Source organism: Ambystoma mexicanum, unplaced genomic scaffold (genome assembly GCF_040938575.1).
Source record: "Ambystoma mexicanum isolate Mex_15411 unplaced genomic scaffold, UKY_AmexF1_1 Mex_scaf65, whole genome shotgun sequence".
Classification (NCBI taxonomy): Eukaryota; Metazoa; Chordata; class Amphibia; order Caudata; family Ambystomatidae; genus Ambystoma; species Ambystoma mexicanum.
Window position 1 is genome coordinate 433,463 of NW_027182483.1, and position 68,868 is coordinate 502,330.

Genomic DNA, 68,868 nt, shown 5'->3' on the forward strand with positions numbered 1-68,868 from the left:
ATTTAATGTTTACTTTGTTAGTATTAAATGTTTCACTGTGCATGTCTGGCCTCTGGGTGGCAGCTGCATGCCAAACATAGTGGGTTTTTTGTATTAACTTTTATATAGCGCTTTACATAGAACAAGAATACATAGGAAGCATTACAATTCATGAGTCAAATAAACAGGTACAGTATGCAGATTAATTTGCCGATGTCAATAGGTAAAATCGGAGGAAGGGGAGTAGCAGGGAAGGGAGGACAGATGGGTTGTCATGAGGGAGGTTGAAGAAGGTGGGATTTTAAGGAGGATCGGAAGGAAGAGAAGGAGATGGAATGGATAGAGAGGTAAAGATTTCCAGTGAAGCAGGGTGAGGAGCTGAAAGGAATGGGAGCGAGATGGGGTGCAAGGAGAGGGAGGGACAGAGGAGCAGGATGTCAGTGGAGTGGGGGGGTTGAGAGGGAGAGTAGAAGGAAAGGTAGGGAGGGGCAAGATTGTAAAGAGATTTAAAGACAAGACAGAAGAAGTTGAACTTGCGTTGAGTGGAAGGGAAGCCAGCCGAGTGAGGAAATGGAGTCATAGGGAGAGAGGGTACAGAGTGCGGATTGCAGAGTGGTAGAGGGATTTTAGGGGATCGATATGAGAGGCAGGGAGGCCAAAGAGGAGGGCTGAACAGTAGAAGAGACAGGAGAAGATAAGGGAGGAGATTAAGAGTGGCATGGAATGTGAGAGAGGATCTTATTTTGCCAACATTAAAGAGATGAAAGTGACAGACACGGGAGGTTAGAGTGATATAGGTAAGGGAAAGGTTAGTCTAGGTGAAGGGTGAGATTACGGGCAGAGGCTGAGAGGGGGAGATGAGTAGGGGGGAGGAGGAAGGGTGTTGGCAGGAAATAATTCAGTTTTGTCCTTGTTTAGGGGGAGAAAGTGGGAGGACATCTAGGTTTTGCTAGCAGCGAGACAGGAGGAGAGTTTTAGGTGAATATCTGGAGTGAATGAAGAGAAGGAAAGGAAGAGCCGGGTGTTGTCGGGAGTGAATGAAGAGAAGGAAAGGAAGAGCTGGGTGTTGTCAGCGTCGAAATGGTGAGCGATACAAAAGGATGAGATGCCCGGTGCAAGAAGAGAGGTGTAGCGTGAGAAACGGAAGAGGCCAAGCACGGAGCCTTGTGGAACACCAAAGTCAAGGGAGTGAGTAGTTAAGCGGCCACTTCAAGAGACGGCAAAGGAGCGGTTGGAAAGGTAGGAGGAAAACCAGTTGAGAACAGAGCCTTTAAGACCGAATGAGGAAAGAGTGTTGAGGAGTAAGGGGATCAACGGTGTTGAAGGCGGCAGATGGATCAAGGAGAATAGAAGAGGAGTGTTTGGAGTAGCGAGGAGGGAGTTAAGAACAGAGGTGAGAGCAGTTTCGGTGGAATGCTTGGGGCAAAAGCCAGATTGAGTAGAGGCCAGGAGGTTGGAGACAAAAGCCGCGAGTTGGGAGTAGACAGTCGTTCAAGGAGTTTAGAGAGGAATGGTAAGAGAGATGGGGTGAAAGTTGGAGGCCAAGAGAGGGTTAGCTGAGGGTTTTTTTAGTATGGGAATGATGGTAGCATGCTTGAAGGTTGATGGAAAGGTAGCGGTGGTGAGGCAGATGTTGAAGAAAGGTAAGGTAGGGTATGAGAAGAGGGTAGATTTTGGGAATTAGTGGAGTAGGAAGAGGATCAGATGGGGCAGCAGTGGGGTCGGTTTTGGACAAGAGGAAGGACATATCAGCATTTGACGGGTGAAATTAGAAAAGTAGGACAAGGCATAAATTAGTCTTCCAAAATGGATTAGTCGAGACTGCTAAATAGAAATATTTTGATTACCAATTCAACGTATACGATGAGCAAATTTGTATATCCTTACTTGCAATCAGGGACAACGCAAGACATGTCCCTGTACAGCAACAGAGGGCCTAGGGACCTCATAGGCTTGCTTCACCACTGGTGCTATAATGAGTGTGCCTTTTGTTGGACATGTGACTGGACACCGCTATCCTTGCAAATTCAACAGGGCTTCACACTAGTGCCTCAAGTAGTCAACAATTCCCAGAGGTGTCTACGTTCATTGCATCACTCAGCCTAAATGCAAGAGGACCAAGGCTGGAGGCTCTAGTTTCCCAGCCACAGCTGCTAAACACTGGAACTTACTCCCTCCCACCCTACGTGCTGAACTCTTTTACTGGACTTTCCGAAGAGCTCTAAAACACTTCTGTTTGCCTGCATGCTGGACACAGGCCCTTACCTGGTCTGAACTTCGAAACTACAATACCTTTTACTGAATAACCATTACATTGTGCTTATCCCCATGTCTGTACATTTATGAGTAACTGGTCATGCAACAGTGCCTTGATGCTCTTGGCTTTAGTGCGTTATACAATTGTAACAATAAATAAAATAAACACACACTTCTCTATCAGCAGAGCCTTTAAATGGCACGCTCCTTATTAGTGGCGGTTCATTGATGAACCATTGTTTCTGACAAGTGTTCACTTTCCCATCACATGATTCTGTCAAACAATGCCTACAAGGTGACCTTATCATACAATACCTTTTTATGTGTCTAAATCTTAAATGTACGTATACCAAACTCATAGGCTGTTATTTAGCTTAACATTACTTTGTGTTCTTGTAATTTTCCATTCAAGAATTAGTAAATAAAGCTACGACTATAGTGTTTGTTCTCAACATGGATTTATAGATTTTTCAGGTTGGATGATGATTTATTTTGTACGTTTTAAAACATCTCTACAAAACAGTGTTATTTAAAACCAAAGTACTATTTCTACCAACTAAACTGGGAAGATATTTGGTTATGGGCCTTATGTTCAATCTCTCCCCCAATGTGACCCTGGCTCTTCACACCGTCTATCGACCCCCGGGTCCGATCACTGAATTCCATTACTCTCTCATTCACTCTCTCTCAGGCAACCTGAAAAAGACCTCCAAAGTCTTACTCACAGGTGACCTTAATCTTGGCCTCTATGATCCCACTGACACCTACGCTGCCTCTCTGAACAAAGCCTTATCTACTCTAGGATTTGTGCAAGCCATCTCCAATCCTACTCACGCTAAAGGACGTTCACTGGATTGGGTTACCCACCACAACTGCCCAGTAGTTATTACCGAGAACACACCCATCCCGTGGTCTGACCGCCACTACATCCAATTTGACCTCAACACCTCCAAAGAGCCTCCTAAGCCCACCATCCGTCTCCCTCCAGGTTTCACCAGAAGCTCGCGTCAACTCACGGCAGAAAAGATCATTCCGTTCCTCAAAGTGCCTGCACTCCAGGCCCCCTTCTCACAGGGCCCCGAAACTCTTGCCAAAGCCTTCAAGCTAGCAATCACCCAAGCTGTTGATTCCATCACCCCCCTCACTCTCAGGAAAGCCAAAAAAAAACAATCACACTAATGCCTAGTTCTCCCAGGAACTGCTCCAACTGCGTGCTAAAAAACAAGCCGCCCTCGCAGATTGGAAAGCCAAACCCAATGACATAACCAAACTAGCTTTCAAATCTCCAAAGAATATAAATTGGCATAATCCTTGCTAAAGCTAACTCCTTCAACACTAGGATAGCCAATGTGAAATCGGGCACCAAAGAAATCTTCCCCATTTTCAGGGAGTTGGAAACCCCGTCCACCCCGCCACCTACCATGCTGAAGGATGGAAACTGGTGCAACCACATCCAATCGGCCATGCTTAACAAACTAAATACCTTGCAAACCAAACTCCTAGCCCACCAAAAGGCCCTAACTCCTCTAATTGCTACTCGGAACAGTAACAAGGACACTAAAATCAACTCCTACCCGCTATTCAACTTCAAGGATATGAACAAATTCGAAGTCATCTCTCTTAAAAACCATCAAACCCTCTAATTGTAAGGGCTACGCATGCCCTGTCCAGCTCATTAAAGACTGTGGCTCGACCCTTGCCCCCTTTCTGACAGCATTATTAATGCTTCTTTCCAGTCTGGCCATGTCCCAACCGACTTCAAGGAGGCCTGGGTACGACCGCTTCTCAAAAAACCACCCCTTGACCCATCGGCACCTGGGAACTACAGACCCATCACCACTGTCCCCTTCCTGCTCACAATTCTGGACAAAGCAGTTTACCTGCAAGTCCAAAAATTCCTTGAGGACCACCGCCTTCTTGGCCTTCTACAGTCTGGCTTCAGAGCACGACATGGGACCGAAACGGCCCTCCTCGACCTAAAAAATCAAATGGATGACATCAGAGACGCTGGCAAACCTGCGCTCCTGCTGCTCCTTGACCTGTTGGCCGCGTTTGACCTCGTGGACCACAATATTCTCTGCCATCACCTCTCCATTGCAGCCAACTTCTCTCCCAAGGCATGTGCGTGGATCACCTCTTTTCTACAGGAAAGGGCCATGAAGGTCTTCTCCGACTCAGCATGTGCCTCTCCTAGTCACATTACATGTGGGGTGCCTCAGGGCTCCTGCATTGCGCCTACCCTCTACAACCTATTCACTAGGCCCCTCTTCAACCTTCTTGACTTCATGGGCATCCCATACACCAACTATGCTCATCCCTCTCACGGATGACTGAGACGGACAGGACCACCCTTAATTCCATTTATTGCACTATCCAAGCATGGATGACAGAAAATTGGCTGTGCCTCAACAGTGACACAACAGAGCTTCTGCTGATCGGCTCAACAACCATGTTGGGCAACCTTGACAAGAACCATTGCTCTTTCACCATTGATAATATACCCATAGCTGTGTCCCATACAGTTAAGACGCTGGGAGCCTATCTAGACTCTAATCTCCAATGAACAGGCAGGTCAAAGCCATTGCCTCCTCATCGGCATATTATGCTAAACTGCTCAATGCAGTAAGACCCTTCCTAACCACACAGAACTGGCTTACCATTGCTAGGGCTACTATCGGCTCAAGACTGGACTACTGCAATGCTCTCCTGAGAGGGACATCTTGCAAAAACATTGCCAAACTCCAACTTGTCCAGAACACCCCCCTCAGGGCCACCACAGGATTCGCTAGAAAGGACCACATATCTGACCTGAGAAGACAGGTCCACTGGCTTCCCGTTAAACAGAGAATAATTTTCAAAATCCTCTCCCTCACCCACAAATGCCTCCATGATCTTGCGCCCCCCTACCTCGCCCAGCACGTAGCCATGCCTACATCTGCTAGGCCATCCAGTCCAGCCTATACCAACATGATCGCCAAGCCCAAAACACACAGAGTGCGTGCAGGGGGCTTCAGCTTCCCAGCCATTGCTGCCACCCACTGGAACGCACTGCCCTCGCATATCAGGGGAATCGACTCTCACCTAGCGTTCCATAAAGCCATTGAAACAAGACTATTTGCCTGAACTGTTAATTCCTATCTCTTACTTTGAGCACTGCTGTAACCCCCAACTGTATGTTGTAACTTAGCGCATACGTTGTAACCAAGTAACCGCTTGTCTTAATTGTAATACTGCTTAAGTACACATGTAAAAAGCGCCTCAATGCCTTTGGGCTGTAGTGCGCTCTACAAATGTAAAAAATAAAGAAAATAAATATTGCAGACTGGTCTCAAATCCCAGCTTCACAATTAACTAGTGTGTGTGATCCTTGGCAAATCATTTGATCTCACAGAAGTGTCCACAAACCATTCAGTTGACATGTCTATGCTACACACAAAAAAAACTCACTCAAGGTACTGCTTCATATATAATGATGTTAGGCCACTTAATCTGCACAGCACATTTATTTGTCTCTTCTAAAAACATTTTGGTATGTAACCTGGCATCATCACATTTAGTGTCCAAGGCTACATATGAGCTCATTTTCTGTGGTATTGCTTCCAGAGATGTCAATGCATATGCAAATTAGGGGAGGCTTCATGTAATGCACAGCCACTTAAATTATAAACCTGGCAACTTTCAATGGAAAGCAAAGTTCACGTTTGTCATGAGTTTAATGCCAGCATGCATATCAAGTTCCCATCAAATGGCATGTGCATTAATTAAAAAAGACTAGCCTACGCTTCGCATGCTTGGTTTGGACTATAGAACCTGGTAATACATGGGTTAACCATAATCTTAGCTTTTGGTGCGGTCACTGACTGGAGATGGTGTCCAAATGGAAACATGTACAATACCCACAGCAACACAGGCCAAGGCACTGCAGCTTTGCATGAGCAATGCAGACTCTCACATGCATACAGACCGCAGCCTTACATGTGCACACCTAGCCTTTCATAAGCAGCATATCTTTTCAGGTACAAACAACTGTAGCCTTTCACATGCATGCACACCAAAAATCTACATGTGCACACTCAGCCTTTCACATCCTTTCAGATGCATGACACAATAGCCTTTTGCATGTGCACATGAAAGCCCATCATGTTTAAGGCCATTGCAGTCTGAGTGGAATATAGAGCTCAGCAAAGATGAACAGCGAAGAGAGGGGGATTAGACAATTGATTTAGGAAGCAAGATGTGTGAGAAAGAAGTAGATGAAAGAAGAGCCTCTCAGAAGTTATGAGGGGAGATGGGCAAGAAAGAAAGTTATTGGGTTGGTGGATACATGAGAGCAAAGTGAACAAAAAAAATGGATAGACCTTTTTAAGGGTGCAAAAGTGAGCAAACAAATTATGAAATATAAAAATGCTAGGGATCAGAGGTGGAAGCAATGACAGATCAGAGAGAAAGGGCCAACTTGTTTAGTGCCATCCTGCGTCCCTCCAATATTTACAGCAGAAGACAAGCTCCCACACAGTCACTTATCTGCAGTTTCCATCAGCCAAAGTGCTTGATAAAAGTGAACTTTGGGGTCAGCCTGCAACCTGCATCTCTGCTTTCCTTTGTATAGGCCCTGTACTGTCCTGGAGCTTGGTACAAACAACAATAAACATGCTCACCTTCTCTGAAATTACATTGCAGTTAGTGTGAAATAATTTATAAAATGAAAAGCAATTAATCATTCTTGTCTAGTGAATTGCAATGCGATACTGATTATTTTGTGCCTTGTAGGAGGAAGGAGTGGAGTGAGAAGGGTAAGAGTGGGAGAGTAGAATGTTTGGCGTTTTTAGTGACTTGCACCATTTTACAGAAAGCACATTTAAATTTGTCATCTGTTGCCATGGGTCGAGTCCATTTACCTTAGGCCGAGTAGGTACACTTAGTTACTAGACCCGCAAGTCTAACCGAATTTGCAAGGCCTCACTCTGTAATTTCTTACTCCAGCGGTACACAAATGCTGTATTGTTACTTGTTTTATGTCTTTAGTGACATTAAACAGATTAGTGTACCATTGCTTATCAAATGGTTTTTGCTAATCAGAAAATGTTAATTAGCAAACTCTAGCAATCAATTTTTGAAAACTAATTTGTGCCTTGAATCCTTTTTGTCCTGTTGACCCCGACTTCTTTAAGGAAGAGGGTTGTTTTTGTTCTTAAATCAGTAATCTTTTTGACCAACTCCCTTTGAAAGGTGATGGGTGGCGGGGCCAGAAAATCCTAAATTCTCAAATCCCAATTTTTACCATCCAGCTCCCCCCCCACAGGCCTTTCATTGGAGGGCTGTCTAAAATTCGAATCATTCAAGTTTTTATGTCACTTTCCAAACCCAGACCATACAGGGGGTAGTCTGAAAACAAACCGCTAAGTCACCGAACTGTGGGTGAAATCATTAATTGCCATATGTATATGTACAAGTTTGTAATAAAAAAAAAACTGTTAGCCTTTTAAGCGCGCAGGGAATTGAAATTGCACTCCACTACATCCATCTAGAAATGTGTTCTCTAACCAGCGCTGATTATTTGCTGAAGTGACATTTGTAGAAGTAAAGAATTGTGGTTTGTTTTCTTGTTGGCTCACTTTTGTGATTTATTTATGTTTATAGAAATGTATTGTGTTGTGCCCCTGGTAAAGTGATATTTTTCAGTGCAAGTTTCATAACACCCCCCACCCCTGCCTCTTTTGACTGGCTGCTTGGTTGCTTCTGATTCTTGTTGGGAAGGGGTGGGGGTGATCGCCCCAGGCCCAAAAGCAGTTTTGGATGAGGCAGAGACACAGGAATGTGGTATAGGGGCCACAGTTAGGTGGGCGCTGATAGGGAATCGAGCAAATGCATGCGGAAATTGGTTATCATGGGCGCCGCCAAATGGACCGAGATTCATAGACTTTTAATTCTTATGTTGCCAGCGTTAGTTCCCCAGCAGGCATGTGCCCCACAAAGGCATGAAAGTGCTCATCTTGTGTAAAGGCGCTTTATAAATAACTTGGCATTTCCTTATCACAATCACACATGTAGGGCATGAGCCTCCAACCTTTCACTCTTCCAGACCTAAGTAATAGTGCGTGTTAGGCAGAATCCTGTGCAGTGCCCTTACCACTACACACAATGAAGACTACAAGTGGTAATACAAGTTCACATTTGGTACAAGCCAGTACTACTATGTTAAAGTGGTAGCAGTAGCGGAGCAGCCAGGTTTATCTCAAGAGTATATGAGCAGTAGCAGAGATTACACAAAGGGAACACAATTACTGTGACTCAAGCAAACATTGACTCAATGTTTCAGGTAAAAAATATAAGTACATTTATTTTTAAACCATCTGTTATAAAGCACAACACTTCTATTAATTCAAAACCACACGTAAAATACACTACACACAACCAATTCACTTGGTACAGTATAACTCAAGGAAAGTACCCTATGTTTTAACGGACCGTTGTTGTGAAACAAAAGATGTTACCGGGAATACATATGCGATCACTTTTTGACAGTAATGACAGTTCGGTCTTAATGAAGATACGCGTATCCACGGCGAAAAATGTTACTGAGGCAAAAACACACTTAGCACCTGAGTTAACCAGAGAGAGTTGGGGGCAAAAATCATAGGCAATACCTTTGTCAGGGCAGACCGAATCAGAGAACACTCGTTGACAGAAATATAAGAGTCAATAGCCAGTGTCAAGTGGAACTGGGTTCCTGTTGTCGAAGATCACACAGTCGGACAATTCAAGATTCAACGTCGCCAGGAGTACTTAGATATTGTCAATGGAGGGAGCAAAAGTTATAAGAAGGAAGGAAGCCCAGGGCAAGCCTTGTTCCTCAAAGCAGAACTCAGTACCTTATTCAGGGAAGAAGCTGGTGCCACGGCAGTTGTTCCTGGTGGTTTTCTACAGACCCATGGTTCCTGGAGTACCGGCAAGGAGGACGTCTGGAGGGGTCTGCAACACACAGGGATGAAGCCAGCAGCAGCGACAGTGAATAAAAGGTGCGCTCCTTTAAAACAGGAGAGGCTCTTCAGATGGCTATCCGGCCCACTACAGCAGGGTGCATCGATTTCGACTAAGAAGAGGATCCTCTGGCTGTGGAAGATGAGCTGGTTGACCCCACCAGGCTCAAAGGAAGAAGACTCCGGACTGGATCTTCTCTGGTCGTCGAAGGGTAGATAGCCCAGGTCTGCAGCAGGGCTTCACCGGAACGGGGTAGTTGCAGCAGCTGTCTTCTTTTCCGCTTCTCTTCGGTTCCTGGTAGTTCCAGTGGTGACACTGACTTCCAGCCCAAGAGTCCTGCCTTTTATGTGAAAATCCCCCATTCACACAGCCTGGCTGTCAATCACGCATCAGGAGGGGTTGTCCAGCCCGGACAACCACCTCAGCCAATCATGGCAAAGTGCGACTTGGGTTTCCTAGGATACCCTGTGCAGGGGGTGACTACACCCCTCCCTCACATTCAGCCCACCTAGACACCCAGGCGCCCAGAGGAGGCCTGCCAAAAGCTGTTGAACAAAGAAGGCAAACCTGGTTTGCCGTGCAAAGTAAAACACAAGAAGGACTTAAACAAAAAGAAATGGCGAATAAACCTGACCGGAGCCAAAAGAAAGAGTATTTGGTCAAGCGGGTTTATGTTTGAGGCTAATATAATAGCCTAAAACAATACCACGTTTATATAATATAATCGTGGTAGAAAAGTTAGGGTAGATACCACTGCCACCAGCCAAGTCTAAATGTTAAAAGAGCAAAACAAAGCTCAGAGAGGCACAGACAACAAGGGGTAGGATTTAACCCTTTCCAGTACTCCATGTAAGATGGGTTGTATTGGGTCTGTAGTTAGGAGAGACTATGATAAGTTAATGGCAACTTTATCTGTTTCTGGGGGACAGTAGTCAGCCCCAGAAAAAGGAGTCATTGGGAAGTCTTTAGAGACAACCCAGTATTACTGCACTAAGGGTGCTGCGTAATACAAAGAATAAGTTGGGCTCATGGAGTTGTGTGCTCCAGAGTCCAAGATCACACAAGTAGAAATGCACATGACAAAACACTGGTAAGAGTGGGAAAAAGAGGCACACTCTTACCAAGTGGAAAAAATAAACTCCAGAATTCCAGCAAAGCTGCTGGGGGACTCACTAGGTGAGGGAAATTAGCCATAGACTGAGAATTCTCCCTAACAGTGCCCTGTCCCAAAGCCCCATAATTCAAAGGTACCACCCAGTCACAGGCCCCCTGACCATACAGCTGTTTGACCCCAATAGATCTGAACATTTCAGAAAGTGGGGACAAGCTGCCGTCAACACGGGCCATGTGATATGTGCTGTGAGGTGCTGGGAGGGGCAAAACAGACCTTGAAGTGCATATGGGGAGCTTTGGCCGTGTGCCTGTGTCTGGTATCGAGCTGGGACGGTTTGTAAATCAGTGACCTTGTATCTTCTGCAGTACCAGGTGTACATCTGGTTGGAGATGGAGAATTTAATTGTAGCTTTGTGCAAGCTGAAGTGTGAGGAGGAGCCTGCTGACATGAGGAGCCCACATGGAAGATGGGCTCGGTCAATTGCCTGCCATCCCCTATGCAGCAGGTAGCCTATGTATAGGGTTGTGCCAAATCTGCGATTTGTAACCTGTATAATTTACGTCACTGACTCTGTATGCCTTAAAGTCTTGCTAGTTCCTATTTCGGCAGAATGTTCCGAGGCAGCAGGGCTCTTTGCTGGCACATCTTTATTTTGGTGGAAATACACCCTGTTCTCCTTGCAAGAGGTGTGGCTGAACCTCTAGTGGATTGCATTTCTATGGGTTTGGTGCTGGTACTGGATCTTTTAGAATTACATTTTCACGACTCAGAGGTTGAGTCTTGGTATGATCCTTGGTACTATCCAGCTTGTCAACAATATTGGTTTGCTTTCACAGACTGCGGTTATCCGACGGGCCTGTCCCCACAGCCCTTCAAAGCCATAACAATTGGGTACTATACAAATATCAAACTACGTAAATGAATTGCTCATCTGTGGTTCTTTGCTCCAAGCCTTCTCCAGAGCGCTTTCACAACCCTTTGAATTTGATCCCTGTTCCCGCAGTAGTGCTTATATGCACATTTCACTATAATATCCTTTTTTAAGCTTTTTTTTGCCTTCGTATCCTTTCACTTTTATTACATCAAACGAAATATAACTCGAAAGTGTTCTCTATTCATTTTCGGCAACTCCTCGATGGGCCCAATGAAAATGAACCCTCACCATATGCCAGTACCTATGGTTCTCTGTTTGGAATAATAGGCCGCTCATGCAGACGCACACATTATGGGCTTGAAGTATTGAGTATGGCTTCAATAGACTGGCAATATGCAAAGAGTATGTGATAGTGTCTCTTAACAGATAATTATGCCATGCAAGAATAGCGAGCATGTGATGTAACGGCTTCTGAGGGTGATGGTCATGATTAGCAGAACAAAGTGCATTTTCTCCCTTGAACAAAAATATATTATTAAATCTCATATTTGTTTGTTTTTTAGGGAAGTAGAGGAAGAAGGCTTAACCCTGGTAAGTAGAAATCTATTTTTTGTTATAAGCAGTCTGTAGGATTCTGCCCCAGATGTGGTAACGATGAAGCTTCAGTTTACGACTAACACTGTGCACCTTTATTGCTTGTGTGCAGTCTGGACATCTGCCATGAAGAATGTTATGAAGTACAAATGTAAAGCAATCTATTTACAAACACTACAAGACATGGAGAAAGGTACTGCAGCATAGGAATTAAATTGGCAGGCCCCTCGATATTAATTAATGAGAATATATGAATTACGAAATTGCCACTAAGCATCTTTGTCTGTGATTTAGGATGATGACTTGCAAAGAAATTGCATTCAGTAAATCTGATTTAACCATGGAGAGGGCTTTACAATCCACAATTCACAATTTTATTTAGTGCTTTCCGCATGGGCGCTAAAAAAGGAAAGCCGTCGGTGGGAGCCTGAAAGAAGTCCCTCCAAAGCTTCAAGCACTATTTGTGCATAAGCGATTCAAAAAGGTAATGTACCTGGAATGTAGTGACCCCAGTTAAGACCAAACCATTTTCACTCAGAATCTAAGGCGTAGAAGACAGTCTCAGGAACACAGGCTACGTAATATTTGTTTTCCATTGGGGTGGACTGTTCTAAATATCAAGTTAATTCAAGTGCAAGCTATTCAGCTTGTATTTGTTGCAGATTAGATCTACAGATACTGTCTCAATTTAGCCCTGATAACCTTTGATAGGTTGAAAATGGCTTTTTCTTTGCTTGTTAGTTGTAAATACCTGAACTTTCTGTTTTGTATGTTGGTTAGAGTGAACAATCTGTTCGTGTTTGGTTTAATGAAACCTCATAAAACATTTCATTGGAATTTGAATTGAATACAGTATTTGAGGCATAAACTGCTGGCAATTGAAGACCTTTGTTGGTTTGCTGCTGGAACCTGATATTTTAGATATTTGTATGATCCTTGGTACTCTCTAGCTTGCAAGCCACATTGCTTTCAAATTGTAGATTTTCATATATTACTAGGTGGTGTAACTCGGACTTTATAGTGTAACCTCATTCTAGACTACATTATCCTTATCATTGTGGTCCCTCTTCCTCATTGTAGTCCATCATCCTACTCCCCTTCATCTTCTCCAACCTAGTTCTTCTAATTTTTGTTCCTTATACTAGCCCTTCCTTTCTCCCCAATTCTATGCCCTCTTCCTTATTCCTCACCCTAGTCCTGATTCCTTTTCCATGCCCTTATTCTTTGTCCTTGTGCCTTTTTTATTCCTAGTTTCCCTTCCCCCCTAACATTATTTATAATCATCATAGCCCCCTTTCAGTGCCACATTTAGATAGAATTGTGAATATTAGGCTGCGTCACATCTAGACGGGACTTGTGAATCTCAGCCTGGGCCACATTTAGATGGAAATTCCGAGATATTCACTCACCACATCTAGAAAGAATTTGGAAATTAGCGTGCATCACATCTAGATAGCAATGCCACTAACAAACCCACTGAATCTCAAACCAAACCCCAGGAACTTAATTTCACCCCGACAACAATACCAATCACACATATCCTTGCAAAGCAGAGCACGACAGCTACCAACCGAAAGTTCAGTGAACAATGCTAACCGAACTACTGCCAACAGCACATTGCTCCTCGCTTGCACTTTTCCTGCTCGGTCCTACTAACTCACGCCATCCCCTTTCCTTTTCAGATCCGCCAGGGGACCACTCCGGTGTTGATAGTGTGCGTTCCAAATGTCCTTTACATTAACAAGCAGTGCTGCGCTCCTACAGCGACGTGCACCCTCCATACTTGTGCAATGATGGCAATATTTAGAACCATCGCATTGCACATCCCAATTCCCTCACAGGGGACCGCAAATCACTGCATTCTCTCTCCCAATCACAACAATGCCCAAGACAGCCTAGGCAAAGCTTTTTAGAGTTTAGAAGTTAAGCTCAAACTTCACAGTTAGGTAAGAAATGGAATTGCACTAGGACCAGCTCCATGCCACGGGTGCCACCTGTACAGAGAGGCTTTATATGTAAGTTTAACTGAGGCCTGGGAAACCAAAAGGTGGAAGGGCGGTCTGCTTGCCTTAAATCCTTTCCCTTTGTAGTGGGCGGAAGGGCAAAACTGTGGATCCTTAGCCGATGTAATTTAAAATATTAATTTAATTCCCATTTGTTGGAACACTATGGGTGGTTGTTTTTTGTTAAAATTCAGAATTAACAAAACTCACTTCCCAGCGTTCGCTGAAACTATAATTTAATTGGGTGATCCCAAGGCATAAAATAAGCAGTCTCGTATAGCAGTTCGCTATGCAATTCTGTAGGATTGCTAATTAGACACTTGTGAAGCAAAAATAGCTATTTGCCCTGTTCAATGAAAGCACAGCTCGCCCTGCGCTAGGGGAAGCTCTTTACCATTTTTTCCTCTGGTCACTGCAGTAATCATCTCCTCCATTAAGTGCCAAAGACCTGTGTTGGGAGTACTGTCAAGATTTCTTTATGCATGTAATTGCAAGCCAGAAGTAATCCGGGTGGCCCTTTATTAAACCAACTAAATCCTGTCTGGCAAAGACCAGTATGTGTTAACTTTATATTTTTTAAAGGAGTCATGCAATACCATTCCTTGGTTAATTGCAGTATTGCTACTGTAAAAAAGTGCAGTGTCTCCATGCTTTACAGTAAACGTTAGGTTAGTATATCTAAATCTCAGTGTCAACTAGATTTCATTTTATTGGGGAAGATGTATCCTATAGAAGAGTGAATACTTGTACATGATTACACAGCCACATACTTTGGATGGTAAACTTAGTTCAGTGGCCTACTGGTCACATACAGCTGCAACTGGACATACTGGTGCTCAACCCTTGAGCTGAACCCATACTCCTGTACATCCAATCTTATCACCCCTGTTGCTTTATACCAGCTAGCCCGAAAGTGAGATGGCCACAAAATACAATTTTTCAACTACCTTGTTCAGTTCTCTGCCTGCTATGCCATCCACGCTGCTTAGTCTCTTACTGTCTTTCCTCTCACATAATGAATACACAAAACAAACTAGATATGTACACAAAGTAGTGATCAATAGTTCCATCCAGTCTGTACAGCTACAGATCTGCAATACCATCCACTGTATTTAGCCTCTAGAGCTCATTTTGCTCTGATTATGATTGTCTTGTATAAAAGCACAAACGTGAGAGGTGGCCAAACTGTTTCCATAGCCATTTTATCGTATCTATTTCTGTCCATTCAGACACTCATCCAGGGCACTCAGTCTACTCGCCCACTTGAGTAGGCTTATGAAAAAGTACCATTTGCAGGGGACGTTTAATATTTACTTTGTTTGCATTAAATGTCAAATATTTCACTGTGCATGTCTGGTCTCTGGATGGCAGCTGCATGCCAAACATAGTGGGTTTTTGGTGACTTGCACCATTTTACAGAAAGCGCGCTTCATTTTGTCATCTGTTGCCGAGGGTTTAGTGCATTTCCCTTAGGCCGAGTAGGTAAACTTAGTTACGCGACTCGCAGGTCTAGCAGAAAATCCTAAATTCTCAAATCATCCCATTGTTTACCATACAGCTTCCCCAACACAGGCCATTCATTGGAGGGCGGTCTAAAATCCCCAATTCCCAAATCATTCCAGTTTTTCTGTCAGACCCACCTCACCCCCCAACCCAGACCATAGAGGTCAAAGGGTTGTAAAAAGCATGTTACGTTAAGTTATGTAATTTGATATTCGTATAGCACCCAAATGTTACGGCTTCGAAGGGGGGGCCTTAGGGGGGAGGTGGGCGGAGGCCCGTCTGATAACCGCAGTCTGTGAAAGCAATATGAACACAGGACCAAAAAAAATGCTGAGTGGCCCTGTGTCCATGTGAGTGGCCCTGTGTCCATGTGAGTGGCCCTGTGTCCATGTGAGTGGCCCTGTGTCCATGTGAGTGGCCCTGTGTCCATGTGAGTGGCCCTGTGTCCATGTGAGTGGCCCTGTGTCCATGTGAGTGGCCCTGTGTCCATGTGAGTTGGTCTCTGATTTGTCCTGGCCCTGTGTCCCTATGATTCGCCCTGGCCCTGTGTCCCTATGAGTTGCCCTGGCCCTGTGTCCATATTGCTTTCACAGACTGCGGTTATTAGACACCCCCCCACTCCCTTCAAAGCCATAACATTTGGGTGCTATACAAATATCAAATTTCATAACTTAACGTAAAGTGATTTTTACAAACCTTTGTGATCCCTGTTCCTGCAGAAGTGCTTAAATGCACATTCCGCTAATCTTTAAGATTTTTATTGCCTGTTCACATCAAATGGAATCTAATTCTAAAGTGATACCTCTTATTCATTTTCGACAACTCGATGCACCCAATGAAAATGAAGCCTCACCATATGCCAGTTCCTGTTTGGAATGATGCAGACACGCACTGTATGGGCTCGTAGTATTCAGTATGGCTTCAGTCTTTCTCGTTAGACTGGCAAATCGTGAAGAGAATGTGTGATGGTGTCTGCTAACAGACAGTTATGCCATGCAGGAATAGCTGGCACGTGGTTTAACTGCTACTTCGGGTGATATGTAGGTGGTCATGATTAGTGCATATTCTCCCTTGAACATAAATATATTGTATTAAATCTCATATTTGTTTATTTTTTAGGGAAGTGGAGGAAGAAGGCTCAGCCCTGGTAAGTATAAATGAATGTTTTGTTATCAGAAGCAGTCTGAAGGATTCTGCCCCAGATGTGGTATTGCTTGTGTGCAGTATGGACATCTGCCATGAACAATGTTATGAAGTACCAATGTAAAGCGATAGATTTACAAACACTACAAGACATGGAGAAATATTCCACTGCATAGTCATTACGTTGGGAGGTCGCTCGATGATATTAATTAATGAGAATATTCATGACGAAATTGCCACTTTGATAAACATCTTTGTCTGTGATTAAGGAGGATGACTTGCAAAGAAATTGCATTCAGTAAATCTGACTCATGGAGAGGGATTTACATTTCACAAAGATAGGTACTCCGAGTAACTTAGTTTTACTCCTGAACAGTATGTTTTCATTGGTAATTCTAAAGTCCCTGTCCCTCTTTCTAGTACCTGGACTCTTATCCCAAGCCCATGCTCTGTCCTAGCCTCTTTCCTGCTTTAGTCCTTAGTTCCTTATATTGGTTTCTCTTCCACCCCAATATCCAGTTCCAGCGCCAAACCCATAGGTCTTGAATTGCCAGTAGTTTATGCCTCAAAGTGGTTGTATTTTGATGTTCCATTCTGTATCCCATGCATATTTCAATGAAATGTTTTATTAAACCAAACACGAATAACACATTGTTAACTCTAACTCAACATACAAAAGAAGAGTTCAGTATTTCTATCTGAACAAGCAAAGAAAAAGCTAACACGTAAAGCTAACACGTTTCGACCTATCACAGGTTCTCATTGGGGCTAAATTGAGATTACATCTGTAGATCGCTTTCCTAATCTGCACTGAATAGCTTGCGCATGAATTAGCTTGGTATTTAGGGCTTTCCTCGTCGGCGCCCTTTAGAGAGCCTGAGGGAGGTCCCTCCAATATAGAAGCTTGGAACACTATTTGTTCATAAGCGATTCAAATAGGTAATGTACACCACATTACCTGTCGTCGTCTTATCTGCATCATCTGTGTAGTAAGCCTTGCCCTAAGATCATTTCTCACGTGCAGTCATAACTAACACAAGGGATTCTCATCCCTCTGGTTTCCCATTGTGCTCCACGCCACGTGTTGATCTGTTTAACAGCACGATTACATAATGGCCCACAACCCACTTACCCCTAACAGCCTTACATACCCTGCATTGCTATGTTTAACAGTCTGCCACTGTATAGCCATCTTAGCATAGAACTGTATAATTGCTTCCAGACTGTAGGAAGTGTGCTAAGACTATTGCCTCTGCTAACCTATTTTAACCTACTAGCTGCTCAGTTGTATCTAGATTGCTAAGATTATTGCCTCCGCTAACCTATTTCAATCTACTAGCTGCGCAGTTGTATCTAGATTGCCTGATAATGTATTAGCCCATTGCATCTGCCAACCTATATTAGTCTACAGCGGCTGATTCGCATCTAGATTGCCCGTAAATGTACTAAGCCCTGCCACCTATATTAGCCTATAGTTGCTCAGTCGCCAGGCAATGCATGTACGCATATAAATACTATTGCTCTGCCACTGCCTAGATCTGTACCCACAACCCTCCATAGCACTTAATAATCTACTTGCCTTATCATTGGCCAAGACCCTTGCTATAGTTGTTGCACTCGAGATGCCCACAGATGATAGGATAGTAGGTGCCTTTCCCTCTAAACTTCCATTACAATATGACAGGTTGGTTACTGCTCATGATGTTTCCTTACTGCATTGTTCCACACGACTTACCCTGTACAGGTTCCCATTTTATTACCTATGATAATGGCCTAGCTAGAGTAGCATGCCCCTGGCACCACCCCATCCCCTGTCCTACGCCCTTTTTGCCATCTACCAATCCTTTTCCCCAGTATCACCACCTGATCAACACTCAGACCATATAGCAACCCAAAAGCCTCATAATGCCAGCAAACCACACCTACCCATTACCAATAAATGGCATAAAATGACTACTCCATTCCTCAGTGCACTCAGACGCTCTAGACTTAGATCCTGGACCCACACCCCTCCTTGGTGCCCGATTAAGGACCTCACCAAAGTTAAACTAACAATACAAATCCCACTACTAGGCCTCACAAGAACCCAAAGACTCTGATCCTGATTCATAAACCTCCCTAGTACTCACGATTCTGCCACCTTAGGGAGAGCACCTCCACTAGCGACACAAACTAATTCCTCTAAGAGGAGTACCACAGCCAAGCAACAAACGACTGTCACAGAGACCAAGAACACTTGCCCCAGTCCTCTAGTCCTAGCTCCACCACCTCCTATAAACCTCAAAGCAGCCCTCATTAATGCACGTTCCATACGTGCTCATGCCACAGAGATACATGACTACATTACTGAGCAACATCTTGACCTACTTATTGTAACTGAAACCTGGCTCCACCAAGCCTCCGGACCATCTCTTTCTATTGCCATTCCTCCAGACTATACCATCCTTAGGACGGACAGAACAAAATCAGTAGGTGGGGGAGTAGCTATTATAGCTAAAAACCATCTCAAAATAAGAACCTGCCCCATAGAGAACCCAGACGGTTACGAAGTCCTGTTAGCTAAACTAGCCACCAACCATAAGACTACTATAAATATAATAACCATCTATAGAGCACCGAATACCAAATCTCAGCCATAATTAGACATACCATTACTACTAACGCCACTCATTAAACCCAACACAAAATGTATAGTCCTTGGTGATCTGAATCTCGGATTTAATGATACCCAAGACCTTAAAGCAGAAGCACTACACAGTGCACTCAAAGACATGGCATTCACACAACTTGTGAATGCCCCTACCCACACAAAAGGGAGCATACTAGACTGGATACTACCACTCAATACTATAGTATCCATAGACTCCATTGATATAGTACCCTGGTCAGACCATCATAGTACTAAACTTCTCTATCCTGTGCAATGAACCAGACCCACCTAAAATTATCACAGCGGAATCCTGCGTAACTAGAAACATCCGTAAACTCTCAGCAGAAAGCCTCAACCCGTTGTTAGCTAGCACCCTTAATGACAAAAGTATCAATATTGAGAACCCCTGCATCTTGGCTGACATTTATCATGAAAATCTTACCACCACAATTGATACCCTAGCACCTTGTGCCAACAAAACCAAACACAATGACAAAAAATCCTCCTCCTGGTTTAATGAGGAACTAGTCTCTCTTAGACGGATCAAACGATCGCTCGAACACTGGCTAAACAAAACCCGCTCACCAGAAGCCATAGAAGGATTCAACACCGCAAATAAAACATACAAAGTAGCCATCATCGCCCACAAAGCAGATGCCCTTAATATCAGAATCACAAATGCCTCCTCTGATACTAAAGAGCTATTCACTATACTCAAGGAATTGGAGAATCCAATCCCTATTATTAACCCGGTCCAACCAAGCAAAGGATGGTGCACCACCATCCAAGATGCTCTTGCTACAAAAATTAAACTACTACAAAACAAAATGATCTCCAAATGAAATCTCCTATCTGACAAATACACCACGTCTAACCAAATCACCAATCACATAGAAGGCACTACTCCTCCCTTCAATTTCACCCCAGAGTCCCATGAGATAATACATAATACCATAACCAAACTTAAAGCATCTAACTGCAAAGGAGATAACTTCCCAGCACACCTAGTTAAACTATGCACCCCACACTTTTACTCCGATAATCACTAATTTTCTGAATGCCTCGTTTAATTCCAATCTGGTCCCAGTTAGCATCAAAGAGGTGGTTGTCACCCCACTACTAAAAAAAAAACGACGTTAGATCCACTAGCCCCCACAAATTAGCAGCCCATAACGGTCCCGTTTTTGCTAAAAATCATTGACAAGATAGCTTATAATCAACTACAAACCCACCTTGAACAAAATAACCTACTAGGAGCTAGACACTCCGGCTTCAGGCCCAACCATATTACTGAGACGGCCCTCTTGGACCTGAAAATCCAACTAGATACCATCAGAGTCTCAGGAAAATTAGCTACCTTATTGCTATTGGACTTATCAGCAGCATTTCACCTGGTTGACCATGACAAACTATACAACACACTAAAAAAAGACTTTAATTTTTCAAATAACGCCACCCTCTGAATCAAATCTTTTCTAGCGGACCGCACTTCCAGAGTTGCCATCGGAGAATATGCAGCTGACCCTATTGCAGTTCCCATAGGAGCCCCCTAGGGATCCTGCCTCTCCCCTACCCTTCATAATGCATATACTAAACTCCTATTCTCAGCACTTGACGATATGGGTGTCATCTACACTAACTTCGCAGATGACACCCAGATCCTCATCCCCATTACAGGGGATTACACCCATGACACATATACCATTAACAGAGTATATGCTATAATTCAAAATTGGATGGCCCTAAACAGCCTTTGCCTCAATGACGAGAAAACCGAGGTTCTCATCGTGGGCTCCCAAAAAAGATTAAGCGCCCTCCATCCTGACTACACATCAACATCGACGGCACTCAGATTCCAGTACTCAAACAGGTCAAAACTCTTGGGGTGTACATTGATGCCAACCTCACTATGCACAAACAAAGCTCTCTCCTCTTCTACAGCTTTCACAGCTAAACTTATTGCTCTCAAGCCGCCAATTCCTTACGCCCACAAACTGCATTACATTGGCTAGAGCGCTGATTTTAACTAAACTGGACTATTGCAATATCCTATTTCTAGGAACTTACAAATCTAACATAAACAAAATTCAATTACTTCAGAATAAAGCTCTTAGAGCGGCTGTAGGTATAAAGAAATCCGATCATATATCCAACATCAGGAGAGAAAACCACTGGCTGCCAATTGAAGCAAGAATTATCTTCAAAACACTTAGTGTGTTCTTTAAATGCATCTCAAACAAATTAAAGAACACACTATCTACCTTAACAAGACCATCAAGAAAAAAATCTCCTGTAGGTCACTCAGATCCAAAAACCTGGCCTTCTTGGAAGTACCACAATACAAATGCAGCAGAGCAGGAGGAAGCAGTTTCAAAATCCTAGCCCCGTTGCATTGGAACGCACTACCTCTTAGTATTAAAAACGAGGTTACCTTATGTTTTAAAAAAGCGTTGAAAACCTGGTTATTCAATAAATATTAAACAACCATTGTTAATTCCATCACCACCCCTTTGACTGACTGTAATGTAGTATAAGAAAGTTATTATTTGAATGTAACCGCTACTCTGTATATAAATGATTTATATGAACACTTGAATGCAACTGTAACACTGCAAAATAAGTGATAACATGTCTTTCATTTCGCCGTGATACCCGTCGGTCTGGGCGAGTAATAAATGTAATAAATAAATAAATACCTGGAATGTAGGGACCCCAGTTAAGACCAAACTATTTTCACTCAGAATCTAAGGCGTAGAAGACCGTCTCAGGAACAAAGGCTATGTAATGTTTCTTTTCCATTGCGGTAGAATGTTCTAAATATCAAGTTAATTCAAGTGCAAGCTATTCAGTTTGTATTTGTTACAGATTAGATCTACTTATACTGTCTCAATTTAGCCTTGATAACCTGTGATAGGTTGAAACTCGTGTTGGTTTTTTCTTTGCTTGTTATAAATAATTGGATGTTGGTTAGAGTGAACAATCTTTTATTCGTGTTTGGTTTAATGAAACCTCATAAAACATTTCACTGAAATTTGAATTGAATACAGTATTTGGGGCATAAACTGCTGGCAATTGAAGACCTTTTGTGTTTGCTGCTGGGACTTGATATTTTAGATATTTTTATGTTCCTTGGTACTCTCTAGATTTCCAACCACATTGCTTTCAAATTATAGATTTACATATATTGCTAGGTGGTGTAGCTCAGACTTTAGTGTAACCTCATTCTAAACTACAGTTTCTTTATCATTGTGGTCCCTCTTCCTCATTGTAGTAGATCACCCTACTCCCCTTCATCTTCTCCAACCTAGTTCTTCTCATTTTTGTTGCTCTTAACTATACTAGCCTTACGTTCTCCTCAATGCTATGCCCTCTTCCTTATTCCTCACCCTAGGTTCCTTTTCCATGCTCTTATTCTTTGTCCTTGTGCCTTTTTTATTCCTCGTCTCCCTTCCTCCTAACATTACTTTTAATCATCGTGGGGAGGGGAAGGAAAGAAGGCAGTTAGTGATAAACGGGGCTCTGAGAAGTAATGATGAAACAAAGATTGCGGGTAGGGAGAGAATGGGGAAGTGAACCTGGGAAGAGGGACGGTTAGGGTGGGGTTAGGAAAAAACTGGGGAATTTGAAGGGTCAGCTTAGGGAAATAACTTGGAAATGCCTAGGATGGGGTCCTTGGTATGCTGTGCGAAGTGTGCAAAGAGAAGCAGGGTTGGGAAGATTAGGGGAGGACCTTTAGGAGCTGGGTAAGGGGACGAAGTTGCAGGAGGAATGGCTAATGGGATCCGGGGGGAAGGTAGCTAACGGTGGGGGGCTCTGTGGAGAACAATATGGCGAAAAGGGAAGGAGCTGGGTGTTAGGCAGAATCCTATGCAGTGCCCTTAGGGACCACTGCCCAGAGTTAAGACTACAAGTGGTAATACAAGTTCACCTTTGGTACAAGCCTGTACTACACAGAGTGGTAGCAGTGACTGAGCAGCCAGACTTATCTCAAGAGTAAATGAGCAGTAGTAGAGATTACACAAAGGACTACAATTACTGCGACTCAAGGAAACACTGACTCAAGGTTTCTGCTTAAATATAAGTACGTTTATTTTTAAACCATCTTTTCACAAAACACTTCACTTCTAGTAAAATAAAACCACACTTCAAATACACTACACACAACTAATTCCCCTTGTGCAATACAATTCAAGCTAAGTACCTTAGGATTTGACAGACCAGTGTTATGAACACAAAAGACGTTACCGGGAATAAAATTTGCGATCACTTTTTGACAGTAATGACAGTTCGGTCTTACTAAAGATACGCGTACCCGCGGGAAGAAATGTAACGTAGTCAAACACACTTAGCACATGAATTAACACAAGAGAGTTGGGGATAAAAATCATAGGCAATACTTTTGTCAAGGCAGAGAGAATCAGAGGGCACCTTCTAACACGAAGATAAAAGACAATAGGCCTCTGCCAGTGTCAAGTGGAACAGGGTCCCTGTTGCAGAGGATCACAGTTAGAACAGTTCACGATTCAAGGTTGTCAGGAGTACTTGAATATTGTCAGAAGAGGAGGCAACAGTTATAACAGGGAAGGAAGAAAAGGACAAGCCTTTGGTGAGGAAGAAGGGTTCACCCCAATTCCTCGAAGTCGGACACAGTACCTTATTCGTTGTAGAACGTTGGTGCCACGGCAGTTGTTCCTGGTATTTTCGTGCAGACTCACGGTTCCTGGAGCTTCAGTCGTGGAGACAAGAATGAGGGCGCCTGGAGGGATCTGCACTACCCAGGGATGAGGCCAGCAGCAGCGACGGCCAAGAGTCCTGCCTTCTATGCGAAAATCCCCCATTCACGCAGCCTGGCTGTCAATCACGTAGCAGGGGGATTGTCCAGCCCGGACAACCACCTCAGCCAATCATGGCAAAGTGCGACTTGGGTTTCCTAGGATACCCTGTGCAGGGGGTGACTACACCCCTCCCTCACATTCAGCCCACCTAGACAACCAAGCGCCCAGAGGAGGGCTTCTTGGCAGAAGCCCACCAAAAGACGGTGAACAAAGAAGGCAAACCTAGTTTGCCGTGCAAAGTAAACCACAAGAAGGACTTGAACAAAAAGAAATGGCGACTAAACCTGACCGGAGCCCAACGAAAGAATATTTGGTCAAGCGGGTTTATGTTCGAGGCTAATATAGCCTAAAAAATAAAGCCTATACTAAAAATATATGGTATAAAAGCGGTAGAAAAGTTAAGGTAGATACCACTGCCACCAGCCAAGTCTAACTGTTAAAAGAGCAAAACAAGGCTCTAGGAAGTAAAGATAAAAAGGGCTAAGGAGTAACCCTTTCCATTACTCCATGTAAGATGGGGTGTACTGGATCTGTGGTTAAATGACTAAAGTTAATGGCAACTTTACCCTGTTCTGGGGGACAGTAGTCAGCCCCAGAAATGGAGTCGGTCGGAAGCCTAAAAGACAACCCTGTGTCACTGCACTGACGGTTCTGTGTAACACACAAAAGAAGGGGGCTACTGAAGTGGTGTACTCCAGAGTCCACACTCACAAAAACAGAGGAAATAAACATGGCAAAACATGGGTAAGAGTGGGGGAAAAGCTCTCACTCTTACCAAGTGGAAAAAATAAACTCCAGAAATCCAGCAAAGCTGCTGGGGGACTCACTAGGTGAGGGAAATTAGCCATAAAATGAGAATTCTCCCTAACACACTTGCACTGCCCGAATCACACAAGGCCTAGTAAATCTATTTGTGTTCCCTCTGCCTCTCGCCCCCCCCTGCGGTCTCTGCCGCTTGCCCCCCTCCCCCCTGGGGTCTCTGCTTTTGGCCCCCCTCCTCCCTGGGGTCTCTGCCTGCGTCATGACCCCCTCCCCGCTGGAGTCGCTGCCTCTTGCCTCCCCTCCATGGGTCTCTGCCTCTGCCCCCCCTCCCCCTGGGGTCTCTGCCTCTTGCCTCCTCCCACCTGGGCTCTGTGCTTCTTACCCCCCCTCTCCCCAGGGGTCTCTGTCTGCGTCACCCCCAAATCCCCTCACCAGCCCACCCCCCCCCCCCCGGGCCCCTGCCACTCGCCCTTGGCCTCTGCCGCTCCCCCTCTGGGGCCTCTGTCGCTTGCCCCCTCCCCTGGGCCTCTGCCTCCCCCCCCCCCACACGGAATAATGTTCAGCCAAGGGGCCTTTGCTTTTTTGCTGGGTCTTTCCATTCTTTCAGGGTCTTGAATAATTAGAGCCGTGGGTGATGAAGCCTTGGGCTGAGACTAATCTTGCCTGGTCCTTTTTTTCCTAGGACTGTGCAGTTGCAGTTGTTTGAAGATGCTGAACCAAGGGATCTGGTAGGTATATAATTTGGTGCTACACTGCAAAAGGCCTTGTGAGTCAGACGATGATTTTGAGGATTTTTTAGTTGCCCCATCCATAGCATTTATGATCTAAAGCAGTAAACTCTAGTCCCTATGTGTGAGGCCGAAGATCGCATGAGACACATAAGTAGGAGATGGAGATTTTTCTTGGGGTGGCTTATAAACACACACATGCTGTTGCAGTAATCTAGTTTGGATATAACTGGTGGGGCCTCTGCCTCTCTTGCCCTGGTGGGGCCTCTGCCTCTCTTGCCCTGGTGGGGCCTCTGCCTCTCTTGCCCTGGTGGGGCCTCTGCCTCCCTTGCCCTGGTGGGGCCTCGGCCTCTCTTGCCCTGGTGGGGCCTCGGCCTCTCTTGCCCTGGTGGGGCCTCGGCCTCTCTTGCCCTGGTGGGGCCTCGGCCTCTCGCCCTCTCACCCTGGTGGGGCCTCGGCCTCTCGCCCTCTCACCCTGGTGGGGCCTCGGCCTCTCGCCCTCTCACCCTGGTGGGGCCTCGGCCCCTCGCCCTCTCGCCCTGGTGGGGCCTCGGCCCCTCGCCCTCTCGCCCTGGTGGGGCCTCGGCTTCTGCCTCTCGCCCTGGTGGGGCCTCGGCTTCTGCCTCTCGCCCTGGTGGGGCCTCGGCTTCTGCCTCTCGACCTAGTGGGGCATCAGCCTCTCTCGCCCTGGTTGGGCATCAGCCTCTCGCCCTGGTGAGGCATCGGCCCCTCTCGCCCTGGTGGGGCCTTGGCCTCGGCCTCTCGCTCTGGTGGGGTGTCTCTGCCTCTCGGCTGGTGTGGCCTCGGCCTCTCGCCCTGGTGGGGCCTCGGCCTCTCGCCGTCTTGCCCTGGTGGGGCCTCGGCCTCTCGCCGTCTTGCCCTGGTGGGGCCTCGGCCTCTCGCCGTCTTGCCCTGGTGGGGCCTCGGCCTCTCGCCCTGTTGGGGTGTCTCGGCCTCTAGGCTGGCGGGGCCTCGGCCTCTCGCCCTGGTATGGCCTCTGCCTCTCGCCCTCTTGGGGTGCATCTGCCTCTCGGCTGGTGGGGCCTCGGCCTCTGCCTCGCTCACCCTGGTGGGGTCTCTGCCTCTCGCCCTGGTGTGGCCTCGGCCTCTCGCCCTGGTGGGGGTCTCACCGTGGTGGGGCCTTGGCCTCTCGCCCTGTTGGGGCCTCGACCTTTCGCTCTGGTGGGGCCTTGGCCTCTATCTCTCGCCCTTGTGGGGCCTTGGCCTCTACCTCTCGCCCTGGTCGGGCCTCGGCCTCTCGCCCTGGTCGGGCCTTGGCCTCGGCCTCTCGCCCTGGTCGGGCCTTGGCCTCGGCCTCTCGCCCTGGTCGGGCCTTGGCCTCGGCCTCTCGCCCTGGTGGGGCCTTGGCCTCTCGCCCTGGTGGAGCCTCGACCTTTCGCTCTGGTGGGGCCTCGGCCTCGACCTCTCGCCCTCTCGCCCTGGTAGGGTGTCTCAGATTTTTTGTTGCCCCATCCATAGCATTTATGATCTAAAGTAAAAAAAGCTACTCCCTACGTTTGAGGCAGAAGATCGCATGAGAGACATAAGTAGGATATGGATATTTTCCTTGGGGTGGTTTATAAACACACACATGCTGTTGCAGTAATCTAGTTGGGATATAGCCAGTTCCTGGGTCCATTCTATTTTGACTGATATATTAAGCAGGTGAAATTTGTTGAACATTCCTCTTAATTATATTCCCTTTTCATAGTACCAGTCTCTTTATAGTGCCTATTCTGTGTCCTATTCCTGCTTCCTAGTCTCCTTTCCATGTCCATTTTTGTTTCTCGTATTCTTTCTTCCTTGCCTATCCTTCTTGTAGACAGTCTAAAAGACCTAGTTCCAGCACCAAACCTATAAGTCTTGAATTGCAGCAGTTTATGCCTCAAATACTAGTTGCATTTTGATGTCCCTTCAATATTGAATTCAAATGCCAATAATGTTTTGAGGTTTTATTAAACCAACCACTTAAAACAGATTGTTCACTCTAACTCAACATACAAAAGATAAAGTTCCATTCTTTCTAACTGAACAAGAAAAGAAAAAGCCAACCAGTGTTTCAACCTATAACAGGTTTTCATCCAGGCTACATTGAGACATATCTGTAGATCACTTTCCTAATCTGCACGGAATAGCTTGAACTTGATATTTAGGGCTTTCCTCGTGGGCGCCCGTGAGGAAAGCCATTGGAGGGAGCTTGAAAGAGGTTCCTCCAATTTAGAAGCTAGGAACACTCCACTGGTTGTACATAAGCAATTCAAATGACAGTCTTATCAGGAACACAGGCTACATTTTATTTCTTTTCCATTAGGGTGGGATGTTCTAAATATCAAGTTAATTCAAGTGCAAGCTATTCAACTTGTATTTGTTGCAGATTAGGAAAGTGATCTACAGATACTGTCAATTTCTTTACTTGTACTTGTTCAGGTGGAAGAAATAGAACCTATGTATGTTGAGGATTAGGTTTAATAAAGCCGCATAAAACATTCAATCGAAATGTGAATTAAATATTGATTGGGTCATCAAAATACAACCAGTATTTATTTGAGGCATAAACTGCTGGCAGTTTAAGACCTATGGGTTTGGTGCTGGAACTGGATCTTTTAGACATTATATAGCTTTCTCTAGACTCAGAGGGTGAGTCTTGGTATCAGCCATGGTACTCTCCAGCTTGCCAAACACATTGCTTTCAAATTATATATTTGCATATATTACTGGTGGGGCCCCTGCCTCTCGCCCTGGTGGGGCCCCTGGCTCTCGCCCTGGTGGGGCCCCTGGCTCTCGCCCTGGTGGGGCCCCTGGCTCTCGCCCTGGTGGGGCCCCTGGCTCTCGCCCTGGTGGGGCCCCTGGCTCTCGCCCTGGTGGGGCCCCTGGCTCTCGCCCTGGTGGGACCTCTGCCTCTCGCCCTGGTGTGGCCTCGGCCTCTCGCCATCTCACCCTGGTGGGGCCTCGGCTTCTGCCTCTCGCCCTGGTGGGGCCTCGGCTTCTGCCTCTCGCCCTGGTGGGGCCTCGGCTTCTGCCTCTCGCCCTGGTGGGGCCTCGGCTTCTGCCTCTCACCCTGGTGGGGCCTCGGCTTCTGCCTCTCTCCTTGGTGGGGCCTTGGCCTCTCTCGCCGTAGTGGAGCCTTGACCCTCTGCCTCTCGCCCTGGTGGAACCTTTGCCACTGGCCCTGGTCGGGCCTCGGCCTCTGCATCTCACCCTGGTGGGGCCTCTGCCTCTCTTGCCCTGGTGGGGCCTCTGCCTCTCTTGCCCTGGTGGGGCCTCTGCCTCTCTTGCCCTGGTGGGGCCTCTGCCTCTCTTGCCCTGGTGGGGCCTCTGCCTCTCTTGCCCTGGTGGGGCCTCTGCCTCTCTTGCCCTGGTGGGGCATTGGCCTCTCTTGCCCTGGTGATGCCTTGGCCTCTCTTGCCCTGGTGATGCCTCGGCCTCTCGCTCTGGTGGGGCCTCGACCTCTCGTCCTAGTGGGGCCTCGGCCTCCCGTCCTGGTGGGGCCTCGGCCTCCCGTCCTGGTGGGGCCCCGGCCTCCCGTCCTCTTGCCCTGGTCGGGCCTCGGCCTCACGCCCTGGTGGGGCATCCACCTCTGCCTCTTGCCGTGGAGGGGCCTCTGCCTCTTGCCCTGGTGGGGCCACTGCCTCTTGCTCTGGTGGGGCCACTGCCTCTTGCTCTGGTGGGGCCTCGGCATCTGCTTCTCACCCTGGTTGGGCCTATGCCTCTCGCCCTGGTGGGGCCTCGGCCTCTGCCTCTTGCCCTGGTGGTCCCTCTGCCTCGGCCTCTGCCTCTCGCCCTGGTGGGGCCTCGGCCTCTCGCCATCTCACCCTGGTGGGGCCTCGGCCTCTCGTCCTGGTGGGGCCTCGGCCTCTCGCCCTGGTGGGGCCTCGGCCTCTCGCCCTGGTGGGGCCTCGGCCTCTCGCCCTGGTGGGGCCTCTGCCTCTCGCCCTGGTGGGGCCTCGGCCTCTCGCCCTGGTGGGGCCTCGGCCTCTCGCCCTGGTGGGGCCTCGGCCTCTCGCTTTGGTGGGGTCTCGGCCTCTCGCTTTGGTGGGGTCTCGGCCTCTCGCCCTGGTGGGGCCTCGACCTCTCGCCATCTCACCCTGACGGGGCCTCGGCCTCTCGCCCTGGTGTGGCCTCGGCCTCTGCTTCTCACCCTGCTGGGGCCTCAGCCTCTGCCTCTCACCCTGGTGGGACCTCGGCCTCTGCCTCTCGCCCTGTTGGGGCCTCGGCTTCTGCCTCTCGCCCTGTTGGGGCCTCGGCTTCTGCCTCTCGCCCTGTTGGGGCCTCGGCTTCTGCCTCTCGCCCTGTTGGGGCCTCGGCTTCTGCCTCTCGCCCTGTTGGGGCCTCGGCTTCTGCCTCTCGCCCTGTTGGGGCCTCGGCTTCTGCCTCTCGCCCTGGTGGGGCCTCGGCTTCTGCCTCTCGCCCTAGTGGGGCATTGGCCTTTCTCGCCCTGGTGTTGGGCATTGGCCTTTCTCGCCCTGGTGTTGGGCATCGGCCTTTCTCGCCCTGGTTGGGCATCGGCCTTTCTCGCCCTGGTTGGGCATCGGCCTTTCTCGCCCTGGTTGGGCATCGGCCTTTCTCGCCCTGGTTGGGCATCGGCCTCTCTTGCCCTGGTTGGGCATCGGCCTCTCTTGCCCTGGTTGGGCATCGGCCTCTCTCGCCCTGGTTGGGCATCGGCCCCTCTCGCCCTGGTGGGGCCTTGGCCTCTACCTCTCGTCCTGGTGAGGCAATGGCCTCTACCTCTCGTCCTGGTGAGGCAATGGCCTCTACCTCTCGTCCTGGTGAGGCATTGGCCTCAGCCTCTCGCCCTGGTCGGGCCTTGGCCTCGGCCTCTCGCCCTGGTGGGGCCTCGGCCTCTCGCCCTGGTTGAACCTCGGCCTCTCGCTGTGGTGGGGCCTTGACCTCTCACCCTCTAGGCCTCTCGTCCTGGTGGGGCATCGACCTCTCACCCTCTAGGCCTCTCGTCCTGGTGGGGCCTCAGCCTCCCGCCCTGGTAGGCCTCGGCCTCTCGCCCTGGTGGGGCCTTGGCCTCTCGCCCTGTTGGGTTGTCTCTGCCTCTCGGCTGGTGTGGCCTCTGCCTCTCTTGCCCTGGTGGGGCATTGGCCTCTCTTGCCCTGGTGGGGCCTTGGCCTCTCGCCCTGGTGGGGCCTTGGCCTCTCGCCCTGGTGATGCCTCGACCTCTCGTCCTAGTGGGGCCTCGGCCTCCCGTCCTGGTGGGGCCTCGGCCTCCTGTCCTGGTGGGGCCCCGGCCTCCCGTCCTCTTGCCCTGGTCGGGCCTCGGCCTCACGCCCTGGTGGGGCATCCACCTCTGCCTCTTGCCGTGGAGGGGCCTCTGCCTCTTGCCGTGGTGGGGCCACTGCCTCTTGCCCTGGTGGGGCCACTGCCTCTTGCTCTGGTGGGGCCTCGGCATCTGCTTCTCACCCTGGTTGGGCCTATGCCTCTCGCCCTGGTGGGGCCTCGGCCTCTGCCTCTTGCCCTGGTGGTCCCTCTGCCTCGGCCTCTGCCTCTCGCCCTGGTGGGGCCTCGGCCTCTCGCCATCTCACCCTGGTGGGGCCTCGGCCTCTCGTCCTGGTGGGGCCTCGGCCTCTCGTCCTGGTGGGGCCTCGGCCTCTCGCCCTGGTGGGGCCTCTCTCGCCCTGGTGGGGCCTCTGCCTCTCGCCCTGGTGGGGCCTCTGCCTCTCGCCCTGGTGGGGCCTCTGCCTCTCGCCCTGGTGGGGCCTCGGCCTCTCGCCCTGGTGGGGCCTCGGCCTCTCGCTTTGGTGGGGTCTCGGCCTCTCGCTTTGGTGGGGTCTCGGCCTCTCGCCCTGGTGGGGCCTCGACCTCTCGCCATCTCACCCTGACGGGGCCTCGGCCTCTCGCCCTGGTGTGGCCTCGGCCTCTGCTTCTCACCCTGCTGGGGCCTCAGCCTCTGCCTCTCGCCCTGTTGGGGCCTCGGCTTCTGCCTCTCGCCCTGGTGGGGCCTCGGCTTCTGCCTCTCGCCCTGGTGGGGCCTCGGCTTCTGCCTCTCGCCCTAGTGGGGCATTGGCCTTTCTCGCCCTGGTGTTGGGCATTGGCCTTTCTCGCCCTGGTGTTGGGCATTGGCCTTTCTCGCCCTGGTGTTGGGCATCGGCCTTTCTCGCCCTGGTTGGGCATCGGCCTCTCTCGCCCTGGTTGGGCATCGGCCTCTCTCGCCCTGGTTGGGCATCGGCCTCTCTCGCCCTGGTTGGGCATCGGCCTCTCTCGCCCTGGTTGGGCATCGGCCTCTCTCGCCCTGGTTGGGCATCGGCCTCTCTTGCCCTGGTTGGGCATCGGCCCCTCTCGCCCTGGTGGGGCCTTGGCCTCTACCTCTCGTCCTGGTGAGGCATTGGCCTCAGCCTCTCGTCCTGGTGAGGCATTGGCCTCAGCCTCTCGCCCTGGTCGGGCCTTGGCCTCGGCCTCTCGCCCTGGTGGGGCCTCGGCCTCTCGCCCTGGTTGAACCTCGGCCTCTCGCTGTGGTGGGGCCTCGACCTCTCACCCTCTAGGCCTCTCGTCCTGGTGGGGCATCGACCTCTCACCCTCTAGGCCTCTCGTCCTGGTGGGGCCTCAGCCTCCCGCCCTGGTAGGCCTCGGCCTCTCGCCCTGGTGGGGCCTTGTCCTCTCGCCCTGTTGGGTTGTCTCTGCCTCTCGGCTGGTGTGGCCTCAGCCTTTCGCTGTGGTGGGGGTCTCACCGTGGTGGGGCCTCGGCCTCTCGCTGTCTTGCCCTGGTGGGGCCTCGGCCTCTCGCCCTGGTTGGGCCTCTGCCTCTCGCCCTGGTGGGGCCTCGGCCTCTCGCCATCTCACCCTGGTGGGGCCTCGGCCTCTCACCATCTCACCCTGGTGGGGCCTCGGCCTCTCGCCATCTCACCCTGGTGGGGCCTCGGCCTCTCGCCATCTCACCCTGGTTGGGCCTCTGCCTCTCGCCCTGGTTGGGCCTCTGCCTCTCGCCCTGGTTGGGCCTCTGCCTCTCGCCCTGGTTGGGCCTCGGCCTCTCGCCCTGGTTGGGCCTCGGCCTCTCACCCTGGTGGGGCCTCGGCCTCTCGCTCTGGTGGGGCCTGGGCCTTGCCCTCTCGCCCTGGTGGGGCCTGGGCCTCTCGGCCTCTCGCATTGGTGGGGCCTCGGCCTCCCGCCCTGGTGGGGCCTCGGCCTCCCGCCCTGTTGGGGTGTCTTGCCCTCTCGCCCTGGTGGAGCTTCGGCCTCTGCCTCTCGGCTGGAGAGACCTCAGCCTCTCGCCCTGGTGGGGCCTTGGCCTCTGCCTCTCGGCTGGAGAGACCTCAGCCTCTCGCCCTGGTGGGGCCTTGGCCTCTGCCTCTCGCCCTGGTGGGGCCTTGGCCTCTGCCTCTCGCCCTGGTGGGGCCTTGGCCTCTGCCTCTCGCCCTGGTTGGGCCTCTGCCTCTCGCCCTCGTGGGGCCTCTGCCTCTCGCCATCTCACCCTGGTGGGGCCTCGGCCTCTCGCCATCTCACCCTGGTGGGGCCTCGGCCTCTCGCCCTGGTGGGGCCTCGGCCTCTACCTATCGCCCTGGTGGGGCCTTGGCCTCTGCCTCTCGCCCTGGTGAGGCATTGGCCTTGGCCTCTCGCCCTGGTGGAGCCTTGGCCTCTCGCCCTGGTGGAGCCTTGGCCTCTCGCCCTGGTGGGGCCTCGGCCTCTCGCTCTGGTGGGGCCTCGGCCTTGACCTCTCGCCCTCTTGGCCTCTCGTCCTGGTGGGGCCTCGGCCTCTCGCCCTGTTGGGGTGTGTCTGCCTCTCGGCTGGTGGGGCTTTGGCCTCTGCCTCTATCGCCCTGGTGGGGCCTCGGCCTCTCGCCCTGGTGAGGCCTCGGCCTCTCTCCCTGGTGAGGCCTCGGCCTCTCTCCCTGGTGGGGCCTCGGCCTCTCGCCCTGGTGGGGCATCGGCCTCTGCCTCTCGCCCTGGTGGGGCCTCTGCCTCTCGCCCTGGTGGGGCCTCTGCCTCTTGTCCTGGTGGGGCCTCTGCCTCTTGTCCTGGTGGGGCCTCTGCCTCTTGTCCTGGTGGGGCCTCGGCCTCTCGCCCTGGTGGGGCCTCGGCCTCTGCCTCTCGCCCTGGTGGGGTCTCGGCCTCTCGCCTTGACGGGGCCTCGACCTCTCGCCATCTCACCCTGACGGGGCCTCGGCCTCTCGCCCTGTTGGGGCCTCGGCCTCTGCCTCTCTCACCCTGGTGGGGCCGGGGCCTCTCGCCCTGGTGTGGCCTCGGCCTCTCGCCCTGGTTGGGGTCGCACCGTGGTGGGGCCTTGGCCTCTCTCCGTCTTGCCCTGGTGGGGCCCCTGCCTCTCACCCTGGTGGGGCCCCTGCCTCTCACCCTGGTGGGGCCCCTGCCTCTCACCCTGGTGGGGCCCCTGCCTCTCGCCCTTGTGGGGCCTCTGCCTCTCGCCCTGGTGGTTCCTCGGCCTCTGCCTCTCGCCCTGGTGGGGCATTGGCCTCTCTCGCCCTGGTGGGGCCTCGGCCTCTCGCCCTGGTGGGGTCTCGGCCTCTCGCCCTGGTGGGGCCTCGGCCTCTCACTCACCCTGACGGGGCCTCTGCGTCTCGCCCTGCTGGGGCCTCGGCCTCTCACCCTGCTGGGGCCTCGGCAACTGCCTCTCGCCCTGATGGGGCCTCGGCTTCTGCCTCTCGCCCTGGTGGGGCCTCGGCTTCTGCCTCTCGCCCTGGTGGGGCCTCGGCTTCTGCCTCTCGCCCTGGTGGGGCCTCGGCTTCTGCCTCTCGCCCTGGTGGGGCCTCGGCTTCTGCCTCTCGCCCTGGTGGGGCCTCGGCTTCTGCCTCTCGCCCTGGTGGGGCCTCGGCTTCTGCCTCTCGCCCTGGTGGGGCCTCGGCTTCTGCCTCTCGCCCTGGTTGGGCATTGGCCTCTCTCGTCCTGGTGGGGCATCGGCCCCTCTCACCCTGGTGGGGCCTTGGCTTCTGCCTCTCACCCTGGTGGGGCCTTGGCTTCTGCCTCTCGCCCTGGTGGGTCCTTGGCCTCTGCCTCTCGCCCTGGTGGGTCCTTGGCCTCGGCCTCTCGCCCTGGTCGGGCCTTGGCCTCGGCCTCTCGCCCTGGTCGGGCCTCGGCCTCTCGCCCTGGTCGGGCCTCGGCCTCTCGCCCTGGTCGGGCCTTGGCCTCGGCCTCTCGCCCTGGTCGGGCCTTGGCCTCGGCCTCTCGCCCTGGTCGGGCCTTGGCCTCGGCCTCTCGCCCTGGTCGGGCCTTGGCCTCGGCCTCTCGCCCTGGTGGGGCCTCGGCCTCTCGCTCTGATGGGACCTCAACCTCTCGCCCTCTCGGCCTCGGCCTCCTGCCCTGGTGGGGCCTCGGCCTCTCCCCCTGTTGGGTTGTCTCTGCCTCTCGGTTGGTGGGGCCTTGGCCTCTGCGCCTCTCGCCCTGGTGTGGCCTCGGCCTCTCGCCCTGGTGTGGCCTTGGCCTCTCGCCCTGGTGTGGGTTTCACCGTGGTGGGGCCTCGGCCTCTCTCCGTCTTGCCCTGGCGGGGCCTCAGCCTTTGCCTCTCGCCCTGGTTGGGCCTCGGCCTGTGCCTCTTGCCCTTGTGGGGCCTTGGTCTCTGCCTCTCTCGCCCTGGTGGGGCCTTGGCCTCTGCCTCTCTCGCCCTGGTGGGGCCTCGGCCTCTCGCCCTGGTGTGGCCTCGGCCTCTCGCCCTGGTGTGGCCTCGGCCTCTCGCCCTGGTGGGGGTTTCACCGTGGTGGGGCCTCGGCCTCTCTCCGCCTTGCCCTGGCGGGGCCTCAGCCTCTGCCTCTCGCCCTGGTTGGGCCTCGGCCTGTGCCTCTTGCCCTTGTGGGGCCTTGGGCACTACCTCTCGCCCTGTTTGGGCCTTGCCTTCGGCCTCTCGCCCTGGTGAAGCATTGGCCTCGGCCTCTCACCTTGGTGGGGACTTGTGCTCTCGCCCTGGTGGAGCCTCGACCTCTTGCTCTGGTGGGGCCTCGGCCTCGACCTCTCGCCCTGGTGGGGCCTCGGCCTCTCGCCCTGGTGGGGCCTCGGCCTCTCGCCCTGGTGGGGCCTCGGCCTCTCGCCCTGGTGGGGCCTCGGCCTCTCGCCCTGGTGGGGCCTCGGCCTCTCGCCCTGGTGGGGCCTCGGCCTCTTGGCTGGCGAGGCCTCGGCCTCTCTGGCTGGTGTGGCCCCGGCCTCTTGCCCTGGTGGGGTGTCTCAGATTTTTTGTTGCCCCATCCATAGCATTTATGATCTAAAGCAATAAAAGCTAGTCCCTATGTTTGAGCTAGTCCCTATGTTTGAGGCAGAAGATCGCATGAGAGACATAAGTAGGATATGGATATTTTTCTTGGGGTGGCTTATAAACACACACATGCTGTTTCAGTAATCTAGTTGGGATATAGCCAGTTCCTGGGTCCATTCTATTTTGACTGATATATTAAGCAGGTGAAATTTGTTGAACATTCCTCTCAATCATATTCCCTTTTCGTAGTACCGGTCTCTTTATAGTGCCTAAGTCTCCTTTCCATTTCCATTTTTGTTTCTCGTATTCTTTCTTACTTGCCTATCCTTCTTGTAGACAGTCTAAAAGATCTAGTTCCAGCAACAAACCCATTATTCTTGAATTGTAGCAGTTTATGCCTCAAATACTGGTTGTATTTTGATGTCCCTTCAATATTGAATTCAAATGCCAATGATGTTTTGAAGTTTTATTAAACCAAACACTTGAAAACTTGTTCACTCTAACTCAACAATCAAAAGATAAAGTTCCATTATTTCTAACTGAACAAGCAAAGAAAAATCCAACCAGTGTTTCAACCTATAACAGGTTTTCATCCAGGCTACATTGAGACATATCTGTAGGTCACTTATCAAATCTGCACCGAATACCTTAAACTTGATATTTAGGGCTTTCCTCGTGGGCGCCCGTGAGGAAAGCCATTGGAGGGAGCCTGAAAGAGGTTCCTCCAATTTAGAAGCTAGGAACGCTCAACTGGTTGTACATAAGCATTTCAAATGACAGACAGTCTTATCAGGAACACAGGCTACATTTTATTTCTTTTCCATTAGGGTGGGATGTTCTAAATATCAAGTTAATTCAAGTGCAAGCTATTCAGCTTGTATTTGTTCAATTTGTATTTGTTGCAGATTAGGAAAGTGATCTACAGATACTGTCAATTTCTTTGCTTGTGCTGGTTCAGTTGGAAGAAATAGAACCTATATATGTTGAGGATTAGGTTTAATAAAGCCGCATAAAACATTCAATCGAAATGTGAATTAAATATTGATTGGATCATCAAAATACAACCAGTATTTATTTGAGGCATAAACTGTTGGCAGTTTAAGATCTATGGGTTTGGTGCGGAACTTGCTCTTTTAGACATTATATAGCTTTCTCTAGACTCAGAGGGTGAGTCTCGGTATCATCCATGGCACTCTCCAGCTTGCCAAACACATTGCTTTCAAATTGTATATTTGCATATATTACTGGTGGGGCCTCTGCCTCTCGCCCTGGTGGGGCCTCTGCCTCTCGCCCTGGTTGGGCCCCTGCCTCTCGCCCTGGTTGGGTCCCTGCCTCTCGCCCTGATTGGGGCCCCTGCCTCTCGCCCTGATTGGGGCCCCTGCCTCTCGCCCTGGTTGGGGCCCCTGCCTCTCACCCTGGTTGGGGCCCCTGCCTCTCACCCTGGTTGGGGCCCCTGCCTCTCACCCTGGTTGGGGCCCCTGCCTCTCGCCCTGGTTGGGGCCTCTGCCTCTCGCCATCTCACCCTGGTGGGGCCTCGGCCTCTCGCCATCTCACCCTGGTGGGGCCTCGGCCTCTCGCCATCTCACCCTGGTGGGGCCTCGGCCTCTCGCCCTGGTGGGGCCTCGGCCTCTCACCCTGGTGGGGCCTCGGCCTCTCACCCTGGTGGGGCCTCGGCCTCTCGCCCTGGTGGGGCCTCGGCCTCTCGCCCTGGTGGGGCCTCGGCCTCTCGCCCTGGTGGGGCCTTCGCCTCTCGCCCTGGTGGGGCCTTCGCCTCTCGCCCTGGTGGGGCCTCGGCCTCTCACCCTGGTGGGGCCTCGGCCTCTCACCCTGGTGGGGCCTCGGCCTCTCGCCCTGGTGGGGCCTCGGCCTCTCGCCCTGGTGGGGCCTTCGCCTCTCGCCCTGGTGGGGCCTTCGCCTCTCGCCCTGGTGGGGCCTTGGCCTCTCGCCCTGGTGGGGCCTCGGCCTCTGCCTCTCGCCCGGGTGGGGCCTCGGCCTCTGCCTCTCGCCCGGGTGGGGCCTCGACCTCTCGCCCTCTCGGCCTCCCGCCCTGGTGGGGCCTCGGCCTCCCGCCCTGGTGGGGCCTCGGCCTCTCGCCCTGTTGGGGTGTCTCTGCCTCTCGCCCTGGTGGGGCCTCGGCCTCTGCCTCTCTCGCCCTGGTGGGGCCTCGGCCTCTCGCCATCTCACCCTGGTGGGGCCTCGGCCTCTCGCCATCTCACCATGGTGGGGCCTCTGCCTCTCGCTCTGGCGGGTCCTCGGCTTCGGCAAGCAATCAGGGTTCCCAAAAATTCTTGCTGGGGGAAGTGCACAAAATGTTCCATGACTAGTGCTGTGGTGGTAAGTAAGATTGAGCGATTGTTCATGAGATGGGTAGTTGTGGTTTTTACGGTGCATTTAGGAGGTTCATGATGTGCAGGAATAATGTTCTGCCGAGGGGCCTTTGCGTTTTTGCTGGGTCTTTCCATTCTTAAAAGGGTCTTGAATAATTGGAGGCTTGGGTGATGAAGCCTTGGGTTGAGGCTAATCTTGCCTGGTCTTTTTTTTTTCTAAGACTTTGCAGTTGCAGTTGTCTGAAGATGCTGAAACAAGGGATCCGGTAGGTATATAATTTGGTGCTACATTGCAAAAGGCCTTGTGAGTCAGACAATGATTTTGTGGGTTTTTTTGTTGCCCCATCCATAGCATTTATGATCTAAAGCAGTAAAAGCTAGTCCCTATGTTTGAGGCCGAAAATCACATGAGACACATAAGTAGGAGATGGATATTTTTCTTGGGGTGGCTTATAAACACAGACATGCTGTTGCAGTAATCTAGTTGGGATATAACCAGTTCTTGGGTCCATTCTATTTTGACTGATAGGGTGGGGAGTTTTTTTTTAAGCAGGTGAAATCTGTTGAGCATTCCTCTCAATCATATTCCCTTTTCATAGTACCAGTCTTTTTATAGTGTCTATTCTGTGTCCTATTCCCGCTTACTAGTCTCTTTTCCATGTCCATTTTTCTTTCTCAGTCTTTGGTATAACCTCATTCTAGACTACATTATCCTTATCATTGTGGTCCCTCTTCCTAATCATAAGGGGCCTCCTCTGCCTCTCGCCCTGGTGGTTCCTCTGCCTCTCGCCCTGGTGGTTCCTCTGCCTCTCGCCCTGGTGGTTCCTCTGCCTCTCGCCCTGGTGGTTCCTCTGCCTCTCGCCCTGGTGGGGCCACAGCCTCTCGCCATCTCACCCTGACGGGGCCTCGGCCTCTCACCCTGGTGGGGCCACGGCCTCTCGCCATCTCACCCTGACGGGGCCTCGGCCTCTCACCCTGACGGGGCCTCGGCCTCTCACCCTGACGGGGCCTCGGCCTCTCACCCTGACGGGGCCTCGGCCTCTCACCCTGACGGGGCCTCGGCCTCTCACCCTGACGGGGCCTCGGCCTCTCACCCTGACGGGGCCTCGGCCTCTCACCCTGACGGGGCCTCGGCCTCTGCCTCTCACCCTGGCGGGGCCTCGGCCTCTGCCTCTCACCCTGGCGGGGCCTCGGCCTCTGCCTCTCACCCTGGCGGGGCCTCGGCCTCTGCCTCTCACCCTGGCGGGGCCTCGGCCTCTGCCTCTCACCCTGGCGGGGCCTCGGCCTCTGCCTCTCACCCTGGCGGGGCCTCGGCCTCTGCCTCTCACCCTGGCGGGGCCTCGGCCTCTGCCTCTCACCCTGGCGGGGCCTCGGCCTCTGCCTCTCACCCTGGCGGGGCCTCGGCCTCTGCCTCTCACCCTGGCGGGGCCTCGGCCTCTGCCTCTCACCCTGGCGGGGCCTCGGCCTCGGCCTCTCACCCTGGTGGGGCCTCGGTTTCTCGCCCTGGTAGAGCCTGGGCCTCCCGCCCTGGTGGGGCCTCAGCCTTCCGCCCTGGTGGGGCCTCGGCCTTCCGCCCTGGTGGGGCCTCGTCCTCCCGCCCTGGTGGGGCCGCGGCCTCCCGCCCTGTTGTGGTGTCTCGCCCTGGTGGGGCCTCAGCCTCTCGCCCTGGTGGGGCCTCGACCTCCCACCGTCTTATCCTGGTGGGGCCTCGGCCTCTGCCTCTCGCCCTGGTGAGTCCTCGGTCTCTCGCCCTGGTGGGGCCTTGGCCTCTGCCTCTCGCCCTGGTGGGGCCTCGGCCTCTGCCTCTCGCCCTGCTGGGGCCTCGGCCTCTGCCTCTCGCCCGGGCGGGGCCTCGGCCTCTGCCTCTCGCCCGGGCGGGGCCTCGGCCTCTGCCTCTCGCCCTGGGGGGCCTCTGCCTCCCGCCCTGGAGGGGCCTTGGCCTCTCGCCCTCTTCCCCTGGTGGGGCCTCGGCCTCTCGCCCTGGTGGGGCCTCGGCCTCTCGCCCTGGTGGGGCCTCGGACTCTCACTGTCTTATCCTGGTGGGGCCTCGGCCTCTGCCTCTCGCCCTGGTGAGGCCTCTGCCTCTCGCCCTGGTGAGGCCTCGGCCTCTCGCCCTGGTGGGGCCTCTGCCTCTCGCCCTGGTGGGGCCTCGGCCTCTGCCTCTCGCCCTGGTGGGGCCTCGGCCTCTGCCTCTCGCCCTGGTGGGGCCTCGGCCTCTGCCTCTCGCCCGGGTGGGGCCTCGGCCTCTGCCTCTCGCCCTGCTGGGGCTTTGGCCTCTGCCTCTCGCCCTGGTGGGGCCTCGGCCTCTCACAGTCTTATCCTGGTGGGGCCTTGGCCTCTGCCTCTCGCCCTGGTGGGGCCTTGGCCTCTGCCTCTCGCCCTGGTGGGGCTTTGGCCTCTGCCTCTCGTCCTGGTGGGGCCTTGGCCTCTCGCCTTGTGGGGTCTTGGCCTCTCGCCCTGGTGGGGCCTCGGCCTCTCACCGTCTTACCCTGGTGGGGTCTCGGCCTCTCGCCCTGGTGGGGCCTCGGCTTCTCGCCATCTCACCCTGATGGGGCCTCGGCCTCTGCCTCTCACCCTGGTGGGGCCTCGGCCTCTGCCTCTCACCCTGGTGGGGCCTCGGCCTCTGCCTCTCGCCCTGGTGGGGCCTCGGCTTCTGCCTCTCGCCCTGGTGGGGCCTCGGCTTCTGCCTCTCGCCCTGGTGGGGCCTCGGCTTCTGCCTCTCGCCCTGGTGGGGCCTCGGCTTCTGCCTCTTGTCCTGGTGGTGCCTCGGCTTCTGCCTATCGCCGTGGTGGGGCCTCGGCCTCTCTCGCCCTGGTGGGGCCTCGGCCTCTCTCGCCCTGGTGGGGCCTTGGCCTCTGCCTCTCGCCCTGGTGGGGCCTCGGCCTCTCGCCCTGTTGTGGTGTCTCTGCCTCTTGGCTGGTGGGGCCTCGGCCTCTGCCTCTCTCGCCCTGGTGGGGCATCAACCTCTTTTGCCATGGTGGGGCATCGGCTTCTCTCGCCCTGGTGTGGCCTTGGCCTCTACCTCTCGCCCTGGGGGGCGTTGGCCTGTACCTTTCGCCCTGGTGGGGCCTTGGCCTCTGCCTCTCGCCCTGGTGGGGCCTTGGCCTCTGCCTCTCGCCCTGGTGGGGCCTTGGCCTCTGCCTCTCGCCCTGGTGGGGCCTTGGCTTCTGCCTCTCGCCCTGGTGGGGCCTTGGCTTCTGCCTCTCGCCCTGGTGGGGCCTTGGCTTCTACCTCTCGCCCTGGTGGGGCTTTGGCCTCTACCTCTCGCCCTGGTCGGGCCTTGGCCTCTTGCCCTGGTGGGGCCTCTGCCTCTCAGCCTCTCACCCTGGTGGGGCCTCAGCCTCTCACCCTGGTGGGGCCTCAGCCTCTGCCTCTCACCCTGGTGGGGCCTCTGCCTCTCACCCTGGTGGGGCCTCGGCCTCTCACCCTGGTGGGGCCTCGGCCTCTGCCTCTCACCCTGGTGGGGCCTCGGCCTCTGCCTCTCGCCCTGGTTGGGCCTCTGCCTCTCGCCCTGGTTGGGCCTCTGCCTCTCCCCCTGGTTGGTCCTCTGCCTCTCGCCCTGGTGGGGCCTCGGCCTCTCGCCATCTCACCCTGGTGGGGCCTCAGCCTCTCGCCATCTCACCCTGACGGGGCTTCGGCCTCTCGCCCTGCTGGGGCTTCGGCCTCTCACCCTGCTGGGGCCTCGGCCACTGCCTCTCACCCTGGTGAAGCATTGGCCTCGGCCTCTCTCCCTGGTCGGGCCTTGGCCTCGGCCTCTTGCCTTAGTGGGGACTTGGCCTCTCGCCCTGGTGGAGCCTTGAACTCTCGCTCTGGTGGGGCCTCGGCCTCGACCTCTCGCCCTCTCGGCCTGGTGGGGCCTCGGGCTCTCGGCCTCTGCCTCTCGCCCTGGTGGGGCCTTGGCCTCTTGCCCTGGTGGGGCCTCGGCCTCTCGCCCTGTTGGGGTGTCTCGGCCTCTCGGCTGGCGGGGCCTCGGCCTCTGCCTCTCGCCCTGGTGGGGCCTCTGCCTCTCGCCCTGGTGGGGCCTCTGCCTCTCGCCCTGGTGGGGCCTCGGCATCGACCTCTCGCCCTGGTGGGGCCTCGGCATCGACCTCTCGCCCTGGTGGGGCCTCGGCATCGACCTCTCGCCCTGGTGGGGCCTCGGCATCGACCTCTCGCCCTGGTGGGGCCTCGGCATTGGCCTCTCGCTCTGGTGGGGCCTCGGCATCTGCCTCTCGCTCTGGTGGGGCCTCGGCCTCTGCCTCTCGCTCTGGTGGGGCCTCGGCCTCTGCCTCTCGCCCTGGTGGGGCCTCGGCCTCTGCCTCTCGCCCTGGTGGGGCCTCGGCCTCTCGGCCTCTCGCCCTGGTGGGGCCTCTCGCCCTGGTGGGGCCTCTCGGCCTCTCGCCCTGGTGGGGCCTCTCGGCCTCTCGCCCTGGTGGGGCCTCTCGGCCTTTCGCCCTGGTGGGGCCTCGGCCTCTGGCCATATCACCCTGGTGGGGCCTCGGCCTCTGGCCATCTCACCCTGGTGGGGCCTCGGCCTCTGGCCATCTCACCCTGGTGGGGCCTCGGCCTCTGGCCATCTCACCCTGGTGGGGCCTCGGCCTCTGGCCATCTCACCCTGGTGGGGCCTCGGCCTGTCTCGCCCTGGTGGGGCCTCGGCCTGTCTCGCCCTGGTGGGGCCTCGGCCTCCCGCCCTGTTGGGGTGTCTCGCCCTCTCGCCCTGGTGAGGCCTCGGCCTCTCGCCCTGGTGGGGCCTCGGCCTCTCGCCCTGGTGGGGCCTCGGCCTCTGCCTCTCGCCCTGGTGGGGCTTTGGCCTCTGCCTCTCGCCCTGGTGGGGCTTTGGCCTCTGCCTCTCTCCCTGGTGGGGCCTCGGCCTCTGGCCATATCACCCTGGTGGGGCCTCGGCCTCTGGCCATATCACCCTGGTGGGGCCTCGGCCTCTGGCCATCTCACCCTGGTGGGGCCTCGGCCTCTGGCCATCTCACCCTGGTGGGGCCTCGGCCTCTGGCCATCTCACCCTGGTGGGGCCTCGGCCTGTCTCGCCCTGGTGGGGCCTCGGCCTCCCGCCCTGTTGGGGTGTCTCGCCCTCTCGCCCTGGTGAGGCCTCGCCCTCTCGCCCTGGTGAGGCCTCGGCCTCTCGCCCTGGTGGGGCCTCGGCCTCTGCCTCTCGCCCTGGTGGGGCCTCGGCCTCTGCCTCTCGCCCTGGTGGGGCCTCGGCCTCTGCCTCTCGCCCTGGTGGGGCCTCGGCCTCTGCCTCTCGCCCTGGTGGGGCTTTGGCCTCTGCCTCTCGCCCTGGTGGGGCTTTGGCCTCTGCCTCTCGCCCTGGTGGGGCTTTGGCCTCTGCCTCTCGCCCTGGTGGGGCTTTGGCCTCTGCCTCTCGCCCTGGTGGGGCTTTGGCCTCTGCCTCTCTCCCTGGTGGGGCCTTGGCCTCTACCTCTTTCCCTGGTGGGGCCTTGGCCTCGGCCTCTCGCACTGGTAGAGCCTCGCCCTCTCACCCTGGTGGGGCCTGGGCCTCTCGGCCTCTCGCCCTGGTGGGGCCTCTCGGCCTCTCGCCCTGGTGGGGCCTCTCGGCCTCTCGCCCTGGTGGGGCCTCTCGCCCTGGTGGGGCATCGGCCTCTGCCTCTCGCCCTGGTGGGGCCTCGGCCTCTCGCCCTGGTGGGGCCTCGGCCTCTCGCCCTGGTGGGGCCTCTGCCTCTCGCCCTGGTGGGGCCTCTGCCTCTCGCCCTGGTGGGGCCTCTGGCCTCTCGCCTTTTTGGGGCTCTGGCCTCTCGCCCTGGTGGGGCCACGGCCTCGGCCTCTCGCCCTGGTGGGGCCACGGCCTCGGCCTCTCGCCCTGGTGGGGTCTCGGCCTCTCGCCCTGGTGGGGCCTCGGCCTCTCGCCATCTCACCCTGACGGGGCCTCGGCCTCTCACCCTGGTGGGGCCTCGGCTTCTGCCTCTCGCCCTGGTGGGGCCTCGGCTTCTGCCTCTCGCCCTGGTGGGGCCTCGGCTTCTGCCTCTCGCCCTGGTGGGGCCTCGGCTTCTGCCTCTCGCCCTGGTGGGGCCTCGGCTTCTGCCTCTCGCCCTGGTGGGGCCTCGGCTTCTGCCTCTCGCCCTGGTGGGGCCTCGGCTTCTGCCTCTCGTCCTGGTGGTGCCTCGGCTTCTGCCTATCGCCCTGGTGGGGCCTCGGCCTCTCTCGCCCTGGTGGGGCCTCGGCCTCTCTCGCCCTGGTGGGGCCTCGGCCTCTCTCGCCCTGGTGGGGCCTCGGCCTCTCTCGCCCTGGTGGGGCCTTGGCCTCTGCCTCTCGCCCTGGTGGGGCCTTGGCCTCTGCCTCTCGCCCTGGTGGGGCCTTGGCTTCTACCTCTCGCCCTGGTGGGGCTTTGGCCTCTACCTCTCGCCCTAGTCGGGCCTTGGCCTCTTGCCCTGGTGGGGCCTCAGCCTCTCACCCTGGTGGGGCCTCTGCCTCTCAGCCTCTCACCCTGGTGGGGCCTCTGCCTCTCAGCCTCTCACCCTGGTGGGGCCTCTGCCTCTCAGCCTCTCACCCTGGTGGGGCCTCTGCCTCTCAGCCTCTCACCCTGGTGGGGCCTCTGCCTCTCAGCCTCTCACCCTGGTGGGGCCTCTGCCTCTCAGCCTCTCACCCTGGTGGGGCCTCAGCCTCTCAGCCTCTCACCCTGGTGGGGCCTCAGCCTCTCACCCTGGTGGGGCCTCAGCCTCTCAGCCTCTCGCCCTGGTGGGGCCTCGGCCTCTGCCTCTCGCCCTGGTTGGGCCTCTGCCTCTCGCCCTGGTTGGGCCTCTGCCTCTCGCCCTGGTTGGGCCTCTGCCTCTCGCCCTGGTGGGGCCTCAGCCTCTCGCCATCTCACCCTGGTGGGGCCTCAGCCTCTCGCCATCTCACCCTGACGGGGCTTCGGCCTCAAGCCCTGCTGGGGCTTCGGCCTCTCACCCTGCTGGGGCCTCGGCCACTGCCTCTCACCTTGGTGAAGCATTGGCCTCGGCCTCTCTCCCTGGTCGGGCCTTGGCCTCGGCCTCTTGCCTTAGTGGGGACTTGGCCTCTCGCCCTGGTGGAGCCTTGAACTCTCGCTCTGGTGGGGCCTCGGCCTCGACCTCTCGCCCTCTCGGCCTTGTGGGGCCTCGGGCTCTCGGCCTCTGCCTCTCGCCCTGGTGGGGCCTTGGCCTCTTGCCCTGGTGGGGCCTCGGCCTCTCGCCCTGTTGGGGTGTCTCGGCCTCTCGGCTGGCGGGGCCTCGGCCTCTGCCTCTCGCCCTGGTGGGGCCTCTGCCTCTCGCCCTGGTGGGGCCTCTGCCTCTCGCCCTGGTGGGGCCTCTGCCTCTCGCCCTGGTGGGGCCTCGACCTCTCGCCCTGGTGGGGCCTCGGCATCGACCTCTCGCCCTGGTGGGGCCTCGGCATCGACCTCTCGCCCTGGTGGGGCCTCGGCATCGACCTCTCGCCCTGGTGGGGCCTCGGCATCGACCTCTCGCCCTGGTGGGGCCTCGGCATCGACCTCTCGCCCTGGTGGGGCCTCGGCATCGACCTCTCGCCCTGGTGGGGCCTGGGCATCGACCTCTCGCCCTGGTGGGGCCTGGGCATCGACCTCTCGCCCTGGTGGGGCCTGGGCATCGACCTCTCGCCCTGGTGGGGCCTGGGCATCGACCTCTCGCCCTGGTGGGGCCTGGGCATCGGCCTCTCGCCCTGGTGGGGCCTCGGCATCTGCCTCTCGCCCTGGTGGGGCCTCGGCCTCTCGGCCTCTCGCCCTGGTGGGGCCTCTCGCCCTGGTGGGGCCTCTCGCCCTGGTGGGGCCTCTCGGCCTTTCGCCATCTCACCCTGGTGGGGCCTCGGCCTCTGGCCATCTCACCCTGGTGGGGCCTCGGCCTCTGGCCATCTCACCCTGGTGGGGCCTCGGCCTCTGGCCATCTCACCCTGGTGGGGCCTCTGCCTGTCTCGCCCTGGTGGGGCCTCTGCCTGTCTCGCCCTGGTGGGGCCTCGGCCTCCCGCCCTGTTGGGGTGTCTCGCCCTCTCGCCCTGGTGAGGCCTCGGCCTCTCGCCCTGGTGGGGCCTCGGCCTCTCCCCTGGTGGGGCCTCGGCCTCTGCCTCTCGCCCTGGTGGGGCTTTGGCCTCTGCCTCTCGCCCTGGTGGGGCTTTGGCCTCTGCCTCTCGCCCTGGTGGGGCTTTGGCCTCTGCCTCTCGCCCTGGTGGGGCTTTGGCCTCTGCCTCTCGCCCTGGTGGGGCTTTGGCCTCTGCCTCTCGCCCTGGTGGGGCCTTGGCCTCTACCTCTTTCCCTGGTGGGGCCTTGGCCTCGGCCTCTCGCACTGGTGGGGCCTGGGCCTCTCGGCCTCTCGCCCTGGTGGGGCCTCTCGGCCTCTCGCCCTGGTGGGGCCTCTCGCCCTGGTGGGGCCTCTCGGCCTCTCGCCCTGGTGGGGCCTCTGCCTCTCGCCCTGGTGGGGCATCGGCCTCTGCCTCTCGCCCTGGTGGGGCCTCGGCCTCTCGCCCTGGTGGGGCCTCGGCCTCTCGCCCTGGTGGGGCCTCTGCCTCTCGCCCTGGTGGGGCCTCTGGCCTCTCGCCCTTTTGGGGCTCTGGCCTCTCGCCCTGGTGGGGCCACGGCCTCGGCCTCTCGCCCTGGTGGGGCCACGGCCTCGGCCTCTCGCCCTGGTGGGGTCTCGGCCTCTCGCCCTGGTGGGGCCTCGGCCTCTCGCCATCTCACCCTGACGGGGCCTCGGCCTCTCACCCTGGTGGGGCCTCGGCTTCTGCCTCTCGCCCTGGTGGGGCCTCGGCTTCTGCCTCTCGCCCTGGTGGGGCCTCGGCTTCTGCCTCTCGTCCTGGTGGTGCCTCGGCTTCTGCCTATCGCCGTGGTGGGGCCTCGGCCTCTCTCGCCCTGGTGGGGCCTCGGCCTCTCTCGCCCTGGTGGGGCCTCGGCCTCTCTCGCCCTGGTGGGGCCTCGGCCTCTCTCGCCCTGGTGGGGCCTCGGCCTCTCTCGCCCTGGTGGGGCCTCGGCCTCTCTCGCCCTGGTGGGGCCTCGGCCTCTCTCGCCCTGGTGGGGCCTCGGCCTCTCTCGCCCTGGTGGGGCCTTGGCCTCTGCCTCTCGCCCTGGTGGGGCCTCGGCCTCTCGCCCTGTTGTGGTGTCTCTGCCTCTTGGCTGGTGGGGCCTCGGCCTCTGCCTCTCTCGCCCTGGTGGGGCATCAACCTCTTTTGCCATGGTGGGGCATCGGCTTCTCTCGCCCTGGTGTGGCCTTGGCCTCTACCTCTCGCCCTGGGGGGCGTTGGCCTGTACCTCTCGCCCTGGTGGGGCCTTGGCCTTTACCTCTCGCCCTGGTGGGGCCTTGGCGTCTGCCTTTCGCCCTGGTGGGGCCTTGGCCTCTGCCTCTCGCCCTGGTGGGGCCTTGGCCTCTGCCTCTCGCCCTGGTGGGGCCTTGGCCTCTGCCTCTCGCCCTGGTGGGGCCTTGGCCTCTGCCTCTCGCCCTGGTGTGGCCTTGGCCTCTGCCTCTCGCCCTGGTGGGGCCTTGGCTTCTACCTCTCGCCCTGGTCGGGCTTTGGCCTCTACCTCTCGCCCTGGTCGGGCCTTGGCCTCTTGCCCTGGTGGGGCCTCTGCCTCTCAGCCTCTCACCCTGGTGGGGCCTCTGCCTCTCACCCTGGTGGGGCCTCTGCCTCTCAGCCTATCACCCTGGTGGGGCCTCTGCCTCTCAGCCTATCACCCTGGTGGGGCCTCAGCCTCTCAGCCTCTCACCCTGGTGGGGCCTCAGCCTCTCACCCTGGTGGGGCCTCGGCCTCTGCCTCTCGCCCTGGTTGGGCCTCTGCCTCTCGCCCTGGTTGGGCCTCTGCCTCTTGCCCTGGTTGGGCCTCTGCCTCTCACCCTGGTTGGGCCTCTGCCTCTCGCCCTGGTGGGGCCTCAGCCTCTCGCCATCTCACCCTGGTGGGGCCTCAGCCTCTCGCCATCTCACCCTGACGGGGCTTCGGCCTCTCGCCCTGCTGGGGCTTCGGCCTCTCACCCTGCTGGGGCCTCGGCCACTGCCTCTCACCTTGGTGAAGCATTGGCCTCGGCCTCTCTCCCTGGTCGGGCCTTGGCCTCGGCCTCTCGCCCTGGTGGGGACTTGGCCTCTCGCCCTGGTGGGGACTTGGCCTCTCGCCCTGGTGGGGCCTTGAACTCTCGCTCTGGTGGGGCCTCGGCCTCGACCTCTCGCCCTCTCGGCCTTGTGGGGCCCTCGGGCTCTCGGCCTCTGCCTCTCGCCCTGGTGGGGCCTTGGCCTCTTGCCCTGGTGGGGCCTCGGCCTCTCGCCCTGTTGGGGTGTCTCGGCCTCTCGGCTGGCGGGGCCTCGGCCTCTGCCTCTCGCCCTGGTGGGGCCTCTGCCTCTCGCCCTGGTGGGGCCTCTGCCTCTCGCCCTGGTGGGGCCTCTGCCTCTCGCCCTGGTGGGGCCTCTGCCTCTCGCCCTGGTGGGGCCTCTGCCTCTCGCCCTGGTGGGGCCTCGGCATCGACCTCTCGCCCTGGTGGGGCCTCGGCATCGACCTCTCGCCCTGGTGGGGCCTCGGCATCGACCTCTCGCCCTGGTGGGGCCTCGGCATCGACCTCTCGCCCTGGTGGGGCCTCGGCATAGACCTCTCGCCCTGGTGGGGCCTCGGCATCGACCTCTCGCCCTGGTGGGGCCTCGGCATCGACCTCTCGCCCTGGTGGGGCCTCGGCATCGGCCTCTCGCCCTGGTGGGGCCTCGGCATCGGCCTCTCGCTCTGGTGGGGCCTCGGCCTCTGCCTCTCGCTCTGGTGGGGCCTCGGCCTCTGCCTCTCGCTCTGGTGGGGCCTCGGCCTCTGCCTCTCGCTCTGGTGGGGCCTCGGCCTCTGCCTCTCGCTCTGGTGGGGCCTCGGCCTCTGCCTCTCGCTCTGGTGGGGCCTCTGCCTCTCGCCCTGGTGGGGCCTCTGCCTCTCGCCCTGGTGGGGCCTCTGGCCTCTGCCTCTCGCCCTGGTGGGGCCTCTGGCCTCGGCCTCTCGCCCTGGTGGGGCCACGGCCTCGGCCTCTCGCCCTGGTGGGGCCTCGGCCTCTCGCCATCTCACCCTGACGGGGCCTCGGCCTCTCACCCTGGTGGGGCCTCGGCTTCTGCCTCTCGCCCTGGTGGGGCCTCGGCTTCTGCCTCTCGCCCTGGTGGGGCCTCGGCTTCTGCCTCTCGTCCTGGTGGGGCCTCGGCCTGTCTCGCCCTGGTGGGGCCTCGGCCTGTCTCGCCCTGGTGGGGCCTCGGCCTCGGCCTCTCGCCCTGGTGGGGCCTTGGCCTCGTCCTCTCGCCCTGGTGGGGCCTCGGCCTCTCGCACTGGTAGAGCCTCGCCCTCTCGCCCTGGTGGGGCCTCGGCCTCTCGGCCTGGTGGGGCATCGGCCTCTCGGCCTGGTGGGGCCTCGGCCTCTCGGCCTGGTGGGGCCTCGGCCTCTGCCTCTCGCCCTGGTGGGGCCTCGGCCTCTCGCCCTGGTGGGGCCTTGGCCTCGGCCTCTCGCCCTGGTGGGGCCTTGGCCTCGGCCTCTCGCCCTGGTGGGGCCTTGGCCTCGGCCTCTCGCCCTGGTGGGGCCTTGGCCTCGGCCTCTCGCCCTGGTGGGGCCTTGGCCTCTGCCTCTCGCCCTGGTGGGGCCTTGGCCTCTGCCTCTCGCCCTGGTGGGGCCTTGGCCTCTGCCTCTCGCCCTGGTGGGGCCTTGGCCTCGTCCTCTCGCCCTGGTGGGGCCTCGGCCTCTCGCACTGGTAGAGCCTCGCCCTCTCGCCCTGGTGGGGCCTGGGCCTCTCGGCCTCTCGCATTGGTGGGGCCCTGGTGGGGCCTCGGCCTCTCGCCCTGTTGGGGTGCCTCGCCCTTTCGCCCTGTTGGGGTGCCTCGCCCTTTCGCCCTGTTGGGGTGCCTCGCCCTCTCGCCCTGGTGGGGCCTCGGCCTCTCGGCCTGGTGGGGCCTCGGCCTCTCGGCCTGGTGGGGCATCGACCTCTGCCTCTCGCCCTGGTGGGGCCTCGGCCTCTCGCCCTGGTGGGGCCTCGGCCTCTCGCCCTGGTGGGGCCTTGGCCTCGGCCTCTCGCCCTGGTGGGGCCTTGGCCTCGGCCTCTCGCCCTGGTGGGGCCTTGGCCTCTGCCTCTCGCCCTGGTGGGGCCTTGGCCTCTGCCTCTCGCCCTGGTGGGGCCTTGGCCTCTGCCTCTCGCCCTGGTGGGGCCTTGGCCTCTGCCTCTCGCCCTGGTGGGGCCTTGGCCTCTGCCTCTCGCCCTGGTGGGGCCTTGGCCTCTGCCTCACGCCCTGGTGGGGCTTTGGCCTCTTCCTCTCGCCCTGGTCGGGCCTTGGCCTCTTGCCCTGGTGGGGCCTCTGCCTCTCAGCCTCTCACCCTGGTGGGGCCTCAGCCTCTCAGCCTCTCACCCTGGTGGGGCTTCAGCCTCTCAGCCTCTCACCCTGGTGGGGCCTCAGCCTCTGCCTCTCACCCTGGTTGGGCCTCTGCCTCTCGCCCTGGTTGGGCCTCTGCCTCTCGCCCTGGTTGGGCCTCTGCCTCTCGCCCTGGTTGGGCCTCTGCCTCTCGCCCTGGTTGGGCCTCTGCCTCTCGCCCTGGTGGGGCCTCGGCCTCTCGCCATCTCACCCTGGTGGGGCCTCAGCCTCTCGCCATCTCACCCTGACGGGGCTTCGGCCTCTCGCCCTGCTGGGGCTTCGGCCTCTCGCCCTGCTGGGGCCTCAGCCTCTCACCCTGCTGGGGCCTCAGCCTCTCACCCTGCTGGGGCCTCAGCCTCTCACCCTGGTGGGGCCTCGGCCTCAGCCTCTCGCCCTGGTGGGGCCTCGGCCTCTGCCTCTCGCCCTGGTTGGGCCTCGGCCTCTGCCTCTCGCCCTGGTTGGGCCTCGGCCTCTCACCCTGGTTGGGCCTCTGCCTCTCGCCCTGGTGGGGCCTCGGCCTCTCGCCATCTCACCCTGGTGGGGCCTCAGCCTCTCGCCATCTCACCCTGACGGGGCTTCGGCCTCTCGCCCTGCTGGGGCTTCGGCCTCTCACCCTGCTGGGGCCTCGGCCACTGCCTCTCACCCTGGTGAAGCATTGGCCTCGGCCTCTCTCCCTGGTTGGGCCTTGGCCTCGGCCTCTTGCCTTAGTGGGGACTTGGCCTCTCGCCCTGGTGGAGCCTTGAACTCTCGCTCTGGTGGGGCCTCGGCCTCGACCTCTCGGCCTCTCGCCCTGGTGGGGCCTCGGCCTCTGCCTCTCGCCCTGGTGGGGCCTCGGCCTCTGCCTCTCGCCCTGGTGGGGCCTCGGCCTCTGCCTCTCGCCCTGGTGGGGCCTCGGCCTCTGCCTCTCGCCCTGGTGGGGCTTCGGCCTCTGCCTCTCGCTCTGGTGGGGCTTCGGCCTCTGCCTCTCGCTCTGGTGGGGCCTCGGCCTCTCGACGTGGTGGGGCCTTGGCCTGTCTCGCCCTGGTGGGGCCTCGGCCTGTCTCGCCCTGGTGGGGCCTCGGCCTGTCTCGCCCTGGTGGGGCCTCGGCCTGTCTCGCCCTGTCTCGCCCTGGTGGGGCCTTGGCCTCGGCCTCTCGCCCTGGTGGGGCCTTGGCCTCGGCCTCTCGCCCTGGTGGGGCCTCGGCCTCTCGCACTGGTAGAGCCTCGCCCTCTCGCCCTGGTGGGGCCTGGGCCTCTCGGCCTCTCGCATTGGTGGGTCCTCAGCCTTCCGCCCTGGTGGGGCCTCGGCCTCCCGCACTGGTGGGGCCCTGGTGGGGCCTCGGCCTCTCGCCCTGTTGGGGTGCCTCGCCCTTTTGCCCTGTTGGGGTGCCTCGCCCTTTTGCCCTGTTGGGGTGCCTCGCCCTTTTGCCCTGGTGGGGCCTCGGCCTCTCGGCCTGGTGGGGCCTCGGCCTCTCGGCCTGGTGGGGCCTCGGCCTCTCGGCCTGGTGGGGCATTGACCTCTGCCTCTCGCCCTGATGGGGCCTCGGCCTCTCGCCCTGGTGGGGCCTCGGCCTCTCGCCCTGGTGGGGCCTTGGCCTCGGCCTCTCACACTGGTAGAGCCTCGCCCTCTCGCCCTGGTGGGGCCTGGGCCTCTCGGCCTCTCGCATTGGTGGGGCCTCAGCCTTCCGCCCTGGTGGGGCCTCGGCCTCCCGCACTGGTGGGGCCCTGGTGGGGCCTCGGCCTCTCGCCCTGTTGGGATGCCTCGCCCTTTCGCCCTGTTGGGGTGCCTCGGCCTCTCGCCCTGGTGGGGCCTCGGCCTCTCGCCCTGGTGGGGCCTCGGCCTCTCGCCCTGGTGGTTCCTCGGCCTCTCGCCCTGGTGGGGCCTCGGCCTCTCGGCCTGGTGGGGCCTCGGCCTCTCGGCCTGGTGGGGCCTCGGCCTCTCGGCCTGGTGGGGCCTCGGCCTCTCGGCCTGGTGGGGCATCGACCTCTGCCTCTCGCCCTGATGGGGCCTCGGCCTCTCGCCCTGGTGGGGTGTCTCAGATTTTTTGTTGCCCCATCCATAACAGTTATGATCTAAAGCAATAAAAGCTAGTCCCTATGTTTGAGGCAGAAAATCGCATGAGAGACATAAGTAGGATATGGATATTTTTCTTGGAGTGGCTTATAAACACGCACATGCTGTTGCAGTAACTAGATAGTTGGGATATAGCCAGTTCCTGGGTCCATTCTATTTTGACTGATATATTAAGCAGGTGAAATTTGTTGAACATTCCTCTTAATCATATTCCCTTTTCATAGTACCAGTCTCTTTATAGTGCCTATACTATGTCCTATTCCCGCTTCCTAGTCTCCCTTCCATGTCCATTTTTGTTTCTCGTATTCTTTCTTCCTTGCCTATCCTTCTTGTAGACAGTCTAAAAGACCTAGTTCCAGCACCAAACCTATAAGTCTTGAATTGCAGCAGTTTATGCCTCTAATGCTAGTTGCATTTTGATGTCCCTTCAATATTGAATTCAAATGCCAATAATGTTTCGAGGTGTTATTAAACCAACCACTTAAAACAGATTGTTCACTCGAACTCAACATACAAAATATAAAGTTCCATTCTTTCTAACTGAACAGCAAAGAAAAAGCCAACCAGTGTTTCAACCTATAACAAGTTTTCATCCGGGCTACATTGAGACATATCTGTAGATCACTTTCCTAATCTGCACCGAATAGCTTGAACTTGATATTTAGGGCTTTCCTCGTGGGCGCCCGTGAGGAAAGCTATTGGAGGGAGCCTGAAAGAGGTTCCTCCAATTTAGAAGCTAGGAACACTCCACTGGTTGTACATAAGCATTTCAAATGACAGACAGTCTTATCAGGAACACAGGCTACATTTTATTTCTTTTCCATTAGGGTGGATGTTCTAAATATCAAGTTAATTCAAGTGCAAGCTATTCAGCTTGTATTTGTTCAGCTTGTATTTGTTGCAGATTAGGAAAGTGATCTACAGATACTGTGTCAATTTCTTTACTTGAGCTTGTTCAGTTGGAAGAAATAGAACCTATGTATGTTGAGGATTAGCTTTAATAAAGCCACATAAAACATTGAATTGAAATGTGAATTACATATTGATTGGAACATCAAAATACAACCAGTATTTATTTGAGGCATAAACTGCTGGCAATTTAAGACCTATGGGTTTGGTGCTTGAACTGGATCTTTTAGACATTATATAGCTTTCTCTAGAGTCAGAGGGTGAGTCTTGGTATCATCCATGGTACTCTCCATCTCGCCAAACACATTGCTTTCAAATTGTATATTTGCATATATTACTGGTGGGGCCTCTGCCTCTCGCCTTGGGGGTCCTCAGCCTCTCGCCCGGGTGGGGCCTCTGCCTCTCGCCCTGGTGTGGCCTCGGCCTCTCGGCCCGGTGGGGCCTCGGCCTCTGCCTCTCGCTCTGGTGTGGCCTCGGCCTCTGTCTCTCGCCCTGGAGCGGCCTCGGCCTCTCTCGCCCCAGTGGGGCTCCTTGTGGGGCCTCGGCCTCTCGCCCTGTCGGGTCCTCGGTCTCGGCAAGCAGTCAGGGTTCCCAAAAATTCTTGCTGGGGGAAGTGCACAAAATGTTCCATGACTAGTCCTGTGGTAGTAAGTAAGATTGAGCGATTGTTCATGAGATGGGTAGGTGTGGTTATTACGGTGCATTTAGGAGGTTCATGATGTGCAGGAATAATGTTCTGCTGCGGGGCCTTTGCGTTTTTTCTGGGTCTTTCCATTCTTAAAAGGGTCTTGAATAATTGGAGGCTTGGATGATGAAGCCTTGGGTTGAGGCTAATCTTGCCTGGTCTTTTTTTTCTAGGACTTTCCAGTTGCAGTTGTCTGAAGATGCTGATCCAAGGGATCTGGTAGGTATATAATTTGGTGCTACATTGCAAAAGGCCTTGTGAGTCAGACAATGATTTTGTGGATTTTTGTGTTGCACCATCCATAGCATTTATGATCTAAAGCAGTAAAAGCTAGCCCCATCCATAGCATTTATGATCTAAAGCAGTAAAAGCTAGTCCCTATGTTGTCGAAGATCACATGAGACACATGTATGAGATGGATATTTTTCTTGGGGTGTCTTATAAACACAAACATGCTGTTGCAGTAATCTAGTTGGGATATAACCAATTCTTGGGTCCATTCTATTTTGACTGATATACAGGGTGGGGAGTTTTTTTTTTTTTAACCAGGTGAAATCTGTTGAGCATTCCTCTCAATCATTTTCCCTTTTCATAGTACCGATCTTTTTATAGTGCCTATTCTGTGTCCTAGTCCCGCTTACTAGTCTCTTTTCCATGTCCATTTTTCTCTCTCAGACTTTGGTATAACCTCATTCTAGACTACATTATCCTTATCATTGTGGTCCCTCTTCCTCATCATAAGGGGCCTCCTCTGCCTCTCGCCCTGGTGGGGCCACGGCCTCTCGCCATCTCACCCTGACGGGGCCTCAGCCTCTCGCCCTGGTGGGGCCTCGGCCTCTCACCCTCGTGGGGCCTTGGCCTCTGCCTCTCGCCGTGGTGGGGCCTCTGCCTCTCGCTGTGGTGGGGCCTCGGCCTGTCTCGCCCTGGTGGAGCATTGGGCTCTCTCGCCCTGGTGGGGCCTTGGCCTCTGCCTCTCGCCCTGGTGGGGCCTTGGCCTCTGCCTCTCGCCCTGGTGGGGCCTTGGCCTCTGCCTCTCGCCCTGGTGGGGCCTTGGCCTCTGCCTCTCGCCCTGGTGGGGCCTTGGCCTCTGCCCCTCGCCCTAGTGGGGCCTCGGCCTCTCGCCCTGGTGGGGCTTTGGCCACTTGCCCTGGTGGGGTGTCTCGGCCTCTGGGCTGGCGGGGCCTCGGCCTTTCACTCACCCTGACGGGGCCTCGGCGTCTCGCCCTGCTGGGGCCTCGGCCTCTCACCCTGCTGGGGCCTCGGCCTCTCGCCCTGGTGGAGCCTCGGCCTCTGCCTCTCGCCCTGGTGGAGCCTCTGCCTCTCGCCCTGGTGAGGCATTGGCTCGGCCTCTCGCCCTGGTGCAGCCTCGGCCTTTCGCCCTGGTGGGGGTTTCACCGTGGTGGGGCCTTGGCCTTTCTCTGTCTTGCCCTGGCGGGGCCTCAGCCTCTCGCCCTGGTTGGGCCTCGGCCTGTGCTTCTTGCCCTTGTGGGGCCTTGGTATCTACCTCTCGCCCTGGTGGGGCCTTGCCCTCGGCCTCTCGCCCTGGTGAAGCATTGGCCTCGGCCTCTCGCCCTGGTGGAGCCTCGACCTCTCGCCCTGGTGGGGCCTCTGCCTCTCGCCCTCTCGCCCTGGTGGGGCCTCTGCCTCTCGCCCTCTCGCCCTGGTGGGGCCTCTGCCTCTCGCCCTCTCGCCCTGGTGGGGCCTCTGCCTCTCGCCCTCTCGCCCTGGTGGGGCCTCTGCCTCTCGCCCTCGCGCCCTGGTGGGGCCTCTGCCTCTCGCCCTCTCGCCCTGGTGGGGCCTCGGCCTCTCGCCCTGGTGGGGCCTCGGCCTCTCGGCTGGCGGGGTGTCTCGGCTGGCGGGGTGTCTCGGCCTCTCGGCTGGCGGGGTGTCTCGGCCTCCTGCCCTGGCGGGGCCTCGGCCTCCCGCCCTGGCGGGGCCTCGGCCTCCCGCCCTGGCGGGGCCTCGGCCTCCCGCCCTGGCGGGGCCTCGGCCTCCCGCCCTGGCGGGGCCTCGGCCTCCCGCCCTGGTGGGGCCTCGGCCTCCCGCCCTGTTGGGGTGTCTCGGCCTCTCGGCTGGCGGGGCCTCTGCCTCCCGCCCTGGTGGGGCCTCTGCCTCCCGCCCTGGTGGGGCCTCGGCCTCCCGCCCTTTTGGGGTGTCTCGGCCGCTCGGCTGGCGGGGCCTCGGCCTCTGCCTCTCGCCCTGGTGGGGCCTCTGCCTCTGCCTCTCGCCCTGGTGGGGCCTCTGCCTCTCGCCCTGGTGGGGCCTTGGCCTCTGCCTCTCGCCCTGGTGGGGCCTTGACCTCTGCCTCTCGCCCTGGTGGGGCCTTGGCCTCTGCCTCTTTCCATGGTCTGGCCTTGGCCTCTGCCTCTTTCCATGGTCTGGCCTTGGCCTCGGCCTCTTGCCCTTATCTGGCCTTGGCCTCGGCCTCTTGCCCTGGTAGAGCCTCGCCCTCTCGCCCTGGTGGGGCCTTGGCCTCTCGCCCTGGTGGGGCCTTGGCCTCTCGCCCTGGTGGGGCCTTGGCCTCTCGCCCTGGTGGGGCCTTGGCCTCTCGGCCTCTTGGGGTGTCTCGGCCTCTCGCCCTGTTGGGGTGTCTCTCCCTCTCATCCTGTTGGAGCTTTCGGCATCTGCCTCTCGGCTGGCGAGGCCTCAATCTCTGCCTCTCGTACTGGTGGGGCCTTGGCCTCTGCCTTTTGCCCTTGTGGGGCCTCTGCCTTTTGCCCTTGTGGGGCCTCTGCCTTTTGCCCTGGTGGGGCCTCTGCCTTTTGCCCTGGTGGGGCCTCTGCCTTTTGCACTGGTGGGGCCTCGGCCTCTCGCCCTGGTGGGGCATTGGCCTCGGCCTCTCGCCCTGGTGGGGCCTTGGCCTCGGCCTCTCGCCCTGGCGGGGCCTTGGCCTCGGCCTCTCGCCCTGGTGGGGCCTTGGCCTCGGCCTCTCGCCCTGGCGGGGCCTTGGCCTCGGCCTCTCGCCCTGGCGGGGCCTTGGCCTCGGCCTCTCGCCCTGGTGGGGCCTTGGCCTCGGCCTCTCGCCCTGGTGGGGCCTCGGCCTCTCGGCCTCTCGCATTGGTGGGGCCTCAGCCTTCCGCCCTGGTGGGGCCTCGGCCTCCCGCACTGGTTAGGCCCTTGTGGGGCCTCGGCCTCTCGCCCTGTTGGGGCGCCTCGGCCTCTCGCCCTGGTGGGGCCTCGGCCTCTCACCCTGGTGGGGCCTCGGCCTCTCGCCCTGGTGGGGCCTGGGCCTCTCGGCCTCTCGCATTGGTGGGGCCTCAGCCTTCTGCCCTGGTGGGGCCTCGGCCTCCCGCACTGGTGGGGCCCTGGTGGGGCGCCTCGGCCTCTCGCCCTTTTGGGGGGCCTCGGCCTCTCGCCCTGGTGGGGCCTCGGCCTCTCGCCCTGGTGGGGCCTCTGCCTCTCGCCCTGATGGGGCTTCGGCCTCTCTCGCCCTGGTGGGGCCTCGGCCTCTCTCGCCCTGGTGGGGCCTCGGCCTCTGCCTCTCGCCCTGGTGGGGTGTCTGTTTTTTTGTTGCCCCATCCATAACATTTATGATCTAAAGCAATAAAAGCTAGTCCCTATGTTTGAGGCAGAAGATCGCATGAGAGACATAAGTAGGATATGGATATTTTTCTTGGAGTGGCTTATAAACACGCACATGCTGTTGCAGTAATCTAGTTGGGATATAGCCTGTTCCTGGGTCCATTCTATTTTGACTGATATATTAAGCAGGTGAAATTTGTTGAACATTCCTCTTAATCATATTCCCTTTTCATAGTACCAGTCTCTTTATAGTGCCTATTCTATGTCCTATTCCCGCTTCCTAGTCTCCTTTCCATGTCCATTTTTGTTTCTCGTATTCTTTCTTCCTTGCCTATCCTTCTTGTAGACAGTCTAAAAGACCTAGTTCCAGCACCAAACCTATGTCTTGAATTGCAGCAGTTTATGCCTCTAATGCTAGTTGCATTTTGATGTCCCTTCAATATTGAATTCAAATGCCAATAATGTTTCGAGGTTTTATTAAACCAACCACTTAAAACAGATTGTTCACTCTAACTCAACATACAAAATATAAAGTTCCATTCTTTCTAACTGAACAAGCAAAGAAAAAGCCAACCAGTGTTTCAACCTATAACAAGTTTTCATCTGGGCTACATTGAGACATATCTGTAGATCACTTTCCTAATCTGCACCGAATAGCTTGAACTTGATATTTAGGGCTTTCCTCGTGGGCGCCCGTGAGGAAAGCCATTGGAGGGAGCCTGAAAGAGGTTCCTCCAATTTAGAAGCTAGGAACACTCCACTGGTTGTACATAAGCATTTCAAATGACAGACAGTCTTATCAGGAACACAGGCTACATTTTATTTCTTTTCCATTAGGGTGGATGTTCTAAATATCAAGTTAATTCAAGTGCAAGCTATTCAGCTTGTATTTGTTCAGCTTGTATTTGTTGCAGATTAGGAAAGTGATCTACAGATACTGTGTCAATTTCTTTACTTGAGCTTGTTCAGTTGGAAGAAATAGAACCTATGTATGTTGAGGATTAGCTTTAATAAAGCCACATAAAACATTGAATTGAAATGTGAATTACATATTGATTGGAATATCAAAATACAACCAGTATTTATTTGAGGCATAAACTGCTGGCAATTTAAGACCTATGGGTTTGGTGCTTGAACTGGATCTTTTAGACATTATATAGCTTTCTCTAGAGTCAGAGGGTGAGTCTTGGTATCATCCATGGTACTCTCCATCTTGCCAAACACATTGCTTTCAAATTGTATATTTGCATATATTACTGGTGGGGCCTCTGCCTCTCGCCTTGGGGGTCCTCGGCCTCTCGCCCGGGTGGGGCCTCTGCCTCTCGCCCTGGTGTGGCCTCGGCCTCTCGGCCCGGTGGGGCCTCGGCCTCTGCCTCTCGCTCTGGTGTGGCCTCGGCCTCTGTCTCTCGCCCTGGAGCGGCCTCGGCCTCTCTCGCCCCAGTGGGCCTCCTTGTGGGGCCTCGGCCTCTCGCCCTGGCGGGTCCTCGGTCTCGGCAAGCAGTCAGGGTTCCCAAAAATTCTTGCTGGGGGAAGTGCACAAAATGTTCCATGACTAGTGCTGTGGTAGTAAGTAAGATTGAGCGATTGTTCATGAGATGGGTAGGTGTGGTTATTACGGTGCATTTAGGAGGTTCATGATGTGCAGGAATAATGTTCTGCTGTGGGGCCTTTGCGTTTTTGCTGGGTCTTTCCATTCTTAAAAGGGTCTTGAATAATTGGAGGCTTGGATGATGAAGCCTTGGGTTGAGGCTAATCTTGCCTGGTCTTTTTTTTTCTAGGACTTTCCAGTTGCAGTTGTCTGAAGATGCTGATCCAAGGGATCTGGTAAGTATATAATTTGGTGCTACATTGCAAAAGGCCTTGTGAGTCAGACGATGATTTTGTGGATTTTTGTGTTGCCCCATCCATAGCATTTATGATCTAAAGCAGTAAAAGCTAGTCCCTATGTTGCCTAAGATCACATGAGACACATGTATGAGATGGATATTTTTCTTGGGGTGGCTTATATACACAAACATGCTGTTGCAGTAATCTAGTTGGGATATAACCAATTCTTGGGTCCATTCTATTTTGACTGATATACAGGGTGGGGAGTTTTTTTTTTTTTAACCAGGTGAAATCTGTTGAGCATTCCTCTCAATCATTTTCCCTTTTCATAGTACCGATCTTTTTATAGTGCCTATTCTGTGTCCTAGTCCCGCTTACTAGTCTCTTTTCCATGTCCATTTTTCTCTCTCAGACTTTGGTATAACCTCATTCTAGACTACATTATCCTTATCATTGTGGTCCCTCTTCCTCATCATAAGGGGCCTCCTCTGCCTCTCGCCCTGGTAGGGCCACGGCCTCTCGCCATCTCACCCTGACGGGGCCTCAGCCTCTCGCCCTGGTGGGGCCTCGGCCTCTCACCCTCGTGGGGCCTTGGCCTCTGCCTTTCACCCTGGTGGGGCCTCTGCCTCTCGCCGTGGTGGGGCCTCTGCCTCTCGCCGTGGTGGGGCCTCTGCCTCTCGCCGTGGTGGGGCCTCTGCCTCTCGCCGTGGTGGGGCCTCTGCCTCTCGCCGTGGTGGGGCCTCTGCCTCTCGCCGTGGTGGGGCCTCTGCCTCTCGCCGTGGTGGGGCCTCTGCCTCTCGCCGTGGTGGGGCCTCTGCCTCTCGCCGTGGTGGGGCCTCGGCCTCTGCCTCTCGCCCTGGTGGGGCCTCTGCCTCTCGCCCTGGTGGGGCCTCGGCCTCTGCCTCTCGCCCTGGTGGGGCCTCGGCCTCTGCCTCTCGCCCTGGTGGGGCCTCGGCCTCTGCCTCTCGCCCTGGTGGGGCCTCGGCCTCTGCCTCTCGCCCTGGTGGGGCCTTGGCCTCTGCCTCTCGCCCTGGTGAGGCCTTGGCCTCTGCCTCTCGCCCTGGTGGGGCCTTGGCCTCTGCCTCTCGCCCTGGTGGGGCCTTGGCCTCTGCCTCTCGCCCTGGTGGGGCCTTGGCCTCTGCCTCTCGCCCTGGTGGGGCCTTGGCCTCTGCCTCTCGCCCTGGTGGGGCCTTGGCCTCTGCCTCTCGCCCTGGTGGGGCCTTGGCCTCTGCCTCTCGCCCTGGTGGGGCCTTGGCCTCTGCCTCTCGCCCTGGTGGGGCCTTGGCCTCTGCCTCTCGCCCTGGTGGGGCCTTGGCCTCTGCCTCTCGCCCTGGTGGGGCCTTGGCCTCTGCCTCTCGCCCTGGTGGGGCCTCGGCCTCTGCCTCTCGCCCTGGTGGGGCCTCGGCCTCTCGGCTGGCGGGGTGTCTCGGCCTCTCGGCTGGCGGGGTGTCTCGGCCTCTCGGCTGGCGGGGTGTCTCGGCCTCTCGGCTGGCGGGGTGTCTCGGCCTCTCGGCTGGCGGGGTGTCTCGGCCTCTCGGCTGGCGGGGCCTCGGCCTCTCGGCTGGCGGGGTGTCTCGGCCTCCCGCCCTGGTGGGGCCTCGGCCTCCCGCCCTGTTGGGGTGTCTCGGCCTCTCGGCTGGCGGGGCCTCGGCCTCCCGCCCTGGTGGGGCCTCGGCCTCTCGCCCTGGTGGGGCCTTGGCCTCTTGCCCTGTTGGGGTGTCTCGGCCTCTCGCCCTGTTGGGGTGTCTCGGCCTCTCGCCCTGTTGGGGTGTCTCGGCCTCTCGCCCTGTTGGGGTGTCTCGGCCTCTCGCCCTGTTGGGGTGTCTCTCCCTCTCATCCTGTTGGAGCTTTCGGCATCTGCCTCTCGGCTGGCGAGGCCTCAATCTCTGCCTCTCGCACTGGTGGGGCCTTGGCCTCTGCCTTTTGCCCTTGTGGGCCCTCTGCCTCTCGCCCTCGTGGGGCCTCGGCCTCCCGCCCTGGTGGGGCCTCGGCCTCCCGCCCTGTTGGGGTGTCTCGGCCTCTCGGCTGGCGGGGCCTCGGCCTCTGCCTCTCACCCTGGTGGGGCCTCAGCCTCCCGCCCTGGTGGGGCTTTGGCCTCCCGCCCTGGTGGGGCCTCGGCCTCTCGCCCTGTTGGGGTGTCTCGGCCTCTCGCCCTGGCGGGGCCTCGGCCTCTTGCCCTGGCGGGGCCTCGGCCTCTCGCCCTGGCGGGGCCTCGGCCTCTCGCCCTGGCGGGGCCTCGGCCTCTCGCCATCTCACCCTGGTGGGGCCTCGGCCTCTCGCCATCTCACCCTGGTGGGGCCTCGGCCTCTCGCCATCTCACCCTGACGGGGCATCGGCCTCTCGCCCTGCTGGGGCTTCGGCCTCTCACCCTGCTGGGGCCTCGGCCACTGCCTCTCACCCTGGTGAAGCATTGGCCTCGGCCTCTCGCCCTGGTGGAGCCTTGAACTCTCGCTCTGGTGGGGCCTCGGCCTCGACCTTTCGCCCTCTCGGCCTGGTGGGGCCTCGGGCTCTCGGCCTCTGCCTCTCACCCTGGTGGGGCCTTGGCCTCTTGCCCTGGTGGGGCCTTGGCCTCTTGCCCTGTTGGGGTGTCTCGGCCTCTCGCCCTGGTGGGGCCTCTGCCTCTCGCCCTGGTGGGGCCTCTGCCTCTCGCCCTGGTGGGGCCTCTGCCTCTCGCCCTGGTGGGGCCTCGGCCTCTGCCTCTCGCCCTGGTGGGGCCTCGGCCTCTGCCTCTCGCCCTGGTGGGGCCTCGGCCTCTGCCTCTCGCCCTGGTGGGGCCTCAGCCTCTGCCTCTCGCCCTGGTGGGGCCTCTGCCTCTCGCCCTGGTGGGGCCTCGGCCTGTCTCGCCCTGGTGGAGCCTCGGCCTGTCTCGCCCTGGTGGAGCCTCGGCCTGTCTCGCCCTGGTGAAGCCTCGGCCTCTCCCTCTCGCCCTGGTGGGGCTTTGGCCTCTGCCTCTCGCCCTGGTGGAGCCTTGGCCTCTGCCTCTCGCCCTGGTGGGGCCTTGGCCTCTGCCTCTCGCCCTGGTGGAGCCTTGGCCTCTGCCTCTCGCCCTGGTGGAGCCTTGGCCTCTGCCTCTCGCCCTGGTGGGGCCTTGGCCTCTGCCTCTCGCCCTGGTGGGGCCTTGGCCTCTGCCTCTCACCCTGGTGGGGCCTTGGCCTCTACCTCTTTCCCTGGTGGGGCCTTGGCCTCGGCCTCTTGCCCTGGTCTGGCAATGGCCTCGGCCTCTCGCCCTGGTAGAGCCTCGCCCTCTCGCCCTGGTAGAGCCTCGCCCTCTCGCCCTGGTAGAGCCTCGCCCTCTCGCCCTGGTAGAGCCTCGCCCTCTCGCCCTGGTGGGGTGTCTCGGCCTCTCGCCCTGTTGGGGTGTCTCTCTCTCACCCTGTTGGAGCTTCGGCATCTGCCTCTCGCACTGGTGGGGCCTCAACCTCTGCCTCTTGCACTGGTGTGGCCTCTGCCTTTCGCCCTGGTGGGGCCTCGGCCTCTCGCCCTGGTGGGGCATTGGCCTCGGCCTCTCGCCCTGGTCGGGCCTTGGCCTTGGCTTCTCGCACTGGTAGAGCCTCGCCCTCTCGCCCTGGTGGGGCCCTGTTGGGGTGCCTCGCCCTCTCGCCCTGTTGGGGTGCCTCGCCCTCTCGCCCTGTTGGGGTGCCTCGCCCTCTCGCCCTGGTGGGGCCTTGGCCTCTTGCCCTGGTGGGGCCTTTGCCTCTACCTCTCGCCCTTGTGGGGCCTTGGTCTCTACCTCTCGCCCTTGTGGGGCCTTGGTCTCTACCTCTCGCCCTTGTGGGGCCTTGGTCTCTACCTCTCGCCCTTGTGGGGCCTTGGTCTCTACCTCTCGCCCTTGTGGGGCCTTGGTCTCTACCTCTCGCACTGGTTGGGCCTTGGTCTCTACCTCTCGCCCTGGTGGGGCATCGGCCTCTGCCTCTCGCCCTGGTGGGGCCTCTGCCTCTGCCTCTCGCCCTGGTGGGGCCTCTGCCTCTTGTCCTGGTGGGGCCTCTCTCTGCCTCTTGTCCTGGTGGGGCCTCTTGTCCTGGTGGGGCCTCTGCCTCTTGCCCTGGTGGGGCCCTGGCCTCTTGCCCTGGCCTCTTGCCCTGGTGGGGCCCTGGCCTCTTGCCCTGGTGGGGCCCTGGCCTCTTGCCCTGGTGGGGCCCTGGCCTCTTGCCCTGGTGGGGCCCTGGCCTCTTGCCCTGGTGGGGCCCTGGCCTCTTGCCCTGGTGGGGCCCTGGCCTCTTGCCCTGGTGGGGCCCTGGCCTCTCGCCCTGGTGGGGCCCTGGCCTCTCGCCCTGGTGGGGCCCTGGCCTCTCGCCCTGGTGGGGCCTCGCCCTCTGCCTCTCGCCCTGGTGGGGCCTCGCCCTCTGCCTCTCGCCCTGGTGGGGCCTCGCCCTCTGCCTCTCGCCCTGGTGGGGCCTCGCCCTCTGCCTCTCGCCCTGGTGGGGCATCGGCCCCTCTCGCCCTGGTGGGGCATCGGCCCCTCTCGCCCTTGTGGGGCATCGGCCCCTCTCGCCCTTGTGGGGCATCGGCCCCTCTCGCCCTTGTGGGGCATCGGCCCCTCTCGCCCTTGTGGGGCATCGGCCCCTCTCGCCCTTGTGGGGCATCGGCCTCTGCCTCTTGCCCTTGTGGGGCATCGGCCTCTGCTTCTTGCCCTGGTCGGGCCTCGGCCTTTTTCCCTGGTGAGGCATTGGCCTCGGCCTCTCGCCCTGGTCGGGCCTTGGCCTCGGCCTCTCGCCCTGGTCGGGCCTTGGCCTCGGCCTCTTTCCCTGGTGTGACATTGGCCTCGGCCTCTTTCCCTGGTGTGGCTTCGGCCTCTGCCTCTCGCCCTGGTGGGGCCTTGGCCTCTGCCTCTCGCCCTGGTGGGGCCTTGGCCTCTGCCTCTCGCCCTGGTGGGGCCTTGGCCTCTGCCTCTCGCCCTGGTGGGGCCTTGGCCTCTGCCTCTCGCCCTGGTGGGGCCTTGGCCTCTGCCTCTCGCCCTGGTGGGGCCTTGGCCTCTGCCTCTCGCCCTGGTGGGGCCTCTGCCTCTCGCCCTGGTGGGGCCTCTGCCTCTCGCCCTGGTGGGGCCTCTGCCTCTCGCCCTGGTGGGGCCTCTGCCTCTCGCCCTGGTGGGGCCTCTGCCTCTCGCCCTGGTGGGGCCTGGGCCTCTCGCCCTGGTGGGGCCTGGGCCTCTCAGCCTCTCGCCCTGTTGTGGTGTCTCGCCCTGGTGGGGCCTCGACCTCTCGCCCTGGTGGGGCCTCGACCTCTCGCCCTGGTGGGGCCTCGACCTCTCGCCCTGGTGGGGCCTCGGCCTCTCACCGTCTTATCCTGGTGGGGCCTCGGCCTCTCGTCCTGGTGGGGCCTCGGCCTCTCGTCCTGGTGGGGCCTCTGCCTCTCGTCCTGGTGGGGCCTCTGCCTCTCGCCCTGGTGGGGCCTTGGTGGGGTCTCGGCCTCTCGCCATCTCGCCCTGACGGGGCCTCGGCCTCTTGCCATCTCACCCTGACGGGGCCTCGGCCTCTTGCCATCTCACCCTGACGGGGCCTCGGCCTCTTGCCATCTCACCCTGACGGGGCCTCGGCCTCTCGCCATCTCACCCTGACGGGGCCTCGGCCTCTCGCCATCTCACCCTGACGGGGCCTCGGCCTCTCGCCATCTCACCCTGACGGGGCCTCGGCCTCTCGCCATCTCACCCTGGCGGGGCCTCGGCCTCTCGCCATCTCACCCTGGCGGGGCCTCGGCCTCTCGCCCTGGCGGGGCCTCGGCCTCTCGCCCTGGCGGGGCCTCGGCCTCTCGCCCTGGCGGGGCCTCGGCCTCTCGCCCTGGCGGGGCCTCGGCCTCTCGCCCTGGTGGGGCCTCTGCCTCTCGCCCTGGTGGAGCCTCTGCCTCTCGCCCTGGTGGAGCCTCTGCCTCTCGCCCTGGTGGGGCCTCTGCCTCTCGCCCTGGTGGGGCCTCGACCTCTACCCCTCTAGGCCTCTCGTCCTGGTGGGGCCTCGGCCTCTCGCCCTGGCGGGGCCTCGGCCTCTCGCCCTGGCGGGGCCTCGGCCTCTTGGCTGGCGGGCCTCAGCCTCTGCCTCTCGCCCTGGTGGGGCCTCGGCCTCTGCCTCTCGCCCTGGTGGGGGACTTGGCCTCTATCTCTCGCCCTTGTGGGGCCTTGGTCTCTACCTCTCGCCCAGGTAGGGCCTTGGCTTCGGCCTCTCGCCCAGGTAGGGCCTTGGCCTCTCGCCCCGGTGAAGCATTGGCCTCGGCCTCTCGCCCTGGTCGGGCCTTGGCCTCTCGCCTTGGTGGGGCCTCGACCTCTCGCTCTGGTGGGGCCTCGGCCTTGACCTCTCGGCCTCTCGCCCTGGTGGGGCCTCTGGCTCTCGGCCTCTGCCTCTCACCCTGGTGGGGCATCGGCCTCTCGCCCTGTTGGGGTGTCTCGGCCTCTCGGCTGGCGGGGCCTCGGCCTCTTGGCTGGCGGGCCTCAGCCTCTGCCTCTCGCCCTGGTGGGGCCTCGGCCTCTGCCTCTCGCCCTGGTGGGGCCTCGGCCTCTGCCTCTCGCCCTGGTGGGGCCTCTGCCTCTCGCCCTGGTGGGGCCTCTGCCTCTCGCCCTGGTGGGGCCTCTGCCTCTCGCCCTGGTGGGGCCTCTGCCTCTCGCCCTGGTGGGGCCTCTGCCTCTCGTCCTGGTGGGGCCTTTGCCTCTCGTCCTGGTGGGGCCTTTGCCTCTCTCCCTGGTGGGGCCTCGGCCTTTCGCCCTGGTGGGGCCTCGGCCTTTCGCCCTGGTGGGGCCTCGGCCTTTCGCCCTGGTGGGGCCTCGGCCTTTCGCCCTGGTGGGGCCTCGGCCTCTCTCCCTGGTGGGGCCTCGGCCTCTCGCCCTGTTGGGGTGTCTCGCCCTCTCGCCCTGTTGGGGTGTCTCGCCCTCTCGCCCTGTTGGAGCTTCGGCATCTGCCTCTTGGCTGGCGAGGCCTCAACCTCTGCCTCTCGCCCTGGTGGGGCCTCTGCCTCTCGCCCTGGTGGGGCCTCTGCCTCTCGCCCTGGTGGGGCCTCTGCCTCTCGCCCTGGTGGGGCCTCGGCCTCTCGCCCTGGTGGGGCCTCGGCCTCTCGCCCTGGTGGGGCCTCGGCCTCTCTCCCTGGTGGGGCCTCGGCCTCTCTCCCTGGTGGGGTGTCTCGCCCTCTCGCCCTGTTGGGGTGTCTCGCCCTGTTGGGGTGTCTCGCCCTCTCGCCCTGTTGGGGTGTCTCGCCCTCTCGCCCTGTTGGGGTGTCTCGCCCTCTCGCCCTGTTGGAGCTTCGGCATCTGCCTCTTGGCTGGCGAGGCCTCAACCTCTGCCTCTCGCCCTGGTGGGGCCTCTGCCTCTCGCCCTGGTGGGGCCTCTGCCTCTCGCCCTGGTGGGGCCTCTGCCTCTCGCCCTGGTGGGGCCTCGGCCTCTCGCCCTGGTGGGGCCTCGGCCTCTCGCCCTGGTGGGGCCTCGGCCTCTCGCCCTGGTGGGGCCTCGGCCTCTCGCCCTGGTGGGGCCTCGGCCTCTCGCCCTGGTGGGGCCTCGGCCTCTCTCCCTGGTGGGGTGTCTCGCCCTCTCGCCCTGTTGGGGTGTCTCGCCCTGTTGGGGTGTCTCGCCCTCTCGCCCTAGTGGGGCCTCGTCCTCTTGCCCTGTTGGAGCTTCGGCATCTGCCTCTTGGCTGGCGAGGCCTCAACCTCTGCTTCTCGCACTGGTGGGGCCTTGGCCTCTGCCTCTCGCCCTGGTCGGGCCTCTGCCTCTCGCCCTGGTCGGGCCTCGGCCTCTCGCCCTGGTCGGGCCTTGGCCTCGGCCTTTTGCACTGGTAGAGCCTCGCCCTCTCGCCCTGGTGGGGCCTGGGCCTCTCGGCCTCTCGCATTGGTGGGGCCTCAGCCTTCTGCCCTGGTGGGGCCTCGGCCTCCCGCCCTGGTGGGGCCTCGGCCTCCCGCCCTGGTGGGGCCCCGGCCTCCCGCCCTGGTGGGGCCCCGGCCTCCCGCCCTGGTGGGGCCCCGGCCTCCCGCCCTGGTGGGGCCCCGGCCTCCCGCCCTGGTGGGGCCCCGGCCTCCCGCCCTGGTGGGGCCTCGGCCTCTCGCCCTGGTGGGGCCTTGGCCTCTCACCGTCCTACCCTGCTGGGGCCTCGGCCCCTGCCTCTCACCCTGCTGGGGCCTTGGCCCCTCTCGCCCTTGTGGGGCATCGGCCCCTCTCACCCTGGTGGGGCCTTGGCCTCTGCCTCTCGCCCTGGTGGGGCCTTGGCCTCTGCCTCTCGCCCTGGTGGGGCCTTGGCCTCTGCCTCTCGCCCTGGTGGGGCCTTGGCCTCTGCCTCTCGTCCTGGTGGGGCCTTGGCCTCTGCCTCTCGTCTTGGTGGGGCCTTGGCCTCTGCCTCTCGCCCTGGTCGGGCCTCTGCCTCTCTCCCTGGTCTGGCCTCGGCCTCGGCCTTTCTCCCTGGTCGGGCCTTGGCCTCTGCCTCTCGCCCTGGTCGGGCCTCTGCCTTTCTCCCTGGTGGGGCCTTGGCCTCGGCCTTTCTCCCTGGTGGGGCCTTGGCCTCGGCCTTTCTCCCTGGTGGGGCCTTGGCCTCGGCCTCTTGCCCTGGTGGGGCCTTGGCCTCGGCCTCTTGCCCTGGTGGGGCCTTGGCCTCGGCCTCTTGCCCTGGTGGGGCCTTGGCCTCGGCCTCTTGCCCTGGTGGGGCCTTGGCCTCGGCCTCTTGCCCTGGTGGGGCCTTGGCCTCGGCCTCTTGCCCTGGTGGGGCCTTGGCCTCGGCCTCTTGCCCTGGTGGGGCCTTGGCCTCGGCCTCTTGCCCTGGTGGGGCCTTGGCCTCGGCCTCTTGCCCTGGTGGGGCCTTGGCCTCGGCCTCTTGCCCTGGTGGGGCCTTGGCCTCGGCCTTTCTCCCTGGTGGGGCCTTGGCCTCGGCCTTTCTCCCTGGTGGGGCCTTGGCCTCTACCCCTGGTGGGGCCTTGGCCTCTACCTCTTTCCCTGGTGGGATATTGGCTTTGGCCTCTTGCCCTGGTGGGGCCTCGGCCTCTTGTCCTGTTGGAGCTTCGGCTTCTGCCTCTCGGCTGGCGAGGCCTCAACCTCTGTCTCTCGCACTGGTGGGGCCTTGGCCTCTGCCTTTCGCCCTGGTGGGGCCTCTGCCTTTCGCCCTGGTGGGGCCTCTGCCTTTCACTCTGGTGGGGCATTGGCCTCGGCCTCTCGCCCTGATCGGGCCTTGGCCTCGGCCTCTCACCCTGGTGGGGCCTCGGCTTCTCGCACTGGTAGAGCCTGGGCCTCTCAGCCTCTCGCATTGGTGAGGCCTCGGCCTCCCGCCCTGGTGGGGCCTCGGCCTCCCGCCCTGTTGTGGTGTCTCGCCCTCTCGCCCTGGTGGGGCCTCAGCCTCTCGCCCTAGTGGGGCCTCAGCCTCTCGCCCTGGTGGGGCCTCAGCCTCTCGCCCTGGTGGGGCCTCAGCCTCTCGCCCTGGTGGGGCCTCAGCCTCTCGCCCTGGTGGGGCCTCGACCTCTCGCCCTGGTGGGGCCTCGGCCTCTCACCGTCTTATCCTGGTGGGGCCTCGGCCTCTGCCTCTGCCTCTCGCCCTGGTGAGTCCTCTGCCTCTCGCCCTGGTGGGGCCTCGGCCTCTGCCTCTTGCCCTGGTGGGGCCTCGGCCTCTGCCTCTCGCCCTGGTGGCGCCTTGGCCTCTGCCTCTCGCCCTGGTGGGGCCTCGGCCTCTGCCTCTCGCCCTGGTGGGGCCTCGGCCTCTGCCTCTCGCCCTGGTGGGGCCTCGGCCTCTGCCTCTC

The 68,868-nt window shown here is 58.2% G+C and overlaps 1 long non-coding RNA gene across 1 annotated transcript; it reads left to right on the plus strand.

The window, feature by feature from the left end:
• Positions 1 to 25,375: 25,375 nt before the first annotated feature.
• LOC138562545 (uncharacterized) lies at positions 25,376 to 54,054 on the plus strand. Its single transcript, XR_011299346.1, has 3 exons — positions 25,376 to 25,422; positions 38,106 to 38,150; positions 54,008 to 54,054. It is a non-coding gene; the product is annotated as an uncharacterized lncRNA (long non-coding RNA).
• Positions 54,055 to 68,868: the final 14,814 nt, after the last annotated feature.